Raw genomic sequence first — 72,089 nt, forward strand, 5'->3', positions numbered from 1 at the left:
AGAAGCAGTGTATTAAGTAAGACTTGGCAACATATGGACTGGATAAGACACTTTGGGAATAATACACTAATACAAGAATAGGACGATCAAAGGTGAGAAACTTTTACAAGAATCGCCAAAAACTAGGAAAGAAAAAAGACAACAGAAAAAACATGTGTTTCAAAACGTGCTAAAGAAGGTCTTCAAAATAATCAAAAAGTTTTATATCATGATGTACTAAAGCTAAAAATTAATTTCTTATTATCAGAAAAATTGAAATTAAAAGTTCTAGGACTTGAAATAAAAGCTTGGGAGTTTGGGCAATTTTTAAAACTAAGATGAAAGTATTGGGCAGTTATGACTTAGAAATTTTTCGGACCCTTGTTACAGACCAAGGTATGAACAAGCTGATATTGGACGAAGTGAAAAAACTTGAATCCGGGGGGGGGGGTAGAAATTAATAGCAATATATGTAAAAAAGCTATTTGCGACTTGACAAAAATGTTAAAGTTATGTCGTCAATGGACTGAAATCTGATGTGACTGATGGACTTATAATCTACGAATGCTACCAGAATTCCAAAAAGGCATGTAGATAGGACAGCAGCAAGAAATTTACTAGTTCTAAGGGCCGCAGGAACATCACCATGTAACTAGAACAATACGATGTACGAAGGCATCAAGAAAAAGACCTAGGAACCAGAGATACCGATCACTAGATATACTGAAAGAACCACTTGAAAGATCAATTTCCGATAGTTGGGGGGTAGGCCCGAGTAATTTGCAGGAAAATCAGGAAGCTCGACTTAGCAACGTTTAGGATCAGAAAATTAGCTAAGAACCATAGTATTATTCTGGCAAACAAAACAGTAAACTAGATACGAATCTCAGACTCCGTTCTGATAGCGATGCAAAGGTTTGTGTCGTCAGCAAGAGCAACTAAAGTGTTTCCACCAATTGACAGAAATTTAATTTCGTGGGCACAGAAAGATTCGGGGTGACATTGACGAAAACAAACTTTCGGAATTTAGTTCGTATCCGTGACAATAAGATCGTTAACATAAACGTTAACAAACATTAACAAACATAAAAATTAACAAACATTAACATAAACGTTAACATTAACATAAGTTCAGAGCTGGCTCTAGAACTAAGTCTTGCAGGACACTAAACGTAACTTGAGACGACAAGCGGAAAAGAGTATCCACTGAGGTAACTCTTCCAAACAACCAAACTAAATGCTAGCATTACCTCTTAAGTAGTCATGAGATACTTCAGAGAGCAAAATTTAATTAGTCAAGGAATCGAAAGCTTTCCGGACGTCTAACAATATAGCGGCAGAAATCAGACCAGAATCAGTAGCCGAATACAGAAAACAGTAGCAGATAAATGCTCAATTCAGTGCTCTGCAGGGAAGCCAAACTGAAAATCCTGCAAAAAAAAATCATTTACCCGTAAAAAAAGAGACAGAAAAGGATAGCCTTTTCAAAAGGTGGGTATGTTGCACTGTTCTTTAATGGAAATCATCCAAATATTTTGATCTGTACGACTAGAGGACCCAATGGAGACCTTCGACACTGCCTACTCTTCCAACCTCCAATTTTCTTTTAACAGAAATAGGGTTTAGGGTCATCTTAACTGTTAGCCTCGATGATTATAACTACAACCCAGACCTAATATCTACCTCTGGTAGCATGTGATCGAGCTACGTCCTCGGACGGTGATGGGTTTGAATTCAGAAACGCATAACGCGTAAATATGTAAAATAATGATTATTGTCAAACTTCTCCCGAAGAAATTTTACTACTGTAATCCCTTATTCAATTTCTAGTAAAAACGACAACTTTGCTTTGGCTTGATATATGCCAAGGCCAAAGATGTTTTTTCACAACTGAAAAAGGCTTGGAAGAAAGGGAAGATAAGTCTGCGAACCAAGATTAGAATATTGCAAGCTACAGGGATGATTGTGGTCAAATATGGCTCTGAAACCTGGGCACTCGGAAAAACGGATGAAGATTTTCTAGATATTTTCCAGAGAAATTGCCTACGAGAATATCAATCAAATGAAAAGCCCCACCTACCTAGGTAGTATTATTAGTAAAGATGGTGGGTAAAGTGCAGATCTTAAAAGTAGAAGAGCAAGGCCCAGGGTGTCTCGCCACAGTTGAAAAGGGTTTGGAAAAATATGAAGATAAGTCTGCGAACCAAGATTAGAGTATTGCAAGCTACAGGGATGACTCTGGTCAAATATGGTTCTGAAACATGGGCGCTCGAAAAAACTGAGGTAGATTTGCTACATGTTTTCCAGAGAAACTGCCTACGAGAATATCAATCAAATGAAAAGCTTCACCTACCTAAGTAGTATTATTAGTAAAGATGGTGGGTAAAGTGAAGATGTTAAAAGTAGAAGAGCAAGGCCCAGGGTGTCTTGCCACAGTTGAAAAGGGTTTGGCAGAATCGGAAGATAATTCTGTGAGCCAAGATTAGAATATTGGAAGCCACAGTGATCAAATATGGTTCTGAAGCATGGGGGGGGGCTCCAAAAAAATGGAGGAAAATTTGCTAGATGTTTTCAAGAGAAATTACCTACGGATTGTTTTGGGTACCCAACTGACTGACAGTATTCCAAACAGCAGGCTGTACAAAAAGTATGGTTCAATCGCGCTTTTTTGGGCCATAATGACAGAAAGTTTGATATGGCTAGGGCACATTCTGTGGATGAAGGTTGACAGATCGTCGATGATTATTCTTTTCGGAAAACTGTCTAGGGCTAAATGGAAAGCAGATCGTCCTCGGTTGGTGAGGGAGGATATCGTAAGGAAGTATTTAAGGAAAACGGAAACTTTGTGGGAGGGTGTAAAGAGGGAAACTTTGAATAGATTGAGATGGAGGAGTGTGCGTAGCTGTGTCAGCCTCAGACGGCTTGGTACTGCGGTGAGTTATTAGTACTAGTAGTAGATATATTTATATATTTATATATTTATATATTTATATATATATATATATATATATATATATATATATATATATATATATATATATATACAGGCTAGAAAAAATTATATACAGGCTCCATTCTATTATTCATAATCAAATGACTAAACTAACATAAAATAAAAAAAAACTAATCATCATCAGTTCATATGAACACAATCAACTATGTTTACCTTTCAACAAACAATACAACTCCTCATAAAAAAAAAATCATTAGCATCGTGAACTAGCGTCAACTACAGAAAAAAAAACGGAAAAAGAGTGAATATAAATAAAACTTAATAAATTATCATTATTTTAAGCCAATTGAAGTCAGTTTAGGGGCTTTTGACTGAACCAAGACCACAGAATTACCGAGTCCCGACAGAAACAGAGTTCCATGAACCACAACAACAACAAGACAAACCTCTGTTCGCACTGCTGGGGTAGAGGGCATTACCGCGTTATCCAAATTTCTGTCCATATACGGATTTGGAAGCAATTGAGTTCAGATTAGCCCACAACGGCTTAAATAAATAATTAGCTTCAAGGGATGAACAGAAGAGTGTATGGTGGACTGAAAGACATTTGATAATTTTGTTGGAAATTATGGAAAGACGATAGTAAAGATGGAAAAGCAGAATCCATACAGGTGAGAAATATAAAATAAAAGAATAAACAAGAGAAAAATGTAAAATATGGAGCGTGAAAAAAAAAAAAAAAACCGCCTCAGTTCGTAATAATTCCAGAACCTCGTGACAACTTAACTCCGATGATATCAATATGCGGCTCAAATGATAAATATTCATCCAAAATAAGTCCTAGAAATCATACGTATTTCTAAGGTGGACAGCACATATAAACTCTTGAGGTAGGGATGTCTGTTAATGAAGGATAACTTATGCTTGCACGGAAAATATGAGAAGGTACGACTCCTTTTCATTTAAAGCAAACAGCTTATCATAAAAATCATATTTTTTCTGTTATCATTCGTAGCTTCAGTGTGAATGAGAGTACATCTTAGGTAGCAGTACTTCACGCACTGCCATACACGAATGCAATCGTTTCTTCATGTAAATAATTGATATTGTTGGCAGGGAACCAGTCGTAGAAGAATAGTTATGAATTTTTTTTTATTTTTAAGTTCTACATTTTATTTTGAACCGTTAAGGACTCTTTATGGCTCAAATTTGAACTTCCCACTAGACCATACTTTTGAGCATCCACAAAAAAATAAAATAAATAAATAAATAAAAAAAAAATAAAAAAAAAACAAAAAAAACCGTTGGGAAGGCGATAGGCGATAATGTGTCTAACACCCTCGACCTTAAGTCTAACATGTACGCGCAAAATTAATTTTTCAATATCTTTCCTGATATATGATTTTAGAGGTTACATCTCGTTAGCTGCGGTAAATAATCCCGACGTAATATAACCGTGCAAAATCTTCAAAGGTTAGCTTTAAGATCATGCAGCAATTTGTGACAGGAGTTGTATCTGCGTGAGCCAAAGGTGGAAAAATAAAACCTACCTGATATACTCCACCTCCGCGTATAATTGGCAAACATTTTCCAAGGGAAAAGAAATATGTGTGGAGGGGTGTTGTAAAACAGACGTCATGAGCAGCAGTTGACCATCTCATCACTCTTCTACTCCATAAATGTCGGAAAGGCAGAACACCTAAAACAAAATTGGAAAATATTGTAAGAATCATAGGCAGCGCAATAGCGCTGCCTAAGTAAAAAACCATGTGGACACGATGTATTTTTTTTTTTTTTTTTTTATTTGTTCTTGATCTTAGACTTGTTAGTCACATGTTATTGTGACTGAGTTTACATCTTTGCTGGTAACTTGAAAAAGTTTCTGAATTATTTTAAGGTTTTTTCCTGTTGTTGTTTACCCTCTAAAGAGATATTTTGCCAAGTAGTGTTGGTATGACCTTCTCTAATTACTAGAATAAGCCTTTTTCCCTGGGCATTTTCACCAGCGACATCTCTTTCTCTGGTAGATTGGCACGCCATCTATAGTATCAATTTTTATAGTGCCAGTTTTGATTTCTTATTGTTAAGAAGCATACTGGGAACAAGCAGAAGAGGGGAAGGAACCTCCCGAAAGTGACGTATTGTACCCGCCGGTATTAAGTTACCCGTAAATTGCGGGGACAGTTGAGGGGGTCCTTACACTTCCCTTGTTCTTAGGTTCCTTCACTCTGTATGTATTCAGCATTCGGTGCTGATGGCGTGGACCGCTGGATCACTAGTTTATTGCCCTGTTCTGAATTTTGTCCAAAACAGTATCAAAAAAGGCTTTTTAAGTATCGAAAAAGAAACATATGTCTGAATTTTTCATGCTCGCCCAGGTTTCTGATGCGAGGAAGCAAATCTTCCAGTTTTGCCATCCTGGGGAAATTCAGCGAAAGAGAGTGGGTACAATTGTGTTTATTAACATTGACTCTGATATTATCGATACTATCGCAAAGTATGATGCTGATGATGTTGGTCTGCTAGTCTTTGTTATCCGCCACCCTAGTGAAGTACCCCTCATTCCTGCCGATGCTTTTTGTGCGTTGAGTTGCCGTGTAAACTTCTGTTTGTCTGAGTTAAGCTCTTTGTCGAGTGTGTGACAACTCTCATGCCTGGAACAATTGGATGTCCTCTATCGTTAATGTAGGAGTGTTCTGTCTCTTCGAAATCGTCCATGCAGTCTTTCTAATAAACCCACCTAATAACCTCTGACATCCTAATGAGCGCAAAGAGACCCTTAATACCCTGGATGGTCATGATGGTATCGTAAGTGTGAGATCTGATTCTGTCAAGAAAAGGAGGGTAGTCCATACCCGAGATAAAGCCTCAGCCGTCTCTCTCACCGCCGCTGCAACTAGTCAGCTATATGTATCCTCTCAAGTCCTTAATCAAAAAGTGTTTGGTATTGTGAGTAACATCCCTGTTCTTCTGCAAAAATCAGAGCTTATTAGTATGATTCCCGGTCTTGTTGATGCAACTAAAATTGGAAATTCCAAATACTTACACCTTGAATTTCTAGACAATGCTGCCTTAAATAAAGCTATAAATGAGGGTTTGCATTTGCAATACAAGCTTTTTAAAATTAGACCTTTCCAAGAGTTACCTCCTACATGTTACCGTAGTCAATCGCCGAACCACATTGTCAAAAATTGCCCACTCCTATCGACTAATCAAAATTGTTCACGGTGCGTTGGTGGACATTGTAACACACGTGATAATCCTTGCTCTGAAAGCCCGAATTGCACCAACTGCGGGGGAAATCATGTTTTCTATAGTCTCAGATGCCCAGTGTTAAAAAAAGCTCTGAATAAGGATAAAAAGTGATTGTTAGTGGCAATAGATTTCGCTTTGTTTCACTTAATACTAACAAAAGCAAAGACAAAGATATTCTTATTGATGAGCTTCTTGATTTTGATATAGTTTTCCTACAGGAACATTTTCTAACTAAAGCCAATACAGATACTCTTAAACGGTCACCCACAGACCACACGTGTGCACGTGAAGCTTAAAAAAACGCGCGGGCAACTCTCTGGGGACCATGCAACTTTAGTTCGTCTCTCTAAGAAACCTGAGCTCATTTCCTTTGACCATACATTACAGACAATAAAATGCGGTAAAGTGGTCCTCATCAATGTCTATATGCCATGCAATCACAAGAACATTTCTTCCCTATCTGTCTTCGCGTGTTCTTGTAATCGACTCAGGACTCTTCAGCTAAGAGTAACGAATCAGGGATTAAATTGGATTGTGGCTGATGATATCAATGCCAATTTTCTGTCCCAATCTTAAAGAAGTGACCTGTTTTTTGATGCTTTGCCTGGTGGCTATCAGTTAGTCAATAAAGATAAACAGTTTACCTACATTCATAACCGTGATGGTTCTAGATCAAACCTTGATCGTATTATAGTTTCAAGTGGATCACTCGTGATTCCTCCTGTCATTGTTTTGGATGGTAAAACTGAGGATGGTCAGTTGCCTTTACCTTGTAAAATTGAGTCGTCTGTTCTACTTGTTTAAAAACATTTTTTTACCAAAATAAATGGTTTTTTAAAACAAATTAGAAACAAGTATATTCCTAAGATAATGTGTATATTCTTGACTCATTATTATCAAGACTGAAAGTGCCTTTTCACCTTTTACAAACCTCTGTAAGGTTATCGACAGCTAAGATCGATTTAACTTTTTACTATTACCAGATTGTAAACTGTTTAAAGGCAGCTGCTTCAGTTTCAGTTCCTGTTGAACGTGTTAGATTTGGCACCAGAAAACCATTATGGAATGTGTGCCCTGAAGTGATAAAAGCTTAACAACGCGCAAAGTTTCGACTTTACCTTTGAGTTATTTGTCATCAACCCACATCTGGTAAAGTATTTAAAGTGACGCAAAATTTCAAACGTAAGGTTATACACGTTGGGCATCAAGCCCGCCTGACCAGTTCTTATGGCCCCTAGGATTGAAATTCTTGCTTAACTGTAGTTAATAGCAGTAAGTGAATTCCTACCTCAGTTTTTATTATCAAAATCAGTGATTTTGTTACTCATTTTACTCATGTTTCTTATACATTTAATCATTCTATCCAGTCCATGTTTTCTTCCTCATTGCATAATACTGTTCCTCGAGTTCTTAGGCAAGTCTACATATTGTCAATATCGAGTGGTGTTATCGATCGGGCTTTTAAGAGCGTTAAGACACCAACTGCTCCTGATATGGATGGTCTGTGTTACAATCACTTCAACATTAAGTGTCCATTATTGTTAACACACATTCAGCTCCTATTCCAGATATGTTTAGCCCAGTCCTTAGTTACAGATAGTTTTCTTTCGGGATTTGTAACATCAGTTTTGAAAAAGAGAAAGGACGCAGATCAGTGTTCCAGTTATCGACCAATTACAGTGTCCTGCTCATGAGCAAGCTGTTCGAGTATGCCGTATTCCCTGAAGTTTTGACTAAATGTGATTTTCTGATTATCAAGTTGGGTTCAGAGCCGGTTTTGGTTGTTATCAAGCCCATCATATACTTGATCAGTTGCTAGTCTCGGTAAAAATGCAAAAAGGGCCACTTTATTTTTTCTCGGTTGATATCTCAGGCGCTTTTGACAACGTTGTACATTCGCAAGCGCTTCACTGCTTAGTTAAAGCAGGAGTTAATTCTTCCGTAGTTAAAGTTCTACAATATTGGTATTCCAATTCGTTGGTTCGGTTAATATGGACGTCTGATATATCTGAACCTATCTCAGTAAAGAAGGGAGTCAGGCAAGGTGGCGTGCTGTCTCCATATATTTTTTAAACTGTGCTTGCGGACTGTTTGCGAATGCTGTCTCCTACTGAGTTTTTAGAAAATACTGCTGTTAGTCACATTGCCTATGCTGATGATGTTCTGCTAGTTAGTCATACTAAGTCAGGCCTCACAGAAAATCTGAATGTTCTGATTAATGCTTTGAGTATGATTGGGCTTTCTGTAAATGCTTCAAAAGGCGAGTTTCTGTGTTTTAATACTTCTAACCCTGCTCCTCCTTTACATGTGGGTACAATGCCACTCAAGTGTGTTTCAAAGTTGAAATGGCTTGGGATTACTTTTTCTGATACACTTTCGACTATATGCTCGTCTCTAGTTGCTAGTGCTCTGCAGTGTAATCGCATCTCACATGGTAAAATATCGCCTAATAAAGGGAGGTACAGCCGCCGAGGCTTATGAAAACTTTACCATAGTTTTTGTTCTCCTACAATTCTTTTTCTTTCCGGTTTGCAGCCTTTAATGCGCAAAAAAGACCTTTTTCAGCTAAGGAGAGGCTCTTTAGAACATTCTAAATTCCTGTTATATTTACCCAGATGGTATAAAAACCGTAAGATTATATCTCATTTTGGATTTATCAACCTGCTAGCGCTGCTTGACAACATCGCTAAGGACCTGAGGACCAATACTCCAAGGATGATATGTGCCAGTGACCCCATCACTTATTTTATTCCAGATTAGAGATTTATAAATATTGTTATGTTATTTATGTTGTGTTTTTTTTATTATTTTCTTGTGTATAATATTATTTTGTTTTTTTCTTTTTTACTCCGCATTTATTTTATATTGCGGGTTATAAATAAAATTACTTACTTTGCTTACTAGACCAGGGCACTTCGTATCGAGGGACTTGTCGTAGAAACTTCGAAAAGGGCTCATTCGATTGGAAATTGGAGTGGCTTGTGTCCTTTTTAATGGTCAAAAGTGATTGAATGGCAATTAACACCCCTTCCACACCCACCATTTCCCCAAACACATCCAAACAAAATTTTGAGATAGCCATTTTGTTCAGCGTAGTTGATTTCCAGATAGAAATTATGTTTTTGAGGAGGACACTCCCACAAAGCCCTCAGGCCAAGGTTTGTAAGTTATGTCCTGGTGGCATGTAAGGTTTATATAAAAGCGTTGTTGTAGAAAATTCAAAAAAGGCTCGTTCGGTTGGAAATTCAAAGGGCTAGTACTCTTTTCAATAGTCGAAAGTGATTGGAGGGCAACTAACCCCCCTCTCATGCCCACGCTTTCCCCAAAAACATACAATCAAAATTTTTAGATAGCATTTTTGTTCAACCTAGTTGAAACGTCTGGAAATTAGGTCTTTGAGGATGACAACCTCCCCCACATCCCTCAGAACAAGGTTTGTAAGTTATGCCCTTGGGGCATATAAGGTTTTTTTTATTGAAAACGTTGTCTTAGAAACTTCAAAAAAAGCTCATTTGCTTGGACATTGAAATGGCTAGTGCCCTTTTTAATATTCGAAAGTGATTGGAAGACAACTAACATCCCTTCCACGCCCACCATTTATCCAAACACATCCAATCAAAATTTTGAGATAGCCATTTTGTTCAAAGTAGTTGAAAGGTCCGGAAATTATATCGAAGAGGATGACACTCTTCGCACAGCCCTCAGGGTAAGGTTTGTAAGTTATGCCCTGGGGACATATAAGGTTTATATTGAAAGCATTGTCGTAGAAACTTGAAAAAGGGCTCATTCGAATGCAAATTCAAAGGACTAGTGACCTTTTTAATAGTCGAAAGTGATTTGAGGGACAACTAACCCCCCTATCACGCCCACCTTTTCCCCAAACATATCAAATCAAAATATGTAGATAGCCATTTTGTTCAGGATAATAACCCCCTCAGAGCCCTCGGGGCAAGGATTTTAAGTTTTGTCTTGGAGGTATGTTAGGTTTTTATAGATAATAATATTGCAACAACGTCACAAGCCGCTCATTTAACAAGAGACCAGAAAGACTTGTGCACTTTTTAATAGTCGAAAACGACTAGGGGATAATTAACGCCCCTCTTACACCACCACATTTTGAGATACCCATTTTGTTCGGCATAGTTAAGAAGTCTAGAAATTATGTCTTTGAGGATGACACTTCCCCCAGAGCCCTCAGGGCAAGGATTGTAAGTTATGCCCTGGGGGTATATAAGTTTGTTTTTTTATATAGAAAACGTTGTCATAGAAAATTTAAAAAAGAATCATTCGATTGGAAATTGAAACAGCTAGTGCCCTTTTTGATAGTCAAAAGTGATTGGAGGGCAAATAAACCCTCTCTCACGCCCAACATTTCCCCAAACACATCCAATCAAAATTTTGAGATAGCCATTTTGTTTTGGCTATTTAGCCATTTAGTAGTCAAAACGTTAATATTATTTGATTTATTAAAGTTACAAAAGTAAAAACATTTATATTTTTTTCAGTGTTTTATAAATGTTTCAATAAATGTCTTTATTTTTATAACTTTGATAAATCAAACAATATTAACATTTTGATTACTAAATATAAGTATATGTATAATGCCCATTATACATATATAATAACTGACAATGCCCATTCATTTGTATTTTTTCAGTAAAGTGCAAAATATGCTCTGGCCTTGTGAAGGCATAGGAGTTTTTAGCACAAATTACGTTAACTTCTGCTCGTTTTCAGTTTGACTCGGTTATTTACTGTAATTTCTGTTCGTTTTGGGTTTCATTTATTTATCGATGCTAATTTGTGGTAGTTTCACGCTTGGTAGATTATTTGATTTTATTTTTGCTCATTTTTCGTTTAATGGAGTTCTTTACTTTTCTCTGAAAAACTAATTTTGTGGAAAAAGTTTCTTTAATTAATTTCTGTTCGTTTTATACTGACATAGTCTTTTCAGGGAAAAAGAAAATAATACTAAGACTTTATAGTTTGGCCTGCTATTTGTATTCTGGAGAAAAATTTTCAGCCATTTTTAATAACATACATCCTTTTAAAAATCTGGACACAAATAGTTGTGTTTAATTTAGTTTCATTCTTCCTCTAGTTGACCTGAAATAGAAAACTTGATATCATTCGCAAAAAAGTCTGTTTACTTTCTTTGATAGCTTGGATACACTTACGCTATTTTGATTTGGTTAACTTTTAAGAGCATAAGTAACTCCGAAAGTTTGAACATAATTACCTCAGTCGTTCTTGGGATACTGCTGAGATGCCTTATTGCGAATTTGCATTAACACAGTGCATTTTGATTTAATCTTAAGGCAAAATTTAGTTTTTAAACATAAAGGCAAATCGGAGGGTGGGAGTTGGAGGGGGATTAGTTTCAGTCTAATCACTTTCTACTATGAAAAAGGGCATCAGCCCTTTCTATTTTCAATAGAATGAGCCCTTTTCGAAGTTCCTAGGACAACTCTTTCGATACGAAGTGCCCTGGTCTAAACACCAACAACAACAAAAAAATAATATATTATACCCACATCAATCTTTACTATAAAAATGTCAAGCCTTCCAATCACTGTCGACTATTAAAAAAGGCACTAGCCCTTTCAATTTCTAATCAAATGAACCCTTTTGAAGTTTCTACGACAAAACTTTCTATAAAAGCCTTATATGCCCCCAGCGCATAACTTACAACCTTTGCACTGAGGGTTGTCATCCTCAAAGACCTAATTTCCAGAACTTTCGACTACGTTAAACAAAATGGCTACCTCAAAATTTCGATTGGATATGTTTGGGGAAATGGTGGGCATGAGCGGGGCTTTAGTTGCTCTCCAATCACTTCCAACTATTAAAAAAGCACTAGCCCTTTCAATTTCCAATCAAATGAGACCTTTTGAATTTTCTATGACAACGCTTTGAATAAAAACCATATATGTCTCCAGGGCATAACTTACAACCCTTGTCCTGAGGGCTGGGGGGGAGGGGTTGTCATCCTCAAAGACCTAATTTCCATAACTTTCAACTATGTTGGAGAAAATTGCTATCTCAAAATTTTGATTGGATGTCCTTGGGTAAATGGTGGGCTTTAGAGGGGGTGTTGCCCTCCAATCACTTCCAACTTTTAAAAGAGCACTAGCCATTTCAATTTCCAATTGCATGAACCCTTTTTGAAGTTTCTACGAAAACGCTTTCTATAAAAACCTTATATGCCCCAGGGGCGTAACTTACAACCCTTGATCTGGGGGCTGTGAGGGGTTTGCCATCCTCAAAGATATATTTTCTGGACCTTTGAACTACGTTGAACAAAATGGCTATCTAGAAATTTTGATTGGATGTGTTTGGGGAAATGGCATGCGTAAGAGGGGGGTTGCTTGCCATCCAATCACTTTCGACGATTAAAAAGGGAACTAGCCGTTTCAATTTCCTATCGAATGATTCCTTTTTGAAGTTTCTACGACAACGCTTTCTATAAAAAAAAAACTTATATGCCCCCAGGACCTAAGTTACAACCCTTGCCCTGAGGGCTGTGGAGGGAGTTTCATCCTCAAAAACATAATTTCCAGACCTTTAAACTATGTCGAACAAATGGTTATCTCAAAATTTTGATTGGATGTGTTTGGGAAAATGGTGGGTGTGAGAGGGGTGTTAAGTTTCCTCCAATCACTTTCGACGATTAAAAAGGGTATAATCCCTTCTAATTTCCAATCGAAAGAGCCCTTTTGGACGTTTCTACAACATCACTATCTATAAAAACCTTATATGCCCCCAGGGCATAACTTACCACACTTGCCCCGAGAGCTCTGAGGGGGTTATCATCCTCAAAGACCTAATGTCTAAAACTTTTAACTACGTTGAAAATAGGCTATCTCAAAGCGGTGAGTGGATGTGTTTGGGGAAAAGATGGGCATGAGAGGGGGGTTAGATACCCTCCAATCACTTGCAAACTAAAATAACAGCACTAGCCCTTTCAACTTCTAATCAAACTCGTACCGTTTCAAGTTTCTACGAATGCGCTTTATATGTAAACCTTATATAATTCTAGGGCCTAACTCACAGCCATAGTCTTGAGGGAAGTGGGGGAGTATTATCCTCTTAGATATAATTTCCGGACCTTTCAACTACTTTGAACAAAATGGTGGGCGTGGAAGGGGGGTTAGCTGCCTTCTAGTCACTTTTGACAATTAGAAGGGGCATTAGGCATCTAAATTTCCAATCAAACGAGTCCTTTTGCAAGTTTCAACGACAACGCTTTCTATGGGAACCTTATTTGCCCCCAGGGCATAAATTATAACCCTTGCCCTGAGGGCTCTTGGGGGGGCTGTCATCCTCAAAGACCTAGTTTCCAGAACTTTCAACTATGTTGAACAAAATGGCTATCTCAAAATTTTGATTGGATGTGTTTGGGGAAATGGTGGGCGAGAGAGGGGACTAGTTGCCGTCCAATCACTTTTGACTATTAAAAAGGGCACTAGCCCTTTTTTCCAATTAAACCAGCCTTTTTTAAAGTTTCTGCAACAACGCTTACAATAAAAACCTTGCCTGCTCCCAGGGCATATCTTACATCCCTTGCCCTGAGGGTTGTGGGGGAGTGTCCTCCTCAAAAACAAAAGTTCTATCTCAAAATCATCTAAGCTGAACAAAATGGCTATCTCAAAATTTTGATTGAATGTGTTTGGGGAGATGGTGGGCGTGGAAGGGGTGTTAGCTGCCTTCCAATCACTTTCGACTATTAAAAAGGGCACTAGCCATTCCGATTTCCAATCGAATGAGCAATTTTCAAAATTTCTACGACAACTCCTTAGATACGAAGTGCCCTGGTATGGAAACCAAAAAAAAAATAATAATACATTGTGCCAACATCGTTCTTTACTCAGGCACCGCGATTGCACTGGCTATGAAAAAGGGCAATTTCAATTTCTAATCAAATGAGCCCTTTTTGAAATTTCTGCAACAACTTTCTATATAAACCTCATATACCCCCAGGGCATAACTTACAACCCTTGCACTCAGGGCTCTGAGGGGGTTATCATCCTAAAAGACCTAATTTCCTCCGTGGGAAAAAATGAGCCTAAAAGGCTCATTCGATTGGAAAGTGAAATGGCTAGTGCCCTTTTTAATAGTCGAAAGTGATTGGAAGGCAACTAACATTCCTTCCACGCCCACCATTTCCCCAAACACATCCAATAAAAATTTTGAGACAGCCATTTTGTCCCACGGAGTTCAAAGTTCAGGAAATTATATATTTGAGCAGGACACTCCCCCCACAGTCTTCATGGCAAGGGTTATAAGATATGCCCCGGGGGCATATAAGGTTTTTATTGAAAGCTTTATCGTAAAAACTTAAAAAAGGCCTCGTTCGATTTGAAATTCAAAGGGCTAGTGCCCTTATTAATAGTCGAAAGTGATTGAAGGGCAACTAGCCACCCTCTCACGCCCACCTTTTTCCCAAAAACATCCAATCAAAATTTTTAGATAGCAATTCTATTGAACGTAGTTGAAAGTTTTGGAAATTAGGTCTTTAAGGTGAAAACCCCTCCCCCCACAGCCCTCAGGGCAAGGGTTGTAAGTTATTCCCTGGGGGCATATAAAGTTTTTATTGAAAGCGGTGTCGTAGAAACTTCAAAAGGGCTCATTCAATTGGAAATGGTAAGCGCTAGTGCCTTTTTTAATAGTTGAAAGTGATTGGATAGCGACTAACGCCCCTCTCACGCCCACCATTTGCCCAAACACATCCAATCAAAATTCTGAGATCCATTTTGGTCAACGTAGTTGAAAGTTCTGGAAATCAGGTTTTTTAGCATGATAACCGCCTCACATCCAACAGTGCACGGGTGGTAGGTTCTGCCCTGGAGGCATATAAGGTCTATATAAAAATTTGTTGTAAAAATTTCAAAAAGGGCTCATTTGATTAGAAATTGAAATTGCCCTTTTTCATAGCCAGCGCAATCGCGGTGCCTAAGTAAAGAACGATGCGCAAATACTCATCTGAAAATTTTCAAATTTAAGATTACACATTTTCAAAATCAAATCTCAAAATTTGATCCAATTTATTATTATAATCCATGGACAGTTATACTATTTTATTGAAAAAAGTTCTAACCTTGTCACCTGCTCTACGTTCTATTTAAGCAACATTAAAGCATTTTAGCATCTATTGTGAGGCGAAATAATACACAAAGACAAAACTATGAAACTTTTTATTTGAACTTCAAATAAAACCAATAACAAAATATTCATAAACAAAAAAAAGGCAGTAAAACTGACTAGTTCAAAATGAGGATAAAAAATGCCTTCAAAAGAAAAAAAGAAAGAAAAATCAGTTACATAAATAAATATTTTTACTCAAAATGTCTAAGCCTCTCATAAACTCTATAACCTTTCATACATAGATCCTAAGACAAGTAAAAGACTTTAAAAATAGTAACGTCAGCTAACTAGATAACAGTGTGATACTGTTGCTTATTGGTAGAGAATCGAATATATCTTAATGGAATTAAAAATGATAATTTACGAAAAACAAAATTATTAAGAGGTTTTTTTGTTGTGTCCAAAAACATTTAGGAGAGTAGACTAGCGAACATGCACACATTAGTTTACCTTTAATTTCCAAAGATTAAATCTTTAATACAAACCACCTAGGCTAACCAGTAGGCTAACTGGTAGGCTAGCCGGTAGGCAGAGGCTGAGGCTGAATACGATTCTGACACTTTAGCAAGTTTTGGCACCCTACCTAATAGTACCAAATACTGCACATTACGGGAAGCAGAAATGTAAGAAACGGATTATCCTCGCAAGAAAAATACGGAAAATTTGTACAAAATGCATCTTAAATGCAATAAACACAAGCAAAGTAAAATTTAAAACCCAATATTCAAAGGAATAACCAGTTACAGGCATTCAAAGCAAATTCTGCGCATTATGGAAAAGTGCAATATTAGAGGCGGATTATCTTCGCAAGAAAAACATAGAAAATTACGCACTTCAAATGCGGAAAGCACGAGTAAAGACAACGAGCCAAATATTTAGAAATATACCCACAAATAGCTAAAGCAAATACTGGGCATTTTGGAAAACAACAATATGAGGTACAACTTTGCAAGAAAAATACAGAAAATTTGTAGACAAAAAAAACATTTTATATATGGAGAACACAAGAAAACTAAAACTTAAAATCAACTATTTTCGATATCGAATAATCCAATGAAATATCGCATAAATAAAGAAGAATTTTTTTGCTCATGACTGTATATTTTTACGTGAAAGATGTTAGCCTAGCCAACAAGCAACAGGAAAGGGTAACTAAAATACTATTAAGGCCATTCCACTACTTATAGCTTTATGCAAATTTAGAGTGAATAAAGCCACACCTAGAAACTTTGAGGACTGTAAATCAAACTTGTCTGTCAGAAAGGCTTCAACCCCAGGGAGCGGTAGCCCCTGAGACAACATTAGCCAAGAAACTGGCAAAGGCTTCATGAGGATTTAAAGAGAATAACTTTCTTCTGAAAAAATCTTCGAACTATATCGGTACTTCAAATCCATCTCATCCTTACGGAAGAGAATTTTAAAAATAGCAATTTTACTATAAATAGTTACAAGACACGCTAAATATACCTCCGAAGATAACGACCCCCATAGCCCCTTGGGCGGGTGCCCAAGTATTGATTATACACAAGTATAGACGAGTGCCCAAGTATAGACTATATAACTTGCAAAATGTTTTCTTACTTGAAAACTCCCACTTCTCTATGTTTCTAGAACGATAACACTCATGCTGTATTAAAATGGCAGATTACTTGGTCTTCGTACTTGATCATCAGTACATATATCCCTTGAATCATAGTTATTTTAATAGGATATCTCTAAATATGAGCGTTCAGTACCAAAGCAAGGTAGTTCATTTTTGTTATTTCGAATATATTACACAAAACATGTGCCCTGGCAAAGCTAAAGATCAGTATTTACTATTGTATTTATGAATTAAGTTCAAGTGTATAGGGCAAGGTATATCAGTAGCTGCTGAAGCGTTTCATAAACCCCCTGAGCCGTCCAAACTCGGCTGTGAATGTATCATCTTTCATTTCACGTCGGCTGCGTTCTACTTTAGGATAGTCGAGTATAAATTAGTGGATGGCACTGAAGTCAGGGTCAAAACAAGGGCTATTTCCAAGGGTCAAATGCTCAAGATGCTACTTCTTTGGCAGAAAGTCGGGTCGAAATTTGAAGAGCAACCAGGCAAAGGAAGAAAAATTATGAAAATCTCAAGATTGATAGGGGGAGGAAATGACCCATATTTTATGTGCAGTGGATTTGCAATTTCAAAATATGGCTTTAGTTTCTTATTTAAATATGACCCATAAGAAATGTAAATTTGCAAAACAGTTCGCAACAATTGGCTCTAAACTTTGCATTATAAACCTAAATTGAATTCACTAACAAGCAAACATCACCAACTCGTAGCACCTGAAGATCGAATCTCTTCCCTTAAACTAGAAGTTTCAGCTTTCAATTTATAGAAATGTTCCTGTACTCTATCAGTAATAATCTTCCTTTTTACTATAACATCTGCATTCATTCTTCTTAAATCACTAAAGTTAATTAGTTCACCTACATTAAAAACTACATGTTTACCGAATTTTAACCTATAAGGAGCTTGATTTGGCAGCACTTCTTCCATATCTGTATGAAACAAGGGTAGGACTAGAGGTTCTTCTTTACACTCCATTATCATTCTTCCAACGCCCCACTTTAGCCTGATGTGCTTCTTGTCTCCATTGACTTTTCCTTCCGGAAAAATATGAACCCAATCTCCTTCGTTCAAGCGGTCGATGGAATAGTCAATGCCTTTCTGTAAAAAAAAGCTAGTATAAGAAAAAGACCACTCAGCTTTCGTAAAAACGAAAAAACAGTTAGTCTTCAAGCAAAATGGACACTTTTTTAAAAAAAGCTTTAACTATCTTTCTTGTGTCATGCTGGAAGATTTGTACAAATTATGAACAGTTTGAATTTCTAATTTAGTTCAAAACAGAATTTGAATTTAGTTCAAATTATAAACTAGTAAAACGGACGATACACTAAGAAACGTCCATTCGCCTAGAGCATGAACAGGAACAATGTTCAGAAGTAACAGCAGAATTGCGAGGCAGGATCACTAGATTTGAAACTTCCTGAAAAACGATTATTATCAATAATAATACACTTTGAGACGCAAAGAGAGAAGCGAGAAAGCAAGAGAAGCGAATAATAAAGAGAAGCGAGCCAGCAAGACCCAAGAAGATAAAGAAGCACAACCGAAAAAGCGGGAGAATACAGCTGATAGAAAAGTCACTATATGAACAGAATATACACCCGGAGATGGTATGAAAACCAGCATTAAGTGAAACAATACAACAAAAGCGAAGAAGAATAAAAAGCACAACCTTAGCTATGTGATAGCTGAACAAACGTCAACTGTCTAAAAGATGTAATGAATCACTGTGACATATATTGGATTAAAACTCCTTTGCAAATGTCACATGGAGCCAAGGGAGATCGCTAGATGGACTAGATAGTGAGCTAGACCACTCAACGCTGACCAGTAAGAAGCAGTGTATTAAGTAAGACTTGGCAACATATGGACTGGATAAGCCACTTTGGGAATAATACACTAATACAAGAATAGGACGATAAAAGGTGAGAAACTATTACAAGAATCGCCAAAAACTAGGAAAAAAAAAAAAAACCAGAAAAAACATGTGTTTCAAAACGTGCTAAAGAAGGTCTTCAAAATAATCAAAAAGTTTTATATCATGATGTACTAAAGCTAAAAATTAATTTCTTATTATCAGAAAAATTGAAATTAAAGTGAAATTAAATTGAAGTTCTAGGACTTGAAATAAAAGCTTGGGAGTTTGGGCAATTTTAAAACTAAGATGAAAGTACTGGGCAGTTATGACTTAGAAATTTTTCGGACCCTTGTTACAGACCAAGGTATGAACAAGCTGATATTGGACGAAGTGAAAAAACTTGAATCCGGGGGGGGGGGGGGGTAGAAATTAATAGCAATATATGTAAAAAAGCTATTTGCGACTTGACAAAAATGTTAAAGTTATGTCGTCAATGGACTGAAATCTGATGTGACTGATGGACTGATAATCTACGAATGCTACCAGAATTCCAAAAAGGCATGTAGATAGGACAGCAGCAAGAAATTTACTAGTTCTAAGGGCCGCAGGAACATCACCATGTAACTAGAACAATACGATGTACGAAGGCATCAAGAAAAAGACATAGGAACCAGAGATACCGATCACTAGATATACTGAAAGAACCACTTGAAAGATCAATTTCCGATAGTTGGGGGGTAGGCCCGAGTAATTTGCAGGAAAATCAGGAAGCTCGACTTAGCAACGTTTAGGATCAGAAAATTAGCTAAGAACCATAGTATTATTCTGGCAAACAAAACAGTAAACTAGATACGAATCTCAGACTCCGTTCTGATAGCGATGCAAAGGTTTGTGTCGTCAGCAAGAGCAACTAAAGTGTTTCCACCAATTGACAGAAATTTAATTTCGTGGGCACAGAAAGATTCGGGGTGACATTGACGAAAACAAACTTTCGGAATTTAGTTCGTATCCGTAACAATAAGATCGTTAACATAAACATTAACAAACATTAACAAACATAAAAATTAACAAACATTAACATAAACGTTAACATTAACATAAGTTCAGAGCTGGCTCTAGAACTAAGTCTTGCAGGACACTAAACGTAACTTGAGACGACAAGCGGAAAAGAGTATCCACTGAGGTAACTCTTCCAAACAACCAAACTAAATGCTAGCATTACCTCTTAAGTAGTCATGAGATACTTCAGAGAGCAAAATTTAATTAGTCAAGGAATCGAAAGCTTTCCGGACGTCTAACAATATAGCGGCAGAAATCAGACCAGAATCAGTAGCCGAATACCGAAAACTTTAAACAGTAGCAGATAAATGCTCAATTCAGTGCTCTGCAGGGAAGCCAAACTGAAAATCCTGCAAAAAAAATCATTTACCCGTAAAAAAAAGAGACAGAAAAGGATAGCCTTTTCAAAAGGTGGGTATGTTGCACTGTTCTTTAATGGAAATCATCCAAATATTTTGATCTGTACGACTAGAGGACCCAATGGAGACCTTCGACACTGCCTACTCTTCCAACCTCCAATTTTCTTTTAACAGAAATAGGGTTTAGGGTCATCTTAACTGTTAGCCTCGATGATTATAACTACAACCCAGACCTAATATCTACCTCTGGTAGCATGTGATCGAGCTACGTCCTCGGACGGTGATGGGTTTGAATTCAGAAACGCATAACGCGGAAATATGTAAAATAATGATTATTGTCAAACTTCTCCCGAAGAAATTTTACTACTGTAATCCCTTATTTAATTTCTAGTAAACACGACAACTTTGCTTTGGCTTGATATATGCCAAGGCCCAAGATGTTTTTTCGCAACTGAAAAAGGCTTGGAAGAAAGGGAAGATAAGTCTGCGAACCAAGATTAGAATATTGCAAGCTACAGGGATGATTGTGGTCAAATATGGCTCTGAAACCTGGGCACTCGGAAAAACGGATGAAGATTTTCTAGATATTTTCCAGAGAAATTGCCTACGAGAATATCAATCAAATGAAAAGCCCCACCTACCTAGGTAGTATTATTAGTAAAGATGGTGGGTAAAGTGCAGATCTTAAAAGTAGAAGAGCAAGGCCCAGGGTGTCTCGCCACAGTTGAAAAGGGTTTGGAAAAATAGGAAGATAAGTCTGCGAACCAAGATTAGAGTATTGCAAGCTACAGGGATGACTCTGGTCAAATATGGTTCTGAAACATGGGCGCTCGGAAAAACGGATGAAGATCTGCTACATATTTTCCAGAGAAACTGCCTACGAGAATATCAATCAAATGAAAAGCTTCACCTACCTAAGTAGTATTATTAGTAAAGATGGTGGGTAAAGTGAAGATGTTAAAAGTAGAAGAGCAAGGCCCAGGGTGTCTTGCCACAGTTGAAAAGGGTTTGGCAGAATCGGAAGATAATTCTGTGAGCCAAGATTAGAATATTGGAAGCCACAGTGATCAAATATGGTTCTGAAGCATGGGGGGGGGGCTCCAAAAAATGGAGGAAAATTTGCTAGATGTTTTCAAGAGAAATTACCTACGGATTGTTTTGGGTACCCAACTGACTGACAGTATTCCAAACAGCAGGCTGTACAAAAAGTATGGTTCAATCGCGCTTTCTAGGGCCATAATGACAGAAAGTTTGATATGGCTAGGGCACATTCTGTGGATGAAGGTTGACAGATCGTCGATGATTATTCTTTTCGGAAAACTGTCTAGGGCTAAATGGAAAGCAGATCGTCCTCGGTTGGTGAGGGAGGATATCGTAAGGAAGGATTTAAGGAAAACAGAAACTTTGTGGGAGGGTGTAAAGAGGGAAACTTTGAATAGATTGAGATGGAGGAGTGTGCGTAGCTGTGTCAGCCTCAGACCGCTTGGTACTGCGGTGAGTTATTAGTAGTAGTAGTAGATATATTTATATATTTATATATATATATATATATATATATATATATATATATATATATATATATATATATATATATATATATATATATATATATATATATATATATATATATATATATATATATATATATATATATATATATATATATATATATATATATATATATATATATATATATATATATATATATATATATATATATATATATATACATATATATATATATATATATATATATATATATATATATATATATATATATATATATATATATATATATATATATATATATACCACTGAGAGGAAAAAAAATAATCAAAATAGATAAATATCTAAACAGATTCCAGAGGGCTCATTAGCCCGTTGACTGAGAAAAAATTATATACAGGCTCCATTCTATTATTCATAATCAAATGACTAAACTAACATAAAATAAAAAAAAACTAATCATCATCAGTTCATATGAATACAATCAACTATGTTTACCTTTCAACAAACAATACAACTCCTCATAAAAAAAAAAAAAATCATTAGCATCGTGAACTAGCGTCAACTACAGAAAAAAAAACGGAAAAAGATTGAATATAAATAAAACTTAATAAATTATCATTATTTTAAGCCAATTGAAGTCAGTTTAGGGGCTTTTGACTGAACCAAGACCACAGAATTACCGAGTCCCGACAGAAACAGAGTTCCATGAACCACAACAACAACAAGACAAACCTCTGTTCGCACTGCTGGGGTAGAGGGCATTACCGCGTTATCCAAATTTCTGTCCATATACGGATTTGGAAGCAATTGAGTTCAGATTAGCCCACAACGGCTTAAATAAATAATTAGCTTCAAGGGATGAACAGAAGAGTGTATGGTGGACTTAAAGACATTTGATAATTTTGTTGGAAATTATGGAAAGACGATAGTAAAGATGGAAAAGCAGAATCCATACAGGTGAGAAATATAAAATAAAAGGATAAACAAGAGAAAAATGTAAAACATGGAGCTTGAAAAAAAAAAAGAAAAACCGCCTCAGTTCGTAATAATTCCAGAACCTCGTGACAACTTAACTCCGATGATATCAATATGCGGCTCAAATGATAAATATTCATCCAAAATAAGTCCTAGAAATCATACGTATTTCTAAGGTGGACAGCACATATAAACTCTTGAGGTAGGGATGTCTGTTAATGAAGGATAACTTATGCTTACACGGGAAATATAAGAAGGTACGACTCCTTTTCATTTAAAGCAAACAGCTTATCATAAAAATCATATTTTTTCTGTTATCATTCGTAGCTTCAGTGTGAATGAGAGTACATCTTAGGTAGCAGTACTTCACGCAGTACCATACATGAATGCAATCGTTTCTTCATGTAATAATTGATATTGTTGGCAGGGAACCAGTCGTAAAAGAATAGTTATGAATTTCTTTTTCATTTTTAAGTTCTACATTTTATTTTGAACCGTTAAGGACTCTTTATGGTTCAAATTTGAACTTCCCACTAAACCATACTTTCGAGCATCCACAAAAAAATAAAATAAATAAATAAAAAAAAGGAAGAAAAAAAAAATAAATAAACCGTTGGGAAGGCGATAGGCGATAATGTGTCTAACACCCTCGACCTTAAGTCTAACATATACGCGGAAAATTAATTTTTCAATATCTTTCCTGATATATGATTTTAGAGGTTGCATCTAGTTAGCTGCGGTAAATAATCCCGACGTAATATAACCGTGCAAAATCTTCAAAGGTTAGCTTTAAGATCATGCAGCAATTTGTGACAGGAGTTGTATCTGCGTGAGCCAAAGGTGGAAAAATAAAACCTACCTGATATACTCCACCTCCGCGTATAATTGGCAAACATTTTCCAAGGGAAAAGAAATATGTGTGAAGGGGTGTTGTAAAACAGACGTCATGAGCAGCAGTTGACCATCTCATCACTCTTCTACTCCATAAATGTCGGAAAGGCAGAACACCTAAAACAAAATTGGAAAATATTGTAAAAATCATAGGCAGCGCAATAGCGCTGCCTAAGTAAAAAACCATGTGGACACGATGTATTTTTTTTTTTTTTTTTTATTTGTTCTTGATCTTAGACTTGTTAGTCACATGTTATTGTGACTGAGTTTGCATCTTTGCTGGTAACTTGAAAAGTTTCTGAATTACTTTAAGGTTTTTTTCCTGTTGTTATTTACCCTCTAAAGATAGATATTTTGCCAAGTAGTGTTTGTATGACCTTCTCTAATTACTAGAATAAGCCCTTTTCCCTGGGCATTTTCACCAGCGACATCTCTTTCTCTGGTAGATTGGCACGCCATCTATAGTATAAATTTTTATAGTGCCAGTTTTGATTTCTTATCGTTAAGAAGCGTACTGGGAACAAGCAGAAGAAAGGGAAGGAACCTCCCAAAAGCGACGTATTTTACCCGCCGGTATTGAGTTACCCGTAAATTGCGGGGACAGTTGAGGGGGTCCTTACACTTCCCTTGTTCTTAGGTTCCTTCACTCTGTATGTATTCAGCATTCGGTGCTGATGGCGTGGACCGCTGGATCACTAGTTTATTGCCCTGTTCTGAATTTTGTCCAAAACAGTATCAAAAAAGGCTTTTTAAGTATCGAAAAAGAAACAAATGTCTGAATTATTTACGTTCGCCCAGGTTTCCGAAGCGAGGAAGCACATCTTTCAGTTTTTCCATCCTGGAGGAATTCAGCCAAAGAGAGTGGGTGCAAATGCGTTTATCAATAGTGTCTCTGATATTATTGACACTATCACAAAGTGTGATGCTGATGATGTTGGTCTGCCAGACTTTGTCATCTGTCACCCTAGTGAAGTACCCCTTATTCCCGCCGATGCTTATTGTGCGTTGAGTTACTGTTTAAACTCCTGTTTGCCGAGTTACGCTCTTAGTCGAGTATGTGACAACTCTCCTGCCTGGAACAATTGGATGTCCTCCATCGTTAATGTAGGAGTGTTCTGTCTCTTCAAAACCATTCTATACAGTCTTTCTAAAAAACCCACATAATGACCTCAGAGATCCTAATGAGCGCAAGGAGACCCTTAATACCCTAGATGGTCATGATGGTATCGTAAGTGTGAGATCTGATCCTGTCAAGAAAAGGAGGGTAGTCCATACCCGAGATAAAGCCTCAGCAGTCTCTCTCGCCGCCACTGCAATTAGTCAGCTAAATGTATTCTCTCATGTCCTTAATCAAAAAGTGTTTGGTATTGTGAGTAACATCCCTGTTCTTCTGTAAAAATCAGAGCTTATTAGTATGATTCCCAGTCTTTTTGATGCAACTAAAATTGGAAATTCCAGATTCTTACACCTTGAATTTATTGACAATGCTGCCTTAAATAAAGCTATAAATAAGGGTTTGCATTTGAGATACAAGCTTTATAAAATTAGACGTTTCCAAAAGTTACCTCCTAGATGTTACCATTGTCAATTGCCGAACCACATTGTCGGAAATTGCCCACTCCAATTGACTAATCAAAAGTGTTCACGATGCGTTGGTGGACATTGTAACACAAGTGATAATCCTTGCACTGAAAGCCCGAATTGCGCCAACTGCGGGAGAAATCATGTTTTCTATAGTCTCAGATGCCCAGTGTTAAAAAAAGCTCTGAATAAGGATAAAAAATGATTGTTAGTGGCAATAGATTTCGCTTTGTTTCACTTAATACTAACAAAACCAAAGACAAAGATATTCTTATTGATGAGCTTCTTGATTCTGATATAGTTTTCCTACAAGAACATTTTCTAACTAAAGCCAATAGAGATACTTCTAAACGGTCACCCACCCACCACACGTTTGCACATGAAGCTAAAAAACGCCCGGTCAACCCTCTGGGGGCCTTGCAACTTTAGTTCGCATCTCTAAGAAACCTGAGCTCATTTCTTCTGATCATAATTTACAGGCAATAAAATGCGGTAAAGTGGTCCTCATCAATGTCTATATGCCATGCAATCACAAGAACATTTCTTCCCTATCTGTCTTCGCGTGTTCTTGTAATCGACTCAGGACTCTTCAGCTAAGAGTGACGAATCAGGGATTAAATTGGATTGTGGCTGATGATATCAATGCCAATTTTCTGTCCCAATCTTAAAGAAGTGACCTGTTTTTTGATGCTTTGCCTGGTGGCTATCAGTTAGTCAATAAAGATAAACAGTTTACCTACATTTATAACCGTGATATTTCTAGATCAAACCCAGATCGTATTATAGTTTCAAGGGGATCACTCGTGAGTCCTCCTGTCATTGTTTTGGATGATAACATTGAAGATGATCACTTGCCTTTAACTTGCAAAATTGAGTAGTCTGCTCTACGGGTTTAAAACCATTTTTATTACCAAACTAAATAGTTTGATAATCCAAAATGGAAAAGAGTAAATTTTTAAGTTTATTTGTATGTTCTTTGCTCGTTATTATCAATCCTGAAAGTGCCTTTTCACCTTTTACAAACCTCTGTAAGGTCATCAACAGCTAAGATCGATTTAAATTGTTACTATTACCAGATTGTACATTGTTTGAAGGCAGCTGCTTCAGTTTCAGTTCCTGTTGAACGTGTTACATTTGGCACCAGAAAACCATTACAGAATGTGTGTCCAGAAGCAAAAAAAGCTAAACAATTTGGATTACTTGTGATCAGCCCAAATCTGGTGAAGTATTTAAAATGAAGCAAGATTTAAAACGTAAGTTTATATCTGCTTTGCGTCAAGCCCGCCTGAATAGTTTGGATGACCCTAGGATCGGAAGTCTTGCTCCAATGTAATTATTAGCAGTAAGTATGTGCCTGCTAACGTTTCGATTATCAAAATCAGTGATTTTGTTGCTCATTTTACTCGTGTTTTTTCTACATTTAATCATTCTATCCTGTCCATGTTTTCTTCCTTATTGCAAAACACTGTTCCTCGAGTTCTTCGGCAAATCCATATATTGTCGATATCTAGTGGTGACATCTATCGGACATTTTAAGAGTGTTAAAAAACCAACTGCTCCTGATATGGATGGTCTGTGTTAGAATCACTTCAACATTAAGTGTCCATTATTGTTAACACACATTCAGCTCCTATTCCAGATATGTTTAGCCCAGTCCTTAGTTACAGATAGTTTTCTTTCAGGAATTGTAACATCAGTTTTGAAAAAGAGAAAGGACGCAAACCAGTGTTCCAGTTATCGACCAATTACAGTGTCCTGCTCATGAGCAAGCTGTTCGAGTATGCCGTATTCCCTGAAGTTTTGACTAAATGTGATTTTCTGACTATTAAGTTGGTTTCAGAGCTGGTGTTGATTGTTCTAAAGTAAATCATGTGCGTGGTCAGCTGATCGTATCTGCAAAAAAGCAAAAAAGGTGAATTTATTTTTTCTCGATTGATATCTCGGGTGCTTTCTTGCAACGTTGTACATTTGCAAGCACTTCACTGCTTAGTTAAAGCAGGAGTTAATTCTTCCGTAGTTAAAGTTCTACAATATTGGTATTCCAATTCGTTGGTTCGGTTAATATGGACGTCTGATATATCTGAACCTATCTCAGTAAAGAAGGGAGTCAGGCAAGGTGGTGTGCTGTCTCCATATATTTTTTAAACTGTGCTTGCGGACTGTTGGCGAATGCTGTCTCCTACTGAGTTTTTAGAAAATACTGCTGTTAGTCACATTGCCTATGCTGATGGTGTTCTGCTAGTTAGTCATACTAGGTCAGGCCTCACAAAAAATCTGAATGTTCTGATTAATGCTTTGAGTATGATTGGGCTTTCTGTAAATGCTTCAAAAGGCGAGTTTCTGTGTTTTAATACTTCTAACCCTGCTCCTCCTTTACATGTGGGTACCATGCTACTCGAGTGTGTTTGAAAGTTGAAATAGCTTGGGATTACTTTTTCTGATACACTTTCGACTATATGCTCGTCTCTAGTTGCTAGTGCTCTGCAGTGTAATCGCATCTCACATGGTAAAATCTCGCCTAATAGAGGGAGGTACAGCCGCCGAGGCTTATGAAAATTTTACCATAGTTTTTGTTCTCCTACAATTCTTTTTCTTTCCAGTTTGCAGCCTTTAATGCGCAAAAAAGACCGTCTTCAGCTAAGGAGAGGCTATTTTAAATATTGTAAATTCCTGCTATATTTACCAAGATGGTACAGAAATCACAAGATTATTTCTCATTTTGGACTTATCGACCCTCTAGTGCTGCTTGACAACATCGCTAAGGACCTGAGGACCAATACTCCAAGGAGGATATGTGCCAGTGACCCCATCACTTATTTTTTTTCAGATTAGAGATTTATAAATATTGTTGTGTTATTGATTTTATATTTTTTTTATTATTTCCTTGTGTATAATATTATTTTGTTTTTTCTTTTTTACTCCGCATTTATTTTATATTGCGGGTAATAAATAAACTTACTTACTTTGCTTACTAGACCAGGGCACTTCGTATCGAGGGACTTGTCGTAGAAACTTCGAAAAAGGCTCATTCGATTGGAAATTGGAGTGGCTTGTGTCCTTTTTAATGGTCAAAAGTGATTGGATGGCAATTAACACCCCTTCCACGCCCACCATTTCCCCAAACACATCCAAACAAAATTTTGAGATAGCCATTTTGTTCAGCATAGTTGATTTCCAGATAGAAATTATGTTTTTAAGAGGACACTCCCCCAAAGCCCTCAGGCCAAGGTTTGTAAGTTATGTCCTGGGGGCATGTAAGGTTTATATAAAAGCGTTGTCGTAGAAAATTCAAAAAAGGCTCGTTCGATTGGAAATTCAAAGGGCTAGTACCCTTTTCAATAGTCGAAAGTGATTGGAGGGCAACTAACCCCCCTCTCATGCCCACGCTTTCCCCAAAAACATACAATCAAAATTTTTAGATAGCATTTTTGTTCAACCTAGTTGAAACGTCTGGAAATTAGGTCTTTGAGGATGACAACCTCCCCACATCCCTCAGAGCAAGGGTTGTAAGTTATGCCCTTGAGGCATATAAGGTTTTATATAGAAAACGTTGTCGTAGAAACTTCAAAAAAGGCTCATTTGCTTGGACATTGAAATGACTAGTGCCCTTTTTAATAGTCGAGAGTGATTGGAAGACAACTAACAACCTTTCCACGCCCACCATTTATCCAAACACATCCAATCAAAATTTTGAGATAGCCATTTTGTTCAAAGTAGTTGAAAGGTCCGGAAATTATATCGAAGAGGATGACACTCTTCGCACAGCCCTCAGGGTAAGGTTTGTAAGTTATGCCCTGGGGACATATAAGGTTTATATTGAAAGCATTGTCGTAGAAACTTGAAAAAGGGCTCATTCGAATGCAAATTCAAAGGACTAGTGACCTTTTTAATAGTCGAAAGTGATTTGAGGGACAACTAACCCCCCTATCACGCCCACCTTTTCCCCAAACATATCAAATCAAAATATGTAGATAGCCATTTTGTTCAGGATGATAACCCCTCAGAGCCCTTGAGGCAAGGGTAGTAAGTTATGCCCTGGGGGCTTATAAGGTTTTTACAGATAGTAATGTTATAGAAACTTCAAAAAGGGCTCATTCGATTGGAAATTAGAAGGGATTGTGCCCTATTTAATAGTCGAATGTGATTGGAGGATAACTAACACCCATCTTACACCACCACATTTTGAGATACCCATTTTGTTCGGCATAGTTAAGAAGTCTAGAAATTATGTCTTTGAGGATGACACTTCCCCCACAGCCCCCAGGGCAAGGGTTGTAAGTTATGCCCTGGGGGTATATAAGTTTGTTTTTTTTTTATATAGAAAGCGTTGTCATAGAAACTTCAAAAAGGAATCATTCGATTGGAAATTGAAACAGCTAGTGCCCTTTTTAATAATCAAAAGTGATTGGATGGCCAGTAACCCCCTCTCACGCCTACCATTTCCCGAAACACATCCAATCAAAATTTTGAGATAGACATTTTGTTTTGGCTATTTAGCCATTTAGCAGTCAAAACGTTAATATTATTTGATTTATTAAAGTTACAAAAGTAAAAACATTTATATTTTTTTCAGTGTTTTATAAATGTTTCAATAAATGTCTTTACTTTTATAACTTTGATAAATCAAACAATATTAACATTTTGATTACTAAATATCAGTATATGTATAATGCCCATTATACATATATAATAACTGACAATGCCCATTCATTTGTATTTTTTCAGTAAAGTGCAAAATATGCTCTGGCCTTGTGAAGGCATAGGAGTTTTTAGCACAAATTACGTTAACTTCTGCTCGTTTTCAGTTTGACTCGGTTATTTATTGTAATTTCTGTTCGTTTTGGGTTTCATTTATTTATCGATGCTGATTTGTGGTAGTTTCACGCTTGGTAGATTATTTGATTTTATTTTTGCTCATTTTTCGTTTAATGGAGTTCTTTACTTTTCTCTGAAAAACTAATTTTGTGGAAAAAGTTTCTTTAATTAATTTCTGTTCGTTTTATACTGACATAGTCTTTTCAGGGAAAAAGAAAATAATACTAAGACTTCATACTTTGGCCTGCCATTTGTATGCTTGAGAAGCATTTCAAGAAATTTTAACAGCTTACACCCCTTTAAAAACCTGGACATGAATAGTACGGTTTAACTTCTTTTCATAACTCTTTTAGCTGACTTGAAATAGAAAACTTCATAGCATTCGCAAAAAAATTCCTTTACTTACTTTAATAGCTTGGATACACTTATGCTATTTTGATTTGGTTAAATTTTAAGAGCAAAAGTAACTCCGAAAGTTAGAACATAATTAACTTAGTCGTTCTTGGGATACTGCTGAGATTCCTTATTGGGAATTTGCTTTAACACAGTTCATTTTGATTTAATCTTAAGGCAACATTTTGCTTTTAAACATAAAGGCAAATGGGAGGGTGGGCGTGGGAGGGGGACTAGTTTCAGTCCAATCACTTTCTACTATGAAAAAGGGCATCAGCCCTTTCTATTTTCAATAGAATGAGCCCTTTTCGAAGTTCCTAGGACAACTCTTTCGATACGAAGTGCCCTGGTCTAAACACCAACAACAACAAAAAAACAATACATTATACCAACATCAATCTTTACTATTAAAATGCCTTCCAATCACTGTCGACCATTAAAAAAGGCACTAGCCCTTTCAATTTCCAATCAAATGAGCCATTTTGAAGTTTCTACGACAAAGCTTTCTATAAAAGCCTTATATGCCCCCAGCGCATAACTTACAACCTTTGCACTGAGGATTGTCATCCTCAAAGACCTAATTTCAAGAACTTTTGACTACGTTAAACGAAATGGCTACCTCAAAATTTCGATTATATGTGTTGGGCGTGGATGTGTTGGGAAATGGTGGGCGTGAGCGGGGCTTTAGTTGCTCTCCAATCACTTCCAACTATTAAAAAAGCACTAGCCCTTTCAATTTCCAATCAAATGAGACCTTTTGAATTTTCTACGACAACGCTTTGAATATAAACCATATATGTCTCCAGGGCATAACTCACACCCCATGTCCTGAGGGCTGGGGGGGATGGGTTGTCATCCTCAAAGACCTAATTTCCATAACTTTCAACTACATTGAACAAAATTGCTATCTCAAAATTTTGATTGGATGTGTTTGGGGAAAGGGTGAGCATTAGAGGGGGGTTAGCTGTCCTCCAATCACTTCCAACTATTAAAAAGAGCACTAGCCCTTTCAGTTTCCAATCGAATTGGCCCTTTTTGAAGTTTCTACGACAACGCTTTCTATAAAAACCTTATATGCCCCAGGGGCGTAACTTACAACCCTTGATCTGGGGGCTGTGAGGGGTTTGCCATCCTCAAAGATATATTTTCTGGACCTTTGAACTACGTTGAACAAAATGGCTATCTAGAAATTTTGATTGGATGTGTTTGGGGAAATGGCGGGCGTAAGAGGGGGGTTGCTTGCCATCCAATCACTTTCGACGATTAAAAAGGGAACTAGCCGTTTCAATTTCCAATCGAATGATTCCTTTTTAAAGTTTCTACGACAACTCTTTCTATAAAAAAAAACCCTATATGCCCTCAGGGCCTAAGTTACAACCCTTGCCCTCAGGGCTGTCAGGAGAGTATCATCCTCAAAGACATGATTTCCAGACTTCCCAGCAACGTCAAAGACTATGATTGTCTAAACACTTATATTAAATGTCTGAGGGGAAATTATGGAAGTGAAAAGTGGGCTAAGCTACTATTAATTCCGTTTTGACAATTAGAGATGGTACAAGTTTTACTGCTTTTCTAACGAATGAGCCCTTTTGGAAGTTTCTACAACACACTATCTATAAAAACCTTTTATACCCCCAGGGAAGAACTTACAACACTTGCCCCGGGAGCTCTAAGGGGGTTATCATCCTCAAAGACCTAATTTCTAAAACTTTTAACTACTTTGAAAAAAGGCTATCTCAAAATTTTGACTGGATGTGTTTAGGGAAAAGACGGGCGTGAGAGGGGGGTTAGTTGCCCTCCAGTCACTTTTGACTATAAAAAGGGCATTAGCCCTTTGAATTTCCAATCGAATGAGCCCTTTTTCAAGTTTCTACGACAAAGATTTCAATAAAAAGATATGCCCCCAGGGCATAACTTAAAACCATTACCTTGAGGGCTGTGGAGGAGTGTTATCCTCTTAGATATAATTTCCGGACCTTTCAACTACTTTGAACAAAATGGTGGGCGTGGAAGGGGTGTTACTTGCCTTCCAATCACTTTCGACTAATAGAAGGAGCACTAGCCATTTCAATTTCCAATCAGATGACCCCTTTTTGAAGTTTCAACGGCAACACTTTCTATGAAAACCTTATTTGCCCCCAGGGCATAACTTATAACCCTTGCCCAGAGAGCTCTTGGGGGGGCTGTCATCCTCAAAGACTTAGTTTCCAGAACTTTCAACTACGTTGAACAAAATGGCTATCTCAAAATTTTGATTGGATGTGTTTGGGGAAAAGGTGGGCGAGAGAGGGGGATTAGTTGCCCTCCAATCACTTTCGACTATTAAAAAGGGCACTAGCCCTTTTTTGCAGTCAAACGAGCCTTTTTTAAAGTTTCTGCGACAACGCTTTCTATAAAAACCTTACATGTCCCAAGGGCATAACTTACAGCCCTTGCCCTGAGGGTTGTGGGGGAGTGTCCTCCTCAAAAACAAAATTTCTATCTCGAAATCAACTACGCTGAACAAAATGGCTATCTCAAAATTTTTATTGGATGCGTTTGGGGAGATGGTGGGCGTGGAAGGGGTGTTAGCTGCCTTCCAATCACTTTCGACTATTAAAAGGGGCACTAGCCATTCCGATTTCCAATCGAATGAGCCATTTTCAAAATTTCTACGACAACTCCTTAGATACGAAGTGCCCTGGTATGAAAACCAAAAAAAAATGATACATTGTGCCAACATCGTTCTTTACTTAGGCACCGCGATTGCGCTGGCTATGAAAAAGGGCAATTTCAATTTCTAATCAAATGAGCCCTTTTTGAAATTTCTACAACAACTTTCTATATAAACCTTATATACCCCCAGGGCATAACTTACAAACCCTTGAACTTAGGGATCTGAGAGGGTTATCTTCTTAAAAAATCTGATTTCAAGAATTTTAAACTACGTTGAACAAAATGGATCTCAAAATTTTGATTGGATGTGTTTGGGCAAATGGTGGGCGTGAGAGGGGCGTTAGTCGCTATCCAATCACTTTCAACTATTAAAAAAGGCACTAGCGCTTACCATTTCCAATTGAATGAGCCCTTTTGAAGTTTCTACGACACCGCTTTCAATAAAAACTTTATATGCCCCCAGGGAATAACTTACAACCCTTGCCCTGAGGGCTGTGGGGGGAGGGGTTTTCACCTTAAAGACCTAATTTCCAAAACTTTCAACTACGTTCAATAAAATGGCTATCTAAAAATTTGGATTGTGCGGGTTGGGGGGAATGATAGGATTGATCGGTTGGCTAGTTGCCATCCAATCACTTTTGACTGTTGAGAAAGGTACCAGCCATTTGAATATCCGCTCAAATAAGCCCTTTTTCAAGTTTTTATGGAAAAGCTTTCTTCTTAAACCGTGTATGCTCCCAGGGCATAACTTATAACCCTTGCCATGAAGACTGTGGGGGGAGTGTCCTGCTCAAATATATAATTTCCTGAACTTTGAACTCCGTGGGACAAAATGGCTGTCTCAAAATTTTGATTCGTTTGGAGAAATGTGTTTGGAGAAATGGTGGGCGTGGAAGGAATGTTAGTTGCCTTCCAATCACTTTCGACTATTAAAAAGGGCACTAGCCATTTCAATTTCCAATCGAATGAGCCCTTTTTGAAGTTTCTACAACAACGCATTCTATAAAAACCTTATATGCCCCCAGGGCATAACTTATAACCCTAGCCCTGAGGGCTGTAGGGGGAAGGGGTCATCATCCTCAGAGACCTAATTTCCAGAACTTAAAACTACGGTGAATAAAACGGTTATCTCAAAATTTTGATTGAATGTGTTTGGGGGAAAGGTGAGCGTGAGAGGGGGGTTAGTTGCCCTCCAATCACTTTCGACCATTAAAAAGGGCACTAGCCCTTTCAATTTCAAATCGAATGAGCCTTTTTTGAAGTGTCTACGACAGTGCCTTCTATAAAAACCTTATATGCACCCAGGGCATAACTTACAACACTTTCCCTGAGGGCTGTGAGGGCTGTGTGTCTCTTTTTTTAAATGCACTATTTTTTAGCTGGAACTGTTTGGAGAAAAAGAAATTAAAATAACAAAGATATACTTAAGCCTCTGAGTTCCCGTCTGATTAAAAAAATTATCTTTTTAGTCTTTTTTTAAATGCACTATTTCTTAGCTGGAAACACGTGGAGTAATATACATTTAATTAGAATATATGTAATGCATCTATCGATGGTAATATTCATAATGAGTATTTTAATGAAAATTGCACGGATATTTTAATTCTACAGTAAGAACATAACAACAAACAATATAGAACATTTAAAACTTACCCCAGAGTCCAGGTTCGTCAAAGCAGCTGTCATGATTAGAAAATGTAATTAGAGGTCTTCCGTCTGTCCTTTCTAGAAGTTTTACCAGCCTGTCCTTATTAATCACAGTGGTTTTATTCAATACCGCTGTAATAAAGAACAAGATAAAAGCCATCTGTTACAATAAACATAATCTGGTGTAGTTCTGATTTGATTCTAGGGTAGCTTAACCTCGCCTTACTTAAATAGGTCCTAGACACTGTACGGAAGGTACATTTTTTCTCTACTAATCTATGATGTATGTTTTGGAGTAACACAAATATATTTATTAAAAAAATTTGTATCTTAAAATTCAGAAAATTATCCTTGGATTGTCAAAAAACATGTTATAACTTCTCTACCGTTTCATTTTCTGTCTTAAAAATTACAAATTTTGAGTAGCAGGAAAAAAATATCTTTTTTTTACTCTTATTGTAATTGAAAATAAAAGCTTTTTTTTTTAGTTTAGCTTAATAATTTATATTTTACTGTTTTTATACTTTAAGGACGGAAAAATTATGCACACTTAATACTAAAAAAAAAACACTTTTACTAAAAAAAATTTAAAACTTAAAACTTTTTACTAAAAAAAGGAGCGTCATGCAAAGACCACACTTACTTCTGTTTTAAACGACTAGTGGTCAAAACATGACCTGTGTATGATAAACACCCTGGCATTACCACTAAACAGGTATCTAATTTTCTAAACACTTGATATTCGATCCTTTAAACTCATAGGCTAAGGATGAAGATTTTCCAGAGCCATTACTGTCCCATAGGGCGTCGAATCGACGTTTAAGTTGATGGACCTTTTTTACTGGGACGAATAGCAACCATAACTCAATCTTGCCGCAACAGGGATCGATCCTTGTCCCCTCGTTGCCAGGCTGACCATCATTCTACTTTGCTACACATAAGTGAAAAATTCTTAACACATTAAGTTAAGTTAAAGCGTTTCTTTCACAAATCAATAAACTCAAGACTTTACCAATTTATTGTTTCTGACTTTTGGGAATAAACATTGGTAATTTAAAGGTATACGCTGAAACTGTTTTGCAGAATTTTTGCCTAATTTTAAAAGCACGGACCACTATGAACTTGAAGAACATCTTTTAAAGACGTTGCACCTTTATTTGGAGTGGTCTTCCGAGGGATAATATCCCTGAAAACCCATATATTTTTTTCTTCAAAAAGGAAATGCAACAGAGCCAATTCTTTGGAGAAAAGCTAGGTAAATGGCTGACTCGTAACATACCAGGTTCTAAGTCTTTAACAACCCGGTGCATGATTTTTGTCATAAAAAATGCACTTGAAGATCAATGAAGCAAGTTATATATGTTGTATATGATGACTTAATTTTACTAAGATTGCGCTTGAAAAATGCGCTTGAAGATCTGAAGATCTTGAAGAAAACTGCGCTTGAAGATCAATGAAGCAAGTTATATATGTTGTATATAATGACTTAATTTTTCTAAGATTACAATGCATGCTCGATTAGCAGACTAAATGTAGAATTAAAAGCATTTGTAGAAAAAAAAGTGACACTTAAAAGATTTGGTTTGTCTGTGGGCTGTTTTGTATTTATTAAATTTAGAAAAACAAGTTTTTTTCAACTGAAAGTAAGAAGCAATATGTAGGGAGTTACCCCCTCCTCGAAACCTCGCTCTTCACACTAAGGTTTTTTAGTAATTTAAAAAAATCTTCTTACTGTTCTGATTAAGCGACCCTGGTATTTCAGGATTCGCTATTAAAGAATTGGGATAAAACTCAAACTTTAGCGTAAAGAAAAAGGTCTTGAGGAGGGGGCAACCACCTTCATATACGCAATAGTTCCTGTTTGTTTCAAGTTTTAACGTTGTTACTTGCTTTTTGAGGGGGGTTAGTAGCCCTCCAATTTTTGGGTCACTTCAAAACGGCACTAGAACTTTCAATTTCCGTTACAATCAGCTATCTCCCGATGTTCTAGGACCACTGGTTCGATACAATCATCCCCTGGGAAAACAACAAAATAACAAATAAACACGCATCTGTGATCTTTCTTCTAGCAAAAAATACAAAATTCCACATTTTGCAGATAGGAGCTTGATACCTCTACAGTAAGGTTTTCTGAGATAATGAAATCTGATGGTATGATTTCCATTGGGATTCTTTGACTTTTTAGGGGTCTTTCCCTGCTTTTTCAAAACTCAGGCAAATTTTCTCAGGATCGTAGCCTTTGATGGGTAACTCTAAACTTTATGAATCTTACATATATGGGAATCAGCATAATAGGCCGATTTTTTTTATGTACCGTATATCTGTCCCAATCTGAAAGAAGTGACCTGTTCTTTGATGCCTTGTCAAATGGGTATCAGCTAGTCAATAAAGACAAACATTTTACCTTCATTCATAATAGTGATTGTGCTAGGTCAACGCTTGATCATATTATAGTTTCTAGCAGATCACTTTTGATTCCTCCTGTCATTGTTTTGATAATAAAATTCAGAATGATCACTTGCGTTTAACTTGTGGCATAGAGTCGCCATCTTTATCAATATTAACCAATTAAAAAAATTCAGCTTTCAAAGCACTTTCATAACAACATGAAAGAGAGTTAATACAATAAGAAAAAAGAAATACGAATAATAGTTTAGGACTCATTAATAGGATACATTTTTTCCTTGACTTTATTTCTAAATTTTTTCAAACCATTTTATATCTATGTCTTATATCTATATTTTATATCGCTCTGTCTGAGTCATAGTTATTCTGTATATCTTCACTGCATCCACCATCCTGAACAGCCTTTGCAGTAAACAAGTTCAGAAATACCTTTGATATCTGATATTACGGTGTTATTTACTGGCAACAAATAAGTGTTTAGATGATAAGAGTCAGCTTCAATCCCATGCCAATTTCTGGGGCCAATCCCATGCCAATAAAAAAATTCTTTGACTTTTAGGGGGTCTTTCCCTGCTTTTTCAAAACTCAGGCAAATTTTCTCAGGATCGTAGCCTTTGATGGGTAACTCTAAACTTTATGAATCTTACATATATGGGAATCAGCATAATAGGCCGATTTTTTTTATGTACCGTATATCTGTCCCAATCTGAAAGAAGTGACCTGTTCTTTGATGCCTTGTCAAATGGGTATCAGCTAGTCAATAAAGACAAACATTTTACCTTCATTCATAATAGTGATTGTGCTAGGTCAAAGCTTGATCATATTATAGTTTCTAGCAGATCACTTTTGATTCCTCCTGTCATTGTTTTGATAATAAAATTCAGAATGATCACTTGCGTTTAACTTGTGGCATAGAGTCGCCATCTTTATTTGCTTGTGACCGTTCTTCTAACCATAATAAATGGTTCGATAAGCCAAATTGGAAACGAGTAAGTTCTGAAGTTTATTTGTATTTTCTTTGCTCGTTGTTATCGAGCCTGAAAGTGCCTTTTCGTCTTTTACAAACCTCAGTGATGTCACCGACAGCTAAGATGGACCTAAATTGTTACTATTACCAGCTCGTGCATTGTTTGAACTCAGCCCCTTCAGTCTCAGTTCGCGTTGAACGTGTTAGAATTGGCACCCGAAAGCCGCTGTGAAATGTGTGCCCTGAAGTGAGCTAAACAAAGCTAAACAACGCGACAAGTTTTGGCTACGCCTTTCGATTGCTTGTGATCAGCCCAAGTCTGGTGAAGTATTTAAAATGAAACAAAGTCCAAAACTTCAGTTTAGATCTTCTTTACATCAAGCCCGCCCGAATGCTTTGGATGGCCCTCGGATCGGAAGTCTTAGCCCAATGTAATACATAGCAGCAAGTGTGTGCTTTCTATCGTTTCGATTATCCAAATTAGTGATTTGTTGCTAATTTTACTCGCGCTTTTTCTACTTTCAGTTAGTCTATCCAGTCCTTGTTTTCTTCCTTAATGAATAGTACCATTCCTCAAGTTCTTCAGAAAGCCCATATGTTGTCAATATCTGGTAGTGATATCTATTGGGCTTTGAAGATGGTGAAGAAGTCTAGTGCTCCTAATACGGATGATCTGTGTTATTATCACTTCGCCATTAAGTGACCTGTAACACACATTCATTTCTTATCTTAGATGTGTTTAGCTCTGTCATTAAGCAGGTACTTTCAGTTGAAAAAAAACGTTGTTTTTTTAAGTTTTATTTCTGATGATTTTTTAAATAATGAAAGGAAATCCAGCTCCACCTCCAGGGAAAATCCCTCTCCTCACGGAAAGACCCTCTAGAAAATTTAATACCGACGAAAATTTACCGATGTTATCAAGCTGCACTAGCAGATCGGCAAGTCCAAAACAAGAAATAATCTTCCGGTTTCTATACCATTTTGGTAAATATAATAAATTTACAATATTTAAAAAACCTCTCCGTAACTGAAGAAGGTCTTTATTCTGCATGAAAGGCTGGAGACCAGAGAGGAATAACATTGTGGGAGAGCAAAAATTATGCTAAAGTTTACAAAAACCTCGACAGCGTTACGAATTGTAAGTAAGGAGCGGCACGGCTCAATAGTGACCGAAACACTAAGAAATAGAGTCTTGATAACAATAGATACATCAAAAGAATTGAGTTTTGATGCAGTTCCCACATTTGATGCAGCTCCACAGCGTTATTCCTCTCTGGTTTCCAGCCTTTAATGCAGAATAAAGACCTTCTTCAGTTAAGGAGAAGTTATTTTGATACCCATTTGACAAGGCATCAAAGAACAGGTCACTTCTTTCAGATTGGGACAGAAGATTGGCATTAATATCAACATTCATGATCCAGTTTAATTCCATTATTTTGGTCCATTAGTTTAATTCCAGTAATTTTGTTTCAATTCTATCACAAAAAGCTTCAGAGATTTGATTTTAACACTGGGCATCTGAGACTACAGGAAACATGATTATCCCCGCAGTTAGCACAATTTGAGCTTGTAGTACAAGGATTATCACGTGTTAAAATGTCCAGCCGCACACCTTGAACACTTCTATTTGGTCGGTGAGAATGGGCAATTATCGACATGTGAATTGGTGATTGACAACGGTAACATCTAGGAGGTAATTTCTGAAAAGGTTTAATTCTAAAAAGCTCGTTTCCCAAACACAAATCATCATTAATAGCTTCAAGGGAGCATGAAATTTCAGTCAAGAAATTAGAGGCAGAAGAATCCAGAGCTTCCAATTTTCGTTGCGTCAACAAGACCGGTTGTCATATTAATAAGCCCTGATTTTAGAACACCACCGGAATGTCAATCACAATACAAAAAACATTTTGATTAAGAACATGAGTAGACACATTAAGCTGACTAGTAGCAACGGCGGCGAGAGAGACGATTGAAGCTTTATCTCGGGTATGAACTACCTATCTTTTCTTGACAGGAGTGGGTCTCACACTTACGATACCGTCATGAACGTCCAGGGTATCAAGGGTCTCTTTGCCCTCAAAGGATCTTTGAGATCAGTTGATGAGTTTTTCAGAATAACTGAATAGAACGCTTTCGAAGAGACAGGACACTCATGCACTAACCTAACGACAGAGGACGTCCAATTATTCCAGGCAGGATAGTTTTCACACACTCAGATAAAGAGAGTAACTCAGATAAACAGGAGTTTACACGGCAACTCAACGCGTAAAAAGCATAGGGGGGAATCGAAGCAAAGTGGTACTTCACTAGGGTGACAGATAAAAAAGAATATTGGTAAATGCGTTTGCGCCCAATTTCTTAGGCTGACTTTTTCCAGGAAAAGAAAACTGGAAGATTTAACTCATTGCTTCACAAATCTGAGAGAGCATTCAGACATAGGTTTCTTCATAATATCTGGAGAAAAGCCTTTTTCGAATCTATTTTGGATAGAATTCAGAACAGGACTATAACCGAGTGTCCCGGCGGTCCACGCCATCAGCACCAAGCGCTGGGTAAATACTGATTGAAAAACCCAGTAGCAAGGGCAGTGTTAGGATCCCCTCACCTATTCCCTACAATTTATGGGAAACTAAATATTGGTGGATACAATATGGTACTCGCAGGAAGTTTCTTCCCCTCTTCTGCATATTCCCAGTGAAAACAGATGCATCTTATGACATAAAACATAGATGGCGCAATAAATATCGCCAATATAGATAGTGTGCCAGTCTATGGGCAAATTTTATAACTTAAAAACCCCTCCCCAGGGGCTCTGGGGGTCATGTTATCTCCAAAGGAAGTTTTTTAGCTTTCAGCTCTTCTGGAAAAACGGCTATCTCAAAATTTTGATCAGAGGATTTTGGGGAAAAAGAGGCAAGGGAGGGGGGGGGCGAGTTGTCCTCCAACTTTTGGTTCACTTCAAAAAGGGACTAGAACTTTTAATTTCTGTTCCAACGAGGCATCTCCTGATGATCTTGGACCACTGGTTCGATACAAACGCCCCCTGGGAAAAATAACAAATAAACATGCATCTGGGATCCTTCTTCTAGCAAAAGTTACAAAATTCCACATTTTGCAGAGAGGAGTTTGATACCTCTACAGTACGGTTTTCCGATATAATGAAATCTGATGGTGTGACTTTAATTAAGATTCATTAAAAAAACTTTTTCCACGAAATAAACAACGCGTTCTATAAAAACCTTATATGCCCCCAGGGCATAACTTACAATACTGCCCTGAGGCCTGTGGGGGGGATGTCATCCTCAAAGACCTATTTTCCACAACTTAAAACTACGTTGAACAAAATGGCTATCTTAAAATTTTGATTGGATGTGTTTGGGGAAAAGGTGGGCATGAGAGGGGTGTTAGTATAAAAACCTTACATGCCCCCAGGGCATAACTTACAACCCTCTCCCTGAGGGCTGTGGGGGAGTGTCCTCCTCAAAAACGTAATTTCTATCTTGAAGTCAACTATGCTGAACAAAATGGCTATCTCAAAATTTTGATTGGATGTGTTTTGGCGTGGAACAGGCGTGGAAGGGGTGTTAGTTGCCTTCCAATCACTTTTGACCATTAAAAAGCGCACAAGCCACTCTAATTTCCAATTGAATGAGCCCTTTTCAAAGTTTCTATGACAATTTCTTTGATACAAAGTGCACTGGTCTAAAGGAAAAAATAATAAATAATACATTGTGCCAACATTGTTCTTATATGCCCCCTGGGCATAAGCGCTATTGTGCTGCCTATGATTCTTTGACTTTTAGGGTTGTTTCAAAACTCAGGCAAATTTTCTCAGGCTCATACCCTTTGATGGGTAACTCTAAACTTAATGAATCTTATCTATATGGAATCAGTATAATAGGCCAATCCTATACATATATATAGAGCATATTTTTTACAGAAGCTATTTTAGAGGAAATAGTGTTTTGTGATAAAATTGAAATAAAATTAATGGAAATTATACTATGGGACCAGTACATCTGTTTCGTCATGATTTTCCCCTTTTTTCCTATACCACCAATTTTGGTTGTGAGGAATGGTAAAGGTCTAGTCTCCTTGGTTTTTACAGAAAGAAAGGACATTAGGCTGGATCAATGAAAATAATATCATAATTGAATAGTCCATTGTGTAATTTCCATCCTACGAAAAGCATCTGCTCCAGCACATCTTACTGTTGAGTCCTCATGAGTTAATGCAATGAGGAGAATCTTCTATTAATTTCCCTGTGCATTCTGAGGTATGTTACTCCTGTCTCTGTTCAACACATCTATAAGTGCCATTTTCCACACATTCTTTTTGTATCTACAGACTATTTCTCGCCAGATATATATATATATATATATATATATATATATATATATATATATATATATATATATATATATATATATATATATATATATATATATATATATATATATATATATATATATATATATATATATATATATATATATATAAATATATATATATATATATATATATATATATATATATATATATATATATATATATATATATATATATATATATATATATATATATATATATATATATATATATATATATATATATATATATATATATATATATATATATATATATATATATATATATATATATATATATATATATATATATACATACATAGGGTAAAGGCACCGATGATTCGACAGTGCAATTTTAGAACCACTGTCGAAATTTTCCTTCAAAACGGGATAGCTCTGCTTAGCCGTAAATTAGAGCGCCATCTCATGGAGCCGTCGTTATATATCGACGGTGCGAAACGTGGACACTATATCCGGTACACCCAGATATGAAAAGAACATTAAATTTGGTCAGTTTCCTGTTTTCGACAAAAAAGGAGCTCCCGACAATTTTTCAGGTATGTAATGTTCAAACTGTCACTACTTGGTTATTTATTGCAAGAAAAAATTGGGATAAGTGCCAATGTGTCGAGACACATCTGATCTTCTCTGAATGTAGCCACATTAGCTTTTTCTTGATAAAATGAAATGAAAATGGTGACGGAAATTGCATTGTCGAAACTAGGTTCCAAGTGTCGAAAATTCTTGTTTGATGTAGTTGAATACCAGGCGGACTAAAAATGTTCCTTCAGCCGCATTCAAGCGTAAATATCGGCTTCTATCAAGGGATTTATTTCTTTGGCAAATATCTCGTAGTAACCTTGTCGAAATTTTGGACAGAAAGCAACAGGCCCTGTCGAAATATAGGTGACTTTGTCAAAACTTCACTGAACATGTAAAACAGATGAGAAATAATAGGTGTCGAAATTCCAGGATCCACTGACGAAACCATAGGCACCATAGCTGTCGAATTTACGGGTGCTTTCTGCGCAATAAGAGATTTTGATTATTATTATTTCTAATAATATTTCAGATGAAAGAACATTTAAACAAAAGGTTTTTTTTTAAACTTTGAAGTTTTACTTACAGACACTGGATTTTTCCGTCATCTGAGGAACTGCCGCTTGGCCTCATACCATGAAGGGGCGTAAATTGCTATGTAGCAGGAGGGGGGGGGGCAGTTGCCCCCCCCAGACCTGATTTTGCCCCCCCCCCCAGATTTTTTTTGATTATACCCTTATTTATCCTTCATCCGAATAAAAAATACAAACTTTATCGAATACAAAATCTTATACAAAATGACACGTAGGCTTATGTTTTGAACGAAACTATGAATCTGCATATGAAACTAAAGTCCATTAAATCAAATAAACTTCTTAAATTTCTTCAAATCAATTCCTATTTTCCTAGACCCTGTACCTTACGAAATGCTAGTGAAACAATTTTGTTATACTAAATTATTTATAATAAGTACACTTTGTATTTAATAAAGTATATTAAAATTTTTTGTACCAATGTTGTTATACCAAATACAACATACTTGAAATGATTTTGTTAGTTTTATTGCTTCTACTTTTTGCATAGTGTTTCATACTTTTATACATTAAATGAAGTTGAAGAAAACAAAGAAACCAGAATATACGTGTCAAATACACCAGGTTCCGCCCACAAGTATTCCCAAGTATTTAGACGGGTGTCGAATTGGGTTCCAACTTGCGTCTTTTTTTTTGTGTCGAACTTGTAGGTAAAAATGCTCTAATTTCGGAAAATTGGAGTTTTGTACCCTTTCCAGACAAAACTTCAAACTTCTCATCAAACAGTTAGATTCCTAGATGTTTTTCCTACATACTGAAACCCTTTTCCAACCGAAAGTCTTTAAATTAAGACTTCTAGAGTAGAAAAACTGCTCTTTTACAAAAACTGTCGAATCATCAGTTCAACACCCAATTCGGGTGTCGAATTGGGTTCCGACTTGCGTCGAAAACAGGTAACTTTTTTGTTGTGTCGAATTTGTAGGTGATTAAATAAAAAAAACAAGTTTTTTAAACTGAAAGTAAGGAGCGACATTAAAACTTAAAACGAACAGAAATTATTCTGTATATGAAAGGGGCTGTCCCCTCCTCAACGCCTCGCTTTTTACGCTAAAGTTAGACTATCTCACAACTATTTTTTAAAACAATAAAAAACTTTAGCGTAAAGAGCGAGAAGTTGAGGAGGGGACAGCCCCTTTCATATACGGAATAATTTCTGTTCATTTTAGGTTTTAATGTCGCTCCTTACTTTCAGTTTAAAAAACTTATTTTTTTTTATTTAATTTTTGAACGTTTTTGAATAAATGCAGGTTTTGATCTTGGCTCACCGTACATGAATAATTAAAACAAAATTTTCATATTAATTTACTTTTATTTAGTTAAATGGCTTTCTCAAAACTTGTTTAATTTTATTTACTAACGTTTTTATTAGTAATAAATATACGTAACTTACGAATTAACTAACGTAACGAACTTCTATATTCATATATTTTTCATACGTTTATTAGGGGGTTCGCCCCCTAGTCATTACCTTGCTGTTTAAGCTTAAGTTCGAATTTTGTTCCAATTCTTTAAAAATAACCGCTTAATCACAAAGGCCGTTAATCAGAATAAATAGCTCTTATAAAAGTACTAAAAAATCTTTGGCTTAAAGAGCGAGGCATTGACTACGGGGCGAACCCAGTTATATATGTAATATTTTCTGTTCGTTTAAAGTTTCGATGTTGCAGTTAAAATACTTGTTTTTTTATATTAAATTTCTGATCTTTTTTTAAATAATGACGGGAAGTCCGGCGTCCCCTTCATAGCAATGTCCCTTCCCCCATGAAAATTTCCTTCATGTAAAGATCCTCTCACATAACCCCTGACCCACCCCCCCCCACTACCAGGAAAAATCTCCCCTGAAAACGTCTGTATACTTCCAAATAACCACTACTATAAGCTAACAGTGTGTAAAGTTCATAAATTTCATCCCTTCCTCCGGGAACTGCGGGGAATTAAGTCATTCGAAAATACATACATATTATGTATTCGAACATGCTGAACAAAAAGGCTATATCAAAATCTTGATAAGGTGACTTTGGGATAACAATGAGGGTGGAAGGGGGCCTAGTTGCCCTCCATTTTTTTTGGTCACTTAAAAAGGGCACTAGAACTTTCAATTTCCATTCCAATGAGCCCTCCCACGAAATTCTAGGACAACTGGGTTGATACGATCACCCCTGGGGAAAAAAAATAAAATAAAATAAAATAAACACGCACCCATGATCTTTCTTCTGGCAAAAATGCAAAATTCCACATTTTTGTAGATGGGAGCTTGAAACCTCTACAGTAGGGTTCTCTGATACGCGGAATATGATGGTGTGATTTTCATTAAGGTTCTATAACTTTTAGGGGTCTTTCCCCTTTTTTCGAAAATCAGCCAAATTTTCTCAGGCGCCTAACTTTTGATAGGAAGGATTAAACTTGATGAAACTTATATATTTGAAATTAGCATTAAAATATGATTCTTTCGATGCGTCTATTGGTATCAAAATTCCGTTTTCTAGAGTTTCGGTTACCATTGAGCCGGGTCGCTCCTTACTTACAGTTCGTTACCACAAACTGTTTGAAAATGCTCTAATTTCCGAAAGTTGGAGTTTTGTACCCTTTCCAGACAAAACTTCAAACTTCTCATCAAACAGTTAGATTCCTAGATGTTTTTCCTACATACTGAAAGCCTTTTCAAACCGAAAGTCTTTAAATTAAGACCTCTAGGGTAGAAAAACTGTTTTTTTACAAAAACTGTCGAATCATTGGTACCTTTACCCTATATATATATATATATATATATATATTTATATATGAATATATATATATATATATATATATATATATATATATATATATATATATATATATATATATATATATATATATATATATATATATATATATATATATATATATATATATATATATATATATATATATATATATATATATATATATATATATATATACATATATATAAATATTATGTCATCATTACATTTGTAATGATGACAGGACTATTGCTAAATATTAGGCAGTTTGCTAAATATTAAAGATATACTCACTCATAACTACTTTACTAAATGTACCAACTGCACCAATGACAAGGTTACTTGTTATATTCCACACTATACCTTTACCATAGAAGCGAGGAAAATATATTTTCTGATTCTTGTCCATAATAAAAAAAAACAATCTAGAAAATAATTACAGTTTATTTTTAATTACTTCCACTTATTTACTACTAAGAAATACAAACACTAGCTTATAGAGAGTAAACACTAGAAATACAAGCACTAGGGAGTAAAAAGTGTACTGCTTATTTTTCAAGTGAATCACCTTAGATCTAAGAAGTACAGGTAGCATTTAGACTGGCACTAATTGTTATTATTAATTCCTAGAAATAGGGAAAGAGCAGATATTTGAAAACCTTTTCCCCACATGGTTTCATCCTACTGCTTATTATAGATTATACTTGTTGTTGATAAAATAAAAGTCCAAAATAGGGATAAAATCCTTTTTAATAGACAGTGTATAATAAATTTCACAAAAAATACCAGATATATCAGTCACATATACAGTGACTGTCATCAGTAGAGTATAACTAAACTAAAACAATTTAAAACAAAAGTTTATATATACAAAATCAAATAAAACTATATATTGTTTATATCTCTAATTCTTTTCAAAGCAAAGGCAGAAGCTAGCCTCTTTGACCTTCTTGGCTTCGGTTCATTACTATTCAATGATATAACATTTGGACAAAGGTCAACTACATTGGGTGAATTGAACTTTATTCTGTCAGATTTTAATAAAGTACCATAGATAGAGTTCAGCCCAAATTCACCTGTATCCCGATTCAAAGCAATATTCTTGAATAAGATTTTCTTTATTTCAAGCGTTTCACAAAAATTTTGCTTTAAACCCAATCCCTAGAAAGCAAAGAGACATTCTTTAACAAAACAAAATGGTCTGGAAAATTAAAAATATGTTCTGAAAGGGCTGAACACTAATTTATGGATGCATATTTATGGGGATGATTTGACCAAAATTGTGAAATTTATTACACACTGTCTATTAAAAGGATTTTATCCCTATTTTGGACTTTTATTTTATCATCATGGAAAGGCAGTGTGGTCTCCAAAATTATCTAGACTTGTTGTTTTTCTGTTTAAATTTTTTTCTTCTATTTTGTTTACTTAATTTTTGTTAGTAGCACACCCTTGCAAGCAATGCGTTTGGTGTGCTACCAATTGATTTTGTGTCTGTTTTTTTAGATAATAAATTTGCTATTACTACTACTATATATGTGTCCATTCAGGGGGGGGGGGGTACATTGCCAAAGAACAACTATTATGTTGAAAAGGAGCAAAAAATAAATAGGTGGTTTTTGTCCACCTAAGTGGACAAAAACCCCTCTTGGAGACATTCAAATACAGATTCCTCATTACACTTTGGTCACCAACTTATCTAATGTAGGAGGAAGAGGAAAAACCATATATATTCAAAGCTCCTTAAGGAAAAAACATTGATATTAATTCAAACTATGAGTTATATGTTGAACAAGAGTGGATTTCAGTTCTCTTACCTTCTGGGCCTTTTCACATAGGTTGTATGTAAAGAAGTCATAGTTCCTCCAGCCTTGAGCTGTCCCTTCTTGGTGTAAGTACATCAATTGATAATAAAATGAAGAATCAAGGCAATATGATTATTGTTGGTGACAATCTTTCTTACATTCATTTGGTCAATAGATCTGGATTCTCAGAAAACAGTTCAATAAAACCATTTCTGGAATGTCTGTTCAATCACTCTTTGTATCAGACAGTTAGCTTCCTGACTAGATATAGAGAAGGTCAAAACCCTTCTCTTTTAAAAGAAACAAGAATTAAAGAAACAATAGTATACTGATTATAGTCCAATTTGTCATGAATTGGCCCAATGTGATTGAAGAATATTAACCTATAGGACCAGACAGAGTATCCCCTGGCTACTACATGAGACATATGCAGTTATGTTGAATCCTCTCACTCTACTTTTCCAAAAGTCCCTTAGTACTAAATATATTCTGCAAAATTGGAAGGATGTTTCCATCAAACCTGCACACAAAGGGGGTAAAAGAAATGAAGCTAACAATTATCAACCAATTAATCTTACATCAGCCATTGGGAAACTACTCAAAGGTATAGTTAATTCAGAAATTAATGGTTCATTTAATTACTAATAGTCTACCATCACCTAATCAACATGGCTTTTGTCCTAATTGATCAGTTGACACTAACCTCATTGACACATACAAGCATGTCTCAAAACTTATAGATGAGGAATCTCCTGTTAAAATGTTATTACTAGATCTAGCCAAAGCATTTGATAAAGTTTGCCACAGGAGACTAAACTCTAAACTCTGCACAATGGGCATCCATGAAGATGTTGTCAACTGGATAATGCAATGTCTTACCAATTGAAAGCAGGTGGTAAGGGTATTTAGAGCCAACAGATCAGCCTTCTTCTCAGAATCAGGAGATGTAAAAAGTGGAGTACCCCAAGGAACAGTTTTGGATCAAGATTTATTTAATATTTTTATCAATGATGCATCTTTAATCATAGAGAATAAAATTGTCTTGTTTGCAGATGATTCTAAAATAATTGGTCAAGTCCATGACCCTCAAAGTGCAATAGCCATCCAAGCTCATCTTGATGCATTGTCAAAGTGGGCAAAATCCTGGTGGCTTGAATTTAATATCCAAAAATGCAGAGTCATTCACTTTGGAGGAAATATCCCTCTGTGCCAGTATTTTATGGAATTTAGTGATGGTTCAAAGCAGCCACTCATATTTAGTTATATGTAGTCATTGTGAAAAAGATCTGCGAGTCTTGGTTGAGGATAAGCTTAAGTTTAACTTTCCCGCACAGTCTATAGTAGCCAGAGCCAACCAAAATCTTGGTTTAATAAAAAGAACATTCTACAGTAGATCTCCATCTGTTATCACCAAGCCCTTAAAGGGCCTGATCAGACCAAAATTAGAATTTTAGATGTGTTGCTACTCTAGTAATTAAAGGTGATATATCAATCAGTGCAGTGGCATGCAACTAAATGCATAAAGGGATTTCAACATTTTATATATCCTACCTGATTACATAAGCTTAAACTATCATCTCTTGGATATAGACATAGCAAGGAGATGTAATAATGACATACAAGCTAGTACATGACCAGAGTTTGATCCCCAACATGTTCTACATAGTCAGTTCCCTGGGTACTAGAGGCCACCCCTTGAAGCTTTATTGAAAACATGCTAACACCAGGCTGCAGAACATCTTTTCTAACTGTGTCATCAGCCTATGGAACTCCCTTAGCCAGAATGTTATTATGTTGTCCAGTGCTGAGACTTCTTTTTATTGCTGGAAAGTGAAATTTAAGGTAAATTAATGGTTCAATTTTTATTCAATACTTTTTTTGTATATAGACAGCCAAAGATATGCATGGGGGGGAGAGACTGGGGAACAATTGTCAAAAAAAAACAAAATTATTAAACTAACAATAAGAATGTCTGTTTCTGAGGAGCTGATATTCTTAACCTTAAATGAGATTCATACTGTGTTCTTAATTTAATCCTTAGGCTATCCTACAAAGTAGATATTTAGCATAGACAAGACTACAAAAATAGGCCTACAACCAAATAGCCTAGCCTATCTGGCTAGGTAGGCTTGGTGTATTTGTAAGATTCTAGAAATGGGCTAATATTATCTAGCTGGATATTTTATTGGTCAATATATACCAAATCATATTATTGAGTTAGGACTAAAGTGAATACATCATTCAATGCCTTTTTTTATGCTGATTACGAATATAATAAGCACTTCTATCGGAAATTAATTTCAGCCCCCCCCCCCATATATGCCAATTCAGGGTTAGGTTAGGTAGAGCCTATATAGGGGGGGGGCTGAAATTCATTTCCAATAGAAATGCTTATTATATTCGTAATCAGCATAAAAAAAAGGCATCAAATGGTGTATTCACTTTATTTGAAACTCAATAATATGATTTGGTATATATTGACCATTTTATCTTGATAATAATTGTAGTTGGATATTATTTTTAAATAGGCCTACTATAGAATATGAACTTTTTAAGAATCCATTGGGCACCTTCTTCTATCTTTCCCAGGGCCTTGTTCATAATTCTAAGTTAGGCATAAAAAAAAACAAGCTTAAGAGCCTATAAACAAGTTTTAGTTAATGAGAAGACAGCCTTACTCCAACTAAATGTAGAATCGAATAACTGTAATTGAGAAAACAAATGAGTGTTTTGGAAGTTTAAATTTCATCACTAGAACTTCTAACGCTGACGACACATCAAAACGAAAAGTTCAACAGATCACCTGAAAGCAGATTTTCTGGTGCTGGTGAAGCATCTATCATAATGGAAAGATACGTATTCCGTGACGAAGAGAGGCACCAACCCCACTCTTCGGGTTTTAGCGCATTCGAGCTGTCTTACCACTTCATTGTTTGCAAATAGCATGTGGAAAAGTGGTACTTTGCTGCAGCCAAAGTTGACGGAAGCCGCTCAGCCTGATCGGAAGCATTTGGACTTGCAACCCATATAGTAAATAACTGCAACCTGACATTACTTTTCCCTTTGTATATACGAAGCAAAGCTTTCTTTTCAGCTTCGGTGATCTCCTAGTGGTTAGATCCTGGTGTTATGAAGATCTTGCAAGCATTCTTAAGAATAATATTTTTAAGTGACAAGGAAATCACTGCTGATTTTCCTACGCCGTGAAATCTAGATGTTGTATTGCAGCCAGACATTGCGTGGCAACAAAGTAGATTTTCTGATGTTTGTGTTCCTAGTTTTTTTTTATCCTTTTTATGTCTTACAATCGTCAGGGTATTTTCATGTGTGTTTGTCTGCATAAAGATATCACATGCATAAAGCTAAGTATGGTACAGCAGAAGAACTAATAGGTTGTTATCATTCCCAATCAAAGTGGTTGACAAAGTTTCAGCACAACTGACTCCAGTTTGTACACCCAAGACATCAGCATCATCCTGAGCATGTAAAACTTGACATCCTGAGTTCGCCAGCCTGTCAGTTTGTAGGTCGATGAAACGTTGTTTGTTTTTGGGATTTCTCAAAAATTCCTCCTTACTTTTGACGATCTTCATATTAGGAGAGAATCCAATCGTTGGACACGACAAACAGCTTTATGCAATTTTTTGTCGTTGGTGTATCAGTGTAAGAACCAAAAACTACCACTGCTTGGCCAGAATGTCTTTTGACATAATCTACGTAAGATTCTGCCACCTTAGATTATGTAGATCTGGCAGTCCACGGTATTTTGTGGAATTGCCAGCCGCCGTCCAAAACTTTCTGGGATGTTAGTAATGTCACTAGGCCAACGATCCTCTCAATTTTTATTAGTGCATTTGTTAAAGATGTTTTGTCAGCCGCCCTCATCTCCTCGAACGAACTAAAAAGCAATGGCGGAGAAGTACAAAGCTGGAACGACAGAACCTCGTTCCAGTCAAAACCACTGGTGCTAGTCACTGTCGCTAGACATTAAAAGATTAAAGCTGGTTCGACAATTTCTCCCTCGCTATCTATTACCACCAATAACTTCTCAGCCATAGTTACAACTTTCTCCTTTCTCCTGAAAACATATTTGTCAATTGCTTTTGCTTCCATATCCTTCAGGATTTTTTCTCCCACAGATTTGGCATCGTCTAAGTTCACAGATGATGAAGCGCAGACACCAGTAACCACGTTCAACAGCTGTGAATCCTACCTGAAGGATTCTAGGGGCTCAATGTATCAAACCTGCTTTTTTATGTCCACCAGATCTCTATTTTTCGTCAAAGATATCGCTTCTGCGTGATTTTCCATGGTCAACTTTCCAAGGCAATTCAGGTTCTGCATGCGTTCGTTAAATAGAACCAAAGTAGGCATGGCAGATATCCAAATTGTCTGCTGCAATTTAGTCTGCCACTACCTCTCGTCAGACCACCACTCTTTTTCATATTTCTCTTTAACGTTTATTCGATCACCAAATCAGGAGAAAGTGCCACCCAGTATTTGTCAGTTCTCCGGATGATCAGGTATTCCTGTAAGATTGTGTACTGCTCTGGGTTGTCTTTCATCAATTGAAAAGTCGACTGTACGAACAGCCAAGTAGACTTTGTGTAAAGATTGTGACCGGAAGCAGCAAAATAAGGAAGCACTTATAACAAAGACTGTAGATAAAGCTCCAAATTGCCACTTCATTCAGCTCTCAGGTTCTTTCTCAAAATTCGAAGCATATCCAGGTACTGAAAACGAAGACGGGCAGTTCTGGACTCGGGTAATCGTTCTTTTACACTATGCAATATTTCGTGAATAAGTTCCGCTGCTTCCGACACCTGCGCTTCGTCAATGTTAACTCCCTCAAGGAGAGATTCGTGCGCCTGTTTTGCCTTTTCAAGAGGTTCTGGTAGTATGTCATTGCCATCAAAAACTCTGCTATTCAGTTCTGATGATAAAAGGTTCACATACAGGACTATCTCCAACAGACCATGACCTCCAACAGCACGAGAGACAGCTTTGCTTTGTAGCCTACTTCACCCAATGTTAGGCACGTATACTTGACTTATGATTTCCAAAAGTACCTAGTCAGCCATAAGGAAGCCAATGGCTCCTAAGAAGCTAATGCGGGTGTGAAATCCACATAGGACAGCAATAGCACTTCTTAAAGCACTTGTGGCAGGCTCTGCATTGACGATACACTTTGCATTCCAGTAAAGCGGTTGGTAAAAGGTAATGACTAGAGTTTTTCGAGCTTCACTAGAACACTCGTTAGCATGCATAAGTGTAGAATAAACACAGGAGATATTGCTTGGGTTGTGGCTAATCACTGGCAAAAAACAAACGTTCGACTTTCCCGGATGAGGTAGCTTTTGGTGTATTGACAACGTAAAGGTTCACCAGCTCATGTATGAGCTTTTGAAAAATCCAGAGGTGCGCTAGAGCGTTTCAATCTTTCATTCATTGTCTTGAGTGTCACTACTGTTTGTCATGCAAACAAAAGTCCTTGGTTTGCGACGTGGAGGGTTTTTGGTAAGTGTAGAATGGCAAGATGCCGATTGATTTCCACTAATCTTCACTTAATTCTTTTCTCGGTACTAAATGCTCCGTTGCCAGCAACTCAGGTGTAGACATTTCTTTAAGTCCCATTCCATGAAAGGTATTCAGGCCGTCGATGGTAGCAATATCATGATCAACGGTGTCTCCTACATACTGATAAAAATTTGCTTAATCTTCGGACTCTTCCAATAAAGTTTGATTTACTGCTGCACATCTTTCAATTTATTTTTACTTCTGAGTACGAAGAGCGAAATCCAAGATTATGCAGTGTGTCAATTAAAAACCAGGATGAAAAATGGTGATGTAACTGCAAAGCCAGTCCTATTTGTGCAGACGACATTAAACCCCGTGGTCTGCATGCCTGCATTGTAGCCTGTCCAATAGAAGATATTAGAAGAGGCAAGCCGACCCCTGTTGATGAAAGCTGTAGACAAAAGGATGGGCACACGAAATGCAAATACTTTTCACTGACGATAATTCGTAAAGAAATTTGTATGAATCGTTTCTTGTCGTAATGGATTTGATTTCACTTCTTATTATCCTTCCAACAACTTTGATGATCTGATCCCTTTCTCCATTTTCACCATCTGCTTTCACCTCTCGGTGAAATACTCGTAATATTCTGTCAACCGTATCTCTAAATTTACGAGTGATTCTTTCCGGTTTGAATCGGACACGACTACTTGTTCGCCGTATTCACTGACTAGCATATCCTTGGCTTGACGAAAGCTGTAGGCCGAACTATCACATCTTTGTTAAAATGATCGTCAGAGGTACAGACTCTTCACTGTTGGCATAAAATTGAAGCCCTTCTTCGACAGCGGTTTTCTTTGCACTATCGCACGGTCTTCCCTTCCGTTTCTTTAGTGGATGCACGTGACTCACTTCTTCTTGACCAACGAATTTTTGTGTAATCACTTTTCCTGTCCTGAAGTTCACTGAGCATATTTGATGATAAAAGGCATCCTCTGGATGAAGGTCAGAAGCCTTTGAATTTATCCGACCAAGCACTGTTATGGCCCACTGATTGTCCCTGCTCGTACATACTTCCTTAATTGAGTGGTCGAAGTTATTAGTTCGCACTGCATAAGCTTCAGCGAATTTACGACTTATGATCTTGCATAATTTCACTGCTTGAACACAGAATAGGCAGTTTTTTTTATAAACCAAAGCGTGGAGCCAAAGACCTAGTCCAGGGGGCTATACCCGTTTCTTTTTGCTTAAGTTTCCTTTTGGGGATTTTTTCTTGGTTGATTTGATGTCTGTCACAGAATTATGACGACATGTGACGGAAATGTGGACTTCACTTCCGGTTGTCCCAGCAATTCTACAAGCAGTTTCTTTACTTGCGTTATTAATGCCATCGGCTTCTTTCTCGAATAATATGACTGTATTTTCACCAAGTTTGATGCTGCTTTGGCATATCGGGCTGACCATGTTCTCTTCATTGCCGGTTCTAGAAACTTCTTAATTTATAGCGCTTATTTGTTCAGTTAATCCAGGCACCATCCAATCTTTTCAAAAAGAAAAAAAATCAAGGATTGGACAGTTATGGTGTGGTTCTTTAATCCAGGCACCATCCAATCTTTTCAAAAAGAAAAAAAAATCAAGGATTGGAGAGTTATGGTGTGGTTCTTTATTCATTGTCCTATTAGATTTAAAAGCTACAAATGACTTCGAAAAATCAGAAAAAACTCAGGGATTTGGCAACTGTGGAGTGTTGCTTTTTTCTCTGCCCTACTAGATTTAAAAGCTAAAAATGACTTCAAAAAGGAAAAAAAAACTCAAGACTTGGGGAACTACGGCATGTTTCTCCATTCTTTGTCCCGCTAGATTTAAAAGCTGAAAATTACTTAAAAAAGAGAAAAAAACTAAGGAATTGGGCAACTATGCGATGTTCATTTACTTTTGTGCTATTAAAAAAAGTTGTTGACCTATAGCCCACTGCAAAGAAAATTTAAGATGGTTTCACTGCAGTTGTAATTTGAAATTGTATTAATAAGTTGGCGAACAACAAAATAAAAGAATACTTTTTAGAATCGACAATTAGTGTATTTGTCGTACTGCTGTATTTCTGCATAGCTGGTAAACCTTGGGGCTATACCAAAGGCCTGAGATTAATTAGACCCATTGTTTCACGTTTCTTTTCAAACAATCTGTGAAACCTTAGCAATTTGCGGTATCTTCTTTTTTCGTCAGGTCATGAATATTGGATTCGGCAGAATTCAACCCATCGCCACCTGGAGAAGAACAAACTCGGCTTGAATGATACACAGTAGATAGTGTTGCACAAATGAAGTGGAAAATCAGAAATGATTATCCACTCTTTTCCAAAATTGGAAGCATAATCTTAAATAATATCTCACAAAATATTTTTACTCAATGTTCGAGCCAGCTCGAGGATCAAAGCTTATTCTTTTGTCTTTTTTTCGGAAGTAAATAAAACAGCACACACCTTTTACGTAGCTTTGAACCCAGTCATGTAGCAAGTACAATGGTAGATGGCTCCAGTGATTAGATCCGCTAAAAATGGTACTAAGCAATGGAAATCGCAAACTGGAGGGGGAGGGGATTCTAGAATACCGGTTTGAAATTAAACTGTTTCAGACTCATATTTTAAGGTTTCATTCCTAGGTTGATAGGAAATGGTGAACCGACCAAAGATGACTAAAATAACTAGTTCATATAGGTCAATTTTCACAACTGTTTTAGGAAAGATGAAGTACTTGAATACGTAAAATCAAGTTTTTTACTTTATTTTCGAATTTGTAACAATTCATTTCATCGAAAACAATCAAAAAATATGAAAACCTCTTAATTTCTAGTTTTAACCCCCTCCCAGTCCTTTTAGGGTGGAAATGGGTATAAAGGTGCGGAAAATGGAAAACTGAATTCAGATTTGGAGTCAGCATACTTGATTTTATTGGAAATGACTATTTAAACTCCAAAATATTTATAGACACAAAAATCAATTTCCTCCCTCATTTTCCCCTTCAAGGGCAAATTTCGGACTTTTGTGCAAGGATGATATTGGTGGATTTTATTGTGTAATTTAGCTGATTTTTCTAAACATTTTGGAGTAAAAAAAATTCTGCTGCAATTTCCCCGAGGTTTGACCATTTTTTCCCATATCTTTCCCTCATTATATGTATTTTAAACGTAGATAAATGATTTTCAAAGTTCATAGTGTTTCTTTTATAAGCGGCCATGTACAAGAGTGATGCCTTGTTTCTTTTCATAGACTATTTGTTTTATTTTTTAAAGGATCTTTTAATCCTTACATTTGGGGCCTCGTTTAGCCTGGGGCCACTTTCGGGAGATCGGCAACTTTTTCCTAGGCCCTTATTTGATCTGAAAAGCCTCTTCTGAAAGTTAAATCACTTAGCATAACTTCTTTCAGTTTCATAGAAACAAGAGCTGTAATAGCGAAAAGAGGTCTCATTTTTGAAGACCAGCACAGCTGCTTCCCAAAGTAACAAAAAAGCTACCTTTCTTCTACTAATACAAAATATTTTTTTTCAAAATAAGTTAAAGATAGACACATCTAACTAATCCGGGGAAACTTGAATGTCTTGGCCCTATTTTAGACTGAATCGAAACGTCTAATATCAGTAGAAAAATACTGAATTGTAACACATGATACCATATTTTACCAAATTACTGGTACCAGATTGTGCCAGTAGACGTGAAATGTACCAATATAGAACAATTTTGCCAATGTTGGCAACACTGGAACTTACTTTTTGGTGAGCTCATAGAGACATAAAATGTATTATTATATAAACTCTTTGGGCGAGTTATTTTCATAAAAAAAACTTGTTTTATTTTCATGGAAAAAATGAAAAAGAGGAAAAGACAACTTTGCCTCTCCCCCATCCCCTGGATTTTCAAAAATACTATTTGCACCCCTGCGCCACCAGATGAGGTGGCGGCGTTCCGCTGACTTTGAAATAATTTGAGCCAATTCTTTAATGCATCAACCGTAATGTTGGAACTTTTCTTTTCTCGTGTGGTTAAATATTTCGATTTTCCTGCTTAGAAATCAAATGCGGTTTTCAAAATTATGTGAACAAATGCACACACAATTAGTTTGTAAGAATTCCTTGTGCTTCCAGGGTGAGTTTTTATTCAGCACTAGTTCTTGTAGCATATCTCTTGAATAGACTACTGTCTTTCGAATAGACGCCAGATTAAATCAGATGCAAAGCTATAGCGTTGTCTATAGTAAAGGCCATACGGCTCCAATGTTTTATTATTTATTTATTTATTATTTTTTTTCCCAGAGGTGCTTCATATGGAAGGGGACGTCGTAGAAACTTCAAAGGGGTTCATTCGATTGGATATCAAGAGTTCTAGTGGCTTTTTTAATAGTCGAAAGTGATTGGAGGGCAACTAGCCCCCCCCCATGCCCATAATTCCCCCAAACGTATCCAATCAAAATTTTGAGATAGCCATTTTTTTCAGCGTAGTTGATTTCCAAATAGAAAATATATTTTTGAGGAGGACACTCCCCCACCATCCTTTGGGCCAAGGTTTGTACATGTGACCTGATGGCATGTAAGGTTTATAAAGTAGGCGCTTTTGAAGCAACCTCAAAAAAGATTAATACAAATTGAAGTCCGAATAGCTAAGTGCCCTGTGGATTAGTCAAAGATTGTTGGAGGGCAACTAACGCCCACCTTTCCCCCAAACACATCCAAGCAAAATTTTGATATAACCATTTTATTCAATGTAGTTTTATGTTCTGGAACTTAGGTCTTTGAGGATGACAACTCCCCCACAGCCCTTAGGGCAAGGGTTTTAAGTTATGCCCTGAAGGCATATAATGTTTTGTATAGACAGCGTTGTCGTAAAAACTTCAGAAAGGGCTCGTTCCATTGGAAATTGAAATGGCTAGTTCCCTTTTTATTAGTCGAAGGTGATTCAAAGGCAACTGACACCCTTTCCACGCCCACTATTTCCCCAAAATCATCCAATCAAAATATGGATATGGTCATTTTGTTCAACGTAGTTGAAAGTTCTGTAAATTATATGTTTGAGCAGGACACTGCCCCCGCAGTCTTCAGGGGCAAGGGTTTTAAGTTATGCCCTGGGGGCATATATGGTTCTTATGGAAGGAATGCCCGAATAAACTTCAGAGAGGCTCATTTGATTGGAAATTGAAAGTTCTAGTTCACTTTTTTAGCGTAAAAAGATATTGGAGGGTAACCAGCTCCCCTCCCCCCTCAACCTCTTTTCCCCAAATGCATCCAATAAAAATTTTAAAATAGCTATTTTGTTAAAAATAGTTCAAAGATCATATAACGAAAATTCTGGTGTTGACACAACCCCCAGGGCCCGGGGGCAGGCATTATAAGTTATGCCCTAGGAGCATATATGGGTCTTATGGAAGGGATGCTCGTATTAACTTCAAAGAGGGCTCATTTGATTGGAAATTGACAGTTCCAGTTCACTTTTTAAGAGTCAAAAGAGATTGGGGGGCACCTAGTCCTCCCCCCCTTCTACGCCCTTTTTTCCTCAAACCCATCCGATACGAGCTTTGAGATAGCTTTTTTTAAATAGTTCAAAGACCATATAACGAAAACTCAGGGGTCGATAAAGCCCCCCAGGGCCCGAGGGCAGGTGTTGTAAGCTTTGCCCTGGGAGCATATATGGTTCTTATTGAAGGGGTGCTCGTAAAAACTTCAGAGATGGCTCATTTGATTGGAAATTGAAAGTTCTAGTTTAGTTTTTTAGAGTCAAAAGAGATTGGAGGGCAAAAAGCTCCCTCCCCCACGCCCCTTTATCCCCAAATGCATCCAATAAAGATTTTGAGTTGGCCATTAAGTTGAAAATTGCTCAAAAGTCAGATAACAAAACTCAGGTGTCGTCACAGCCCCCAGGGCCCGGGGGCTGGCGTTGTAAGTTATGCCCTGGGACATATACTGTTCATATGAAAGGGATGCTCGTATAAACCTCAGAGATGGCGCGTTTGATTGGATATTGAAAGTTTGAGCCCACTTTTTAATAGGCAAAAGAGATCTGAGGGCAGCTAGCCCCCCCCCCCCCCCATGCCTTCTTTGTCAAACTCATCTGATGAAAATTTTGAGATAGACATTTTGTTAAAAATAGTTCAAAGGTCGGATAAGAAAAAATCTGGTGTCAATAGAACCCCCCAGGGCCCAGGGGACGGCTTGTAAGTTATGCCCTTAGGGCAGGTATTGTTCTTATGAAAGGTGTGCTCGTATAAACTTCATAAAGGGCTCATTTGATTGAAAATTGAAAGTTCTAGTTCACTTTTTAAGAGTCAAGAGAGTTAAACTACCCCCCCCCCCCCGCTCTTTTTCCCCCAAGCCCGTCCGCTACAAATTTTGTGATAGCCCGTGTTTTGGAAATTGTTCAAAAATTATATAACAAAAACTCCCCCTAGAGCCCGGGGGATATGCGTTGTAAGTGTTGTCCTGGGGGGCGTATATGGTTCTTATGAAAGGGATGCTCGTATAAACTTCAGAGGGGGCTTATTTAATTGGAAATTGTAATTTCTAGTTCCCATGTTAAGAGTCAAAAGATATCCGAGGGCAACTAGCCCCCCCCCCCCCCACACACACCCTTTTTCCCCAAGCCCATCCGATAAAATTTTGATAAAAGCCATTTCATTAAAAATAGTTCAAAGTTCAGATAAGAAAAATTCCTGTGTTGACGGAACCCGCCAGGGCCTGGAAGCATGCGTTATCAGTAATGCTCTAGGGGCATATATAGATTTCTTATGGAAGGGATGCTCGTATAAACTTCGAAGAGGGCTCACTTGATTGGAAATTGAAAGTTCTTGTTCCATTTTTAAGAGTCAAAAGAGATCGGAGGGCAACTATCCCCCTCCTCCTCCACGCCCTAAATGCATCAGATAAAATTTTTGAGAACGACATTTTGTTAAAAATAGTTCAAAGTTCTGATAACAAGAAACTCCGGTGTCGACACGGCCCCCCAGGGCCCGGGGGTAGGCATTGTAAGTTATGCCCTAGGGGCATGTATGGTTGTTATGGAAGGGATGCTCGTATAAACTTCCTGTAGCGCTCATTTGATTGGAAATTGAAAGTTGTAATTCACTTTTTAAGAGTCAAAAGTGATTGAAGGGCAGCTAGCCTCCCCCACACTCCATTTATTTTTTTCCCAGAGGAACTTCATATAGGGGTCGTCGTATAAACTTCAAAGGGGGCTCATTCAATTGTAAATCAAGAGTTCTAGTGCCCTTTTTAAAAGTCGAAAGTGATCAGAGGGCAACTGGCCCCCCAAGCCCCTTTTCCCCAAATACATCTGATAAGAAATTTGAGATAGCCATTTTGTTAAAAATAGTTGAAAGATCATATAAAAAAACTCATTTACGTATGGTCATTTCGTTAAAAATAGTTCAAAGGTCAGATAAGAAAAACTCCTGTGTCGACACAACCCCCCCCCCCCCAGGGCCCGGGCAGGCGTTGTAAGTAGTGCTCTCGAAGCATATATGGTTCTTATGGAAGGTATGCTCGTATAAACCTTGGAGGGCTTATATGATTGGAAATTGAAAGTTCTCGGTCATTTTTTAAGAGTCAAAAGAGATCGGAGGGCAACTAGTACCCCTCTCCACGCCCTATTTTCCTGAAACCCATCTGATAGAACTTTGAGAGAGCCATTTTTTCAAAATAGTTCAAAGGTTTGATAACAAAAACTCCGGTGTCGACACAACCCCCCAGGGCCCGGGGGACCGGCATTGTAAGCTATGTCCTTGGGCCGTATGTGGTTCTTATGAAAGGGATGCTCGTATAAACTTCAGAGAGGGTTCATTAGAATGGAAATTAGAAGTACTAGTTCATCTTCTCAGAGTGAAAAAAGATCGGAGGGCTACTAGCCCCTCCCCCCTCCACGCCTTTGGGTGTATCGGATGAATAAACCCATCCGATAAAAATTTGAGGTGACCGTTTTGTTAAAAATAGTTCAACCATCAGATATTAAAACTCCGGGGTCGACACAGCCCCCCCCCCCAGGGCCCAAGGACAGGCGTTATAAGTCATAACCAGAGAATATATATGGTTCTTATAGAAGGGATGCTCGTATAAAGTTCAGAGAGGGCTCATTTGATTCAAAATTGAAAGTTCTAGTTCACTTTTAAAGATTCAAAAGAGACCGAAATTTAATCTAGTCCCCCACGCCATTTTTTCCCAAACCCATCCGATAAAAATTTTGAGATAGCAACTTTGTTCAAAATAGTTCAAACATCAGATAATAAAAACTCTGAGGTTGACACAAACCCATTTTTTCACTTTGACATTGTTACTTTGATATCAGTTTTGGTACTTTGATGAATATTTGACTTTTTTTAAAGTTTGATTTTGAAATGAGAAATTTTTAAAATCCTGAAATTTTTTGCAATAAAAAACGAACAAAATTTATTAAAAAGAAGTTTCCGAAAGATAAGTTTTTCAAAGAAAAGAAAAGGCCATTTTAAACTTAAGTTCAGCATATGCAAATACCTTTTGAAATTCAAACTCAAAACGACCAGAAATTACTATTAAAGAAGAAATGACACCCAAAACGAACAGAAATTAAAGAAACAATTCATAGCAAAAACATACAACAAGTAATAATATAAATGAATAAGTAGATTTTAAAGAGAGTAATGCTTAGATTGAATATGAAAATCAAGCTTAAGACGAAAAACATTTTTCCTATTGAAGTACAAATGAAACTTAAAACAAACAGAAATTAAATAAACAATCAATGCAAACAAACATACAATAGATATTAATGTAAATTAATAAATAAATCTTAAAACGAGTGAAACTTAAATTGAATATGCAAACCAAGCTTGAAACGAACCAAAATCACCACAAACAAGAGTTTTGGTATGACCTCCTTCTCTCACTGTAAAAGTCTAAAACCTACTAGACATCTACAGAAATGAATGGGAAGGAAACAAAAATGCAGGACTCCCTAATCACCATCTCAATAGTTATATGTATTATACCACCTGGAAAATTATTTTTTTCTCAACTAATTCTGTCTAAATTTTCTGAATAAGTATTTCATCTGTTTGAAAATTTCACCCATACACAATAGTAACTATTCTAAATGCATGGACAGTAAACCAACCATCAAAATCATCTGAGTTCAAAGGAGATACACCTTCTAAATCCCTTCTGGATTTTTGATAGCACGAAAGCTAAGGGGAAAAGTGACAGTTCTTTCCGAGGCAAGAACATAATTAGCACTTTACTGAAAAAATATAAATGTTTTTACTTTTATAACTTTAATAAATAAAATAATATTAACATTTTGATTACTAAATATCAATATATGTATATTAAACTGACAATGCACATTCATTTGTATTTTTTTTCAGTAAAGTGCAAATTATGTTCTGGCCTTGAGAAGGTATAGGGGTTTTGAGCCCTACTCATGTTAATTTCTGCTCGTTTTGAGTTTGACTCGGTTATTTATTGTAATTTCTGTTCGTTATGGGTCATTTATTTATTGATGCTGATTTGTGGTAGTTTCACGCTTGGTAGATTATTTGATTTTCTTTTTGCTCATTTTTGGTTTAATGGAGTTCTTTACTTTTCTTTGAAAAAATTGTTTTGTAAAAAAGTTTTTTTTAAATTAATTTCTGTTGGTTTTATATTGATATAGTCTTTTCAGGGAAAAAGAAAATAATACTTTAAATCTTTTCCTTTTCTTAAGACTTTATAGTTTGGCCTGCTATTTGTATGCTGGAGAAAAATCTTCAACAATTTGTAACAACAAACACCCTTTCAAAAATCTGGACAAAATAGAGGTGCTTAATTTAGTTTCATACCTCCTCTAGTTGACCTGAAATAGAAAACTTGATACCATTCGCAAAAAAATCTGTTTACTTTCTTTGATAGCTTGGATACACTTACGCTATTTTGATTTGGGCAAATTTTAAGAGTAGAAGTAGCCCCGAGAGTTTGAACATAATACCCTCAGTCATTCTTGAGATACTCCTGAGATGCCTTATTGGGAATTGGTATTAACACAGCGCATTTGACTTAATCTTAAGGCAACATTTAGTTTTTAAACATAATGGGCAAATGGGTAGGTGGGCGTGGGAGGGGGACTAGTTGACCTCCAATCACTTTCGATTATTAAAAAAGGCATTAGTCTTTTCTATTATCAATCGAATGAGCCCTTTTAAAAGTTCTTAAGACAAATCCTTTGATACGAAGTGCCCTGGTCCAAAAAAAAAAAAAAAAAAAAAATATATATATAATAAGACATTGTACCCACATCGATCTTTACTATAAAAATGTCAAGCCTTCCAATCACTTTCACCTATTAAAAAGGGCACTAGCCCTTCAATTTCCAATCGAATAAGCCCTTTTCGAGTTTCTACAACAACGCTTTCTACACCTTCTATGCCCCAGGGCATAAATTACAATCCTTGCCCTGAGGGCTGTGAGGGGGTTGTCATCCTCAAAGACCTAATTTCCAGAACTTTCAACTATTTTGAACAAAATGGTTATCTCAAAATTTAGATCTGATGTGTTTGGGGAAATGGTTGGCATGAGAGGGGGGTTAGTTGCCCTCCAATCACTTGCTACTATTAAAAAGGGAACTAGCCCTTTCAATTTCCAATTGATTTAGCCATTTTTCAAGTTTCTGTGACAACGCTTTCTATAAGAACCTAAAATGCCCCAGGGCATAACTTACAGCCCTTGCCCTGAGGGCTGTGAGGGGGTTGTCATCCTCAAAGACATAATTTTCGGTCCTTTCAACTACGTTGAACAAAATGGTTATATTAAAATTTTGATTGAATGCGTTTGGAGAAATGGTGGGCGTGAGAGGGGGGTTACTTGCCCTCCAATCACTTTCGACTATTAAAAAGGGCACTAGTCGTTTCAATTTTCGATCAAATGATTCCTTTTTGAATTTTCTAAGACTAAGCTTTCTAAAAAAAAAACTTATATGCCTGCATAACTTACAATCCATGCCCTGAGGGCTGTGGGGGGAGTCTCTTCCTCAAAATATAATTTCCGGACTTTTTAACTACGTCGATCAAAACGGTTATCTCTAAAGTTTGATTGGATGTGTTTGCGGATATGGTGGGTGTGAGAGGGGTGTTAGTTAGCCTCCAATCACTTTCGACTATTAAAAAGGGCACATGCCCTTCTAATTCCCAATCGAATGAGCCCTTTATGAAGTTTCTACAACATTACTATTTATAAAAACCTGATAATGCCCGTAGGGCATAACTTACAACCCTTGCCCCAAAGGCTCTGAGGGGAGTTATAATCCTCAAAGACCTAATCTCTAAAATTTTTAACTACGTTGAACAAAATGGCTATCTAATAGTTTTGATTGGATGTGTTTGGGAAAAAGGTGGGCGTGAGAGGTGGGTTAGTTGCCCTCAAATCACTTTCGACTATTGAAAAGGGCACTAGCCCTTTGAATTTCCGATGGAATGAGCCCTTTTTCAAATTTCTACGACAAAGCTTTCAATAAAAGCATTATATGCCCCCAGGGCATAACTTACAATCCTTACCCTGGGGGCTGTGGGGGAGTGTCATCTTCAAAGATATAATATCTGGACCTTCCAACTACTTTGAATAAAATGGCTATCTCGAAATTTTCATTGGATGTGATTGGATAAATGTGCTTGAAGGGGTGTTAGTTGCCTTCCAATCACTTTCTACTATTGAAAAGGGCACTAGCCATTTCAATTTTCAATCACATAAGCCCTTTTTGAAGTTTCTAAGACAACGCTTTCTATAAAAACCTTATATGGCCACAAGGCATACCTTACAACCCTTACCCTGAGGGCAGTGGGGGGGGGGGGGCGGTCATTCTCAAAGACCTTATTTCTAGAACTTTCAACTACGTTGAAAAATTTTTTGATCTTTAAATTTTTGATCGGATGTGATTGGATAAGTGTCCTTCCAATCACTTTCGACTATTAAAAAGGGCACTAGTCCTTTGAATTTCTAATCGAATGAGCCTTTTTTGAAGTTTATGCGACAACACTTTCTGTAAAAAAATATTATATGCCTCCAGGGCATAAGTTACAACCCTTGCCCTGAGGGCTGTGGGCGACTGTCCTCCTCAAAAATATAATTTCTATCTGGATATCAACTAAGATGAACAAAATTTGGCACTATTTTGCAAATTAAAAAGGACATTATCCCTTTCGATTTTCAATTGATTGAGCCATTTTTCAAGTTTCTATGACAACGCTTTCTATAAAAACCTAATATGCCCCAGGGCATAACTTACAACCCTTGCCCTGAGGGCTGTGAGGGGGTTGTCATCCTCAAAGACATAATTTTCGGTCCTTTCAACTACGTAGAACAAAATGGCTTTCTCAAAATTGTGATTGGACGTGTTTGGGGAAATAGTGGCGTGGAAGGGGTGTTAATTGCCTTCCAATTACTTTAGACTTTTAAAAAGGGCACAAACCACTCCAATTTCCAATCGAATGAGCCCTTTTCGAAGTTTTTACGACAACTCCTTCGATACGAAGTGCCCAGGTCTAAAGGAAACAAAAAAGTAATAAATAATACATTGTGCCAACATCAATCTTTACTTAGGCAGCGCGATTGCACTGGCTATGATATTGATAATTAGATCTTGCTGATGTTTGGGAATAATTTTGGTACTAGTCTCTTATAGCCACCACACTCAAGTTCTGTCGAAAAGTAAAGTCTGGTTAATGCTAATGAAATAAAACAAAGTATGATGAAAGTAGAATACTTTATCAACAAAATTATCAAAACTACAAAAAAGAATTATGGAAGGGGGACCGCCCAGAAGGCATTATATTAAGTACGTAACCTAAACTAAACTATCCTAACCAAAATACCAACTAAATATTTAATTAAAATACAGCTACAATGTAGTTTCCCACCGAGCCGATGCCAATATTGTCTGGCATAGAGACCATAAAAACCGGTTATTGTCTCATGTTCGCGATACAAGATCTTGAGTGTGGTGGCTATAAGACAAAAGTACCATTATATTTGTTGTCAAATTATACAAAAAATGGTTTTAGATAACGAAAAAAACTCCTGAATCTATTTTCTTTTTGTATGCTATTTATTTGTCAAATTTAAATGAACTTCGGTCAAGATTAGAAAAGCAGAAGTCGTTATGATTGATAATCTGACTTGGTCTTACATCTAAGATAAGCTATTAGCTTATCAGTTTGAAAATATACCTTGCAAGATGTGCCATAAAGTGTATATGTTTATTAATGTTGTTTTTCTTTTACTTGAGTCTAATTCAGCCCATGTGCAGTTGAAAGCAAACTTCCGTGAATTATCTTTAGCATGGGATGGTTCTAAATTTGATGCTGTTTTTGACTCTCAAGTTGGTATGAAACAACACTTATTTCTATTTAAACGTTTCTCTATAATTTCGAGTCTTTTCATCTGAAATTGAATTGAAAATCTGAATTTTCCTATTTTCAACCCACTCGCTCCTCCCTCTCTTGAAGTAGTTCCCTTCGTTCTCATCTCTTTTCCCCGGAGGACTTCTAGCAGTGATTTTAGTGATTCTCTCTAGAGGACGACTTCTAGAAGGACTTCTAGTGCCTGCAACAATCGGCAAGTTATTGGGTTATTATCGCATAATTCTTTCGTGAAAGAACAATTCTAGGTCTGTTTTTTTTTTTCTCCATTGTTTAGTTTAAGTGCTGTTTTATTTTATTTTATTTTATTATTTTTTTTTTTTTTAATCGGGAATCGTCAATCTCCATAAAATCTAGCTAGATGAAATTAAAATTTAATGCTAGAGCAAGTTCCTCTTTATTTATTGTTTCTTTAGTATAAAGCGCTAATCAGCGATGGCGATGAATGATTTGGAATGATTGTTTTCAAGCAGTTCATCGTAACAAACTATAAGGTAAGGAACGACCCGGCTCAATATTAACCGAAAATTTAAAAATGGAATTTTAATACCCATAGATATATCAAAAGAATTGGCTTATTATGCTGATCCCAAAGATATGAATATATTTCATTAAGTTTAGTCTTACGCGTCAAAGGCCATGAGCCTGAGAAAATTTGTCTGATTTTGGAAAAAAAGTAGAAAAAACCCTCTAAAAGAATCTTAGTGAAAATCATACCATCAGAAGCAGCATATTAGAGAACCCTAGTAGAGATGCCTTATTGAGTCCGACGACCACACCATATATGGGCAGAGAACCACGTGGTTAATCCGGGGGGGGCTCCTTATATGGGCATAGAGTCATTAGGGAGAATGATTGCGTAATCGGTCAATGACCTCTTTCTCCAGGTGTGTTTTTGGCACGCTCGAGGCAGATGTTATGATCCGGAAATAGAATTTGTTTCCGAGCCAAATGGTACGAGTTCCCGGGAAACACATGTGCTATCAGTCATTAATCAAATTGTCTCCGGTGCGAAGTTTATTAATGTCTTTGGATGTCGAACAGAAATGTTCCCGAGAAACAGTTATATCACGCATGACAGATGATGTCATGATTGATTGATTTGGAAGGGGACTTAATTTGTTGTTCTAAAGAGAATTGATTTGACACGAAAGGGGAATTAATTTGGACTTCTAACAAGAGAACCGTTTCCGAGGCAGATGTTTTGATCTTAGCGCGCGAAAAGGTTTCCAAATAATTGAAATAAGCCAGCGCAGGGATGCCAAACAAAAGGAACACGCTGAAATTCCGTTTAGGGATAATTTGGGCGAAACTGTTTTAGACAGGTTATGGAATTATTTCGGCGAAACAGCTAGAGACATTTTAAGAGATGATTTTTGAAGATATTTTGGAAGAGGTTTTGAGTGTGGTCGTTATAATACACAAGTTTCATTTGAACAGTGTTGCGAGGTCCTCTACCCCAACCCCAAAGGGTTCCAATCCCCCTACTCCAACCCCGAAGGAAGCCCCCGGTACTCAAAGGTCCCCAAGCTCCCAAAGGGCCCCCGACCCCCCAAACGCCCTCCCCAGACCTCCAAAGGCCACCACCGGGCCCCCCAAAGGCCCATCGAGCTCCCAAAGGACCAACGGGGTCCCAAAGGGCCCCCAGACCCCAAACAGCCCAAACCCGAGTCCAAAGGGCTCTCCCCGGTCCCAACATGTCCAACTGACCCTCTCAATCCCTCACAGAGCCACACAGGCCCGCCCCCGGGCCCCCACCGCCCCATCGCGCGCCCCCAAGACACCCGGGATCCACAATGTCCTTCACCCGTCCCCCACTGTCCCCAGGTCCTCACATGCCCCCCTGGACCTCCAAAGGCCCACAGGGCTCCCAAAAGACCACCGGGCTCCAAGGGCCCTCCCCGGTCCACAAAGGTCCCCCGGGCTCCCAAAAGACCACTCAATCCTCAAGGGCCTCCGGATCCCCAAACGCCCTCCCTGGGCCCCCAAAGGTCCTCCCCCGGTCACCATACATGCACACAAAAACTTACACACACACACAAAAACTTACACACACACACAAAAACTCACACACACACACGAAAACTTACACACACATGAAAACTTACACACACAAGCCAAAACTTACACACACACACAAACACAAAAACTTACACATGCACACGAAAACTTACATGCACACAAAAACTTACATTCACACAAAAACTTACACACACACACACACACACAAAACTCACACACACACACACACACACTAAAACTCACACAAACACGACAAAACTTACACACACAAAAAAATTACACACACACACACACAAACAAAAACTTACACATTAACACAAAAAACACACACACACAAAAAAACAAACAAAAAAACAAAAAAACACACACATAACCACTAACTAAAACAAACACATATTACACACAAACACACACGACACCATACACACAAAAGCCAAAACTAAAACACAAGAAAAATAAAATTCGAAAAAAAACTAAAATGCACAAACAAACAAAATCACACACACACACACACACAAAACTTACACACACACAAACACAAAAACTAACACCCACACACAACAAAACTGACACGCACACACACACACACACACACACACACACAAAAACTTACACATGAACACAAAAAACTCACACACACACGAACAAAAACTAACACACACACACACACACACAAAAAATAAAAACACACAAACACACGAAAACAAACAAACACACCCAAAAACTAAAACACACAAAAACATACACACACACACACACACAAAACTTACACATGCACACGAAAACTACATGCACACAAAAACTTACATGCACACAAAAACTTACACACACACACACACACAAAACTTACACACACAAACACACAAAAACTCACACACACACCAAAACTCACACACACACAAAAACTTACACACACACACAAAAACTTACACATGAACACAAAAAAACTCACACACACACTCACAAAAACATACACACACACACACACACACTCACAAAACTTACACACACACACACACGAAAACTTACACACACACGTCAAACTTACACACACAAAAACTTACACATGCACACGAAAACTTACACACACACACACGAAAACTTACACACACACGCAAAACTCACACAAACACACACACACAAACATACACACACACATACACTTACACACACACACACACACACACACACACAAAAACTTACACATGCACACGAAAACTTACATGCCCACAAAAACTTACATGCACACAAAAACTTACACACACACACACACAAAACTTACAAACACACACACACACACGAAAACTCACACACACACGCCAAAACTTACACACACACACAAAAACTTACACACACACACATACACAAAAACTTACACATGAACACAAAAAAACTCACACACACATGCACAAAAACACACACACACACACACACACACGACACACACACACGCAAAACTTACACACACACACACACACACACACACACACACACAAACACACACACACACACACACACAAACTTACACACAAAGCGAAGACACACACACAAAAACTTACACACACACACAAAACTTACACCCACACGCAAAAACTTACATGCACACAAAACTTACGTGCACACAAAAACACACACACACAAAACTTACACACACACACACAAAGACTTACATCCACACACAAAACAGACACACAAAAACACACACACACACAAAGCAGACACACAAAACTTACACGCACACACAAAAACTTACACCCACACGCAAAACTTACATGCACACAAAGACTTACATGCACACAAAAACTTACACACACGCACAAAACTAACACACACACACAAGAACACACACACACACACACACACACGACACACACACACACACACACACACACACACAAAACCACGCACACAAATGACACACACACAGAGACTTACACACACGAGACTATGCACTGCGCACAAACACGACACTCACACACAGAGACTGACACACACAAAGACACACACTCACACACAGAGAGACACGTGCACACACACACACAAGACTGCACACAAAAACACATGCACACAAAGAGCACACACACACGACAAACACACACACACAAAGGACACACACACACAACACGCACACACAAAACTTACACACACACACACACACACACACACACACACAAACACACATGCACACGAAGACTCACGTGCACACAAACTTACACACACACACACGAAGCTTACTCACACACACGTCAAAACTTACACACACAAAAGCAGACACACAAAGACTTACACACACACACACACACAAAAAAACTTACACACACACGTCAAAACTTACATGCACACAAAAACTTACACATACACACACACACACAGACTTACACACACACACACAAACTTACACAAACAAAAACTTACACACACACACACAAACACACACAAACTACACACACACACACAAAACTTACACCCACTGACGAAAGCAGACACACAAAGACTTACACGCACACACAAGAACTTACACCCACACGCAAAAACTTACATGCACACAAAAACTTACATGCACACAAAAAATTACACACACACAAAAACTTACACACACACACACACAAAACTTACACACACACACAAACTTACACACACACAAAAACTTACACACACACACACACACAAAACTTACACATGCACACAAAAACTTACATCCACACACAAAAGCGGACACACAAAAACTTACACACACACACACAAAACAGACCAACACGCAAAAACTTACATGCACACAAAAACTTACATGCACACAAAAACTTACACACACACAAAAACTTACACACACGCACAAAAACTTACACACACACACAAAACACACACACACACACACGATGAAGACTTACACACACATCAGGACTTACACACACACGCCAGACACACACACACACACACAAAACTTACACACACACACACACACACAAAAACTTACACATGCACACAGAGCTTACATGCACACAAAAACTTACATGCACACAGAAACTTACACACACACACACACACACACAAACACACAC

The 72,089-nt window shown here is 37.1% G+C and overlaps 2 protein-coding genes and 1 pseudogene across 3 annotated transcripts in view; 1 reads left to right on the forward strand and 2 right to left on the reverse strand.

Moving 5' to 3' along the window:
• The window catches only part of LOC148944102 (tafazzin pseudogene), an 11,260-nt pseudogene extending 2,647 nt beyond the window's left edge, over nucleotides 1–8,613 (reverse strand). The window contains exons 1-2 of the transcript XR_016142819.1: nucleotides 8,493–8,613; nucleotides 4,483–4,631 (exon numbers count right to left, since the gene is read on the reverse strand). The product of XR_016142819.1 is annotated as a tafazzin pseudogene (transcript). The remainder of the gene's footprint in view (nucleotides 1–4,482; nucleotides 4,632–8,492) is intronic.
• Nucleotides 8,614–15,391: 6,778 nt separating this feature from the next.
• On the reverse strand, nucleotides 15,392–50,681 carry LOC148944103 (tafazzin-like). Its single transcript, XM_089100712.1, has 5 exons — nucleotides 50,663–50,681; nucleotides 46,582–46,712; nucleotides 34,680–34,805; nucleotides 23,551–23,699; nucleotides 15,392–18,032 (listed from the first exon to the last, which is right to left on the reverse strand). Exons 2-5 carry the CDS (start codon nucleotides 46,694–46,696, stop codon nucleotides 17,631–17,633), a joined length of 792 nt encoding a protein of 263 aa, XP_088956838.1. The 5' UTR covers nucleotides 46,697–46,712; nucleotides 50,663–50,681; the 3' UTR covers nucleotides 15,392–17,630.
• Nucleotides 50,682–66,811: 16,130 nt separating this feature from the next.
• The window catches only part of LOC148944104 (alpha-galactosidase MYORG-like), a 54,487-nt gene continuing 49,209 nt past the window's right edge, over nucleotides 66,812–72,089 (forward strand). Inside the window, exon 1 of the mRNA XM_089099676.1 lies at nucleotides 66,812–66,972. Within this exon, the coding sequence (XP_088955802.1) occupies nucleotides 66,825–66,972 (148 nt within the window). The 5' untranslated portion in view covers nucleotides 66,812–66,824. The remainder of the gene's footprint in view (nucleotides 66,973–72,089) is intronic.

Source organism: Artemia sp. Qi Xiang Cuo, chromosome 14 (assembly GCF_049724085.1).
Source record: "Artemia sp. Qi Xiang Cuo chromosome 14, ASM4972408v1, whole genome shotgun sequence".
Taxonomy (NCBI): Eukaryota; Metazoa; Arthropoda; class Branchiopoda; order Anostraca; family Artemiidae; genus Artemia; species Artemia sp. Qi Xiang Cuo.

What these genes read in the sequence shown, in the direction of transcription:
- LOC148944103 (XM_089100712.1), bottom strand. Translation starts at nt 46,696, where the DNA reads ATGGACAAGAATCAGAAAATATATTTTCCTCGCTTCTATGGTAAAGGT. An exon ending in TGACGAACCTGGACTCTGGG is followed by an intron (nt 23,700 to 34,679) that starts GTAAGTTTTAAA and finishes ATTTTGTTTTAG; the next exon opens with GTGTTCTGCCTTTCCGACAT. An exon ending in GCGGAGGTGGAGTATATCAG is followed by an intron (nt 18,033 to 23,550) that starts GTAGGTTTTATT and finishes TTTTTTTTACAG; the next exon opens with AAAGGCATTGACTATTCCAT.